The following is a 72,089-nucleotide window of genomic DNA, read 5'->3' as shown; positions in this document are numbered from 1 at the left end:
GGTGAGCCGAATCTGAATAACGTGGTGAATTGGGTTAGTTCCCAATAGGCTGCAGTAGTAATAAGTGGACTTTTCGGGATATAGAATAATTTTCACGAATGCAATCAAAATTTCTAGGCAAATTCAGTGAGGTCCCAATGGGACATGCTTGTATGAGTTTGCTTTTCAATATAGAGCAATATTTTAAAGAACAGAATCTAAGAATCATGGTGAATTCAATAGGTTCCCAATAGGATTCGCATGTAATAAGCTTGTTATTCAAGATAGAGCAACGTTTTAACGAACTCAAACACTGTTTCTTTGTGAATTCAGTTAGTTCCCAGTAGCCTGCTCTTGTTCTATGTACTTTTAAAGATTTATCAAAATTTGGTGAGCCCAATCTGAGTAACATGGTGAATTCGGTTAGTTCCCAGTAGGCCGGAGTAGTAATAAGTGGACTGTTCGGGATATAGAAACATTTTCAAGAATGGAATCAAAATTTCTTGGCGAATTCAGTGAGTTCCCAATGGGACATCCTTGTATGAGATTGCTTTTCAAAATATAGCAACATATTAAGGAACTGAATGTAAGTATCATGGTGAATTCAGTAGGTTCTCAATAGGATTCACAAGTAATAAGCTTGTTATTCAAGATAGAGCAACGTTTTAACGAACTGCAACACTGTTTCTTTGTGAATTCAGTTAGTTCCCACTAGCCTGCTCTTGTACTATGTGTACTTTTAAAGATTTATCAAAATTTGGTCAGCCGAATCTGAGTAACATGGTGAATTCTGTTAGTTCCCAATGGGCCGCAGTAGTAATAAGTGGACTGTTCGGGATATAGAAAAATTTCCAGGAATGGAATCAAAATTTCTAGGCGAATTCAGTGAGTTCCCAATGTGACATGCTTGTATGAGTTTGCTTTTCAATATAGAGCAACATTTTAAGGAACGGAATCTATTTATCATGGTGACATCAGTAGGTTCGCAATAGGATTCGCATGTAATAAGCTTGTTATTCAAGATAGAGCAACGTTTTAACGAACTGAAACACTGTTTCTTTGTGAATGCAGTTATTTCCCAGTAGCCTGCTCTTGTACTATGTGTACTTTTAAAGATTTATCAAAATTTGGTGAGCCGAATCTGAGTAACATGGTGAATTCGGTTAGTTTCCAATAGGCCGCAGTAGTAATAAGTGGACTGTTCAGGATATAGAAAAATTTTCAGGAATGGAATCAAAATTTCTAGGCGAATTCAGTGAGTTCCCAATGGGACATGCTTGTATGAGTTTGCTTTTCAATATAGAGCAACATTATGTGGAACGGAATCTAAGTATCATGGTGAATTCACTAGGTTCTCAATAGGATTCACATGTAATAAGCTTGTTATTCAAGATAGAGCAACGTTTTAACGAACTGAAACACTGTTTCTTTGTGAATTCAGTTAGTTCCCAGGAGCCTGCTCTTGTACTATGTGTACTTTTTAAGATTTATCAAAATTTGGTCAGCCGAATCTTAGTAACATGGTGAATTCGGTTAGTTCCCAATAGGCCGCAGTAGTAATAAGTGGACTGTTCGGGATATAGAAAAATTTTCACGAATGCAATCAAAATTTCTAGGCGAATTCAGTGAGTTCCTAATCGGACATGCTTGTATGAGTTTGCTTTTCAAAATAGAGCAACATTTTAAGGAACGGAATCTAAGTATCATGGTGAATTACAAGGTTCCTAATAGGATTCGCATGAAATAAGCTTGTTATTCAAGATAGAGCAACGTTTTAACGAACTGAAACACTGTTTCTTTTTGAATTCAGTTAGTTCCCAGTAGCCTGCTCTTGTACTATGTGTACTTTTAAAGATTTATCAAAATTTGGTGAGCCGAATCTGAGTAACATGGTGAACAGGTTAGTTCCCAATAGGCCGCAGTAGTAATAAGTGGACTGTTCGGGATATAGAAAAATTTTCACGAATGCAATCAAAATTTCTAGGGAAATTCAGTGAGTTCCCAATGGGACATGCTTGTATGAGTTTGCTTTTCAATATAGAGCAACATTATGTGGAACGGAATCTAAGTATCATGGTGAATTCAATAGGTTCCCAATAGGATTCGCATGTAATAAGCTTGTTATTCAAGATAGAGCAACGTTTTAACGAACGGAAACACTGTTTCTTTGTGAATTCAGTTAGTTCCCAGTAGCCTGCTCTTGTACTATGTGTACTTTTAAAGATTTATCAAAATTTGGTGAGCCGAATCTGAGTAACATGGTGAATTCGGTTAGTTCCCAGTAGGCCGCAGTAGTAATAAGTGGACTGTTCGGGATATAGAAAAATTTTCACGAATGCAATCAAAATTTCTAGGCGAATTCAGTGAGTTCCCAATGGGACATGCATGTATGAGTTTGCTTCTCAATATAGAGCAACATTTTGTGGAACGGAATCTAAGTATCATGTTGAATTCAGTAGGTTACCAATAGGATTCGCATGTAATAAGCTTGTTATTCAAGATAGAGCAACGTTTTAACGAACGGAAACACTGTTTCTTTGTGAATTCACTTAGTTCCCAGTAGCCTGCTCTTGTACTATGTGTACTTTTAAAGATTTATCAAAATTTGGTGAGCCGAATCTGAGTAACATGGGGAATTCGGTTAATCCCAGTAGGCCGCAGTAGTAATAAGTGGACTGTTGGGGTTATAGAAATATTTTCACGAATGGAATCAAATTTCTAGGCGAATTCAGTGAGTTCCCAATGGGACATGCTTGTATGAGTTTGCTTTTCAAAATAGAGCAACATTGTGTGGAACGGAATCTAAGTATCATGGTGAATTCAGTAGGTTCCCAATAGGATTCGCATGTAATAAGCTTGTTATTCAAGATAGAGGAACGTTTTAACGAACTGAAACACGTGTCTCTTTGTGAATTCAGTTAGTTCCCAGTAACCTGCTCTTGTATTATGTGTACTTTTAAAGATTTATCAAAATTTGGTGAGCCGAATCTGAGTAACATGGTGAACAGGTTAGTTCCCAGTAGGCCGCAGTAGTAATAAGTGGACTTTTCGGTATATAGAAAAATTTTCACGAATGCAATCAAAATTTCTAGGCGAATTCAGTGAGTTCCCAATAGGACTTGCTTGTATGAGTTTGCTTTTCAATATAGAGCAACATTTTGTGGAACGGAATCTAAGTTTCATGGTGAATTCAGTAGGTTCCCAATAGGATTCGCATGTAATAAGCTTGTTATTCAAGATAGAGCAACGTTTTAACAAACTGAAACACTGTTTCTTTGTGAATTCAGTTAGTACCCAGTAGCCTGTTCTTGTACTATGTGTACTTTTAAAGATTTATCAAAATTTGGTGAGCCGAATCTGAGTAACATGGTGAATTCAGTTAGTTCCCAGTAGGCCGCAATAGTAATAAGTGGACTGTTCGGGATATAGAAAAATTTTCACGAATGGAATCAAAATTTCTAGGCGAATTCAATGAGTTCCCAATGGGATATGCATGTATGAGTTTGCTTTTCAAAATAGAGCAACATTTTAAGGAACGGAATCTAAGTATCATGGTGAATTCAGTAGGTTCCCAATAGGATTCGCATGTAATAAGATTGTTATTCAAGATAGAACAACGTTTTAACGAACTGAAACACTGTTTCTTTGTGAATTCAGTTAGTTCCCAGTAGCCTGCTCTTGTACTATGTGTACTTTTAAAGATTTATCAAAATTTGGTGAGCCGAAACTGAGTAACATGGTGAATTCGGTTAGTTCCCAATGGGCCGCAGTAGTAATAACTGGACTTTTCGGGATATAGAAAAATTTTCACGAATGCAATCAAAATTTCTAGGCTAATTCAGTGAGTTGCCAATGGGACATGCTTGTATGAGTTTGCTTCTCAATATAGAGCAACATTTTGTGGAACGGAATCTAAGTATCATGGTGAATTCAGTAGGTTCCCAATAGGATTCGCATGTAATAAGCTTGTTATTCAAGATAGAGCAACTTTTTAACGAACTGAAATACTGTTTCTTTGTGAATTCCGTTAGTTCCCAGTAGCCTGCTCTTGTACTATGTGTACTTTTAAAGATTTATCAAAATTTGGTGAGCCGAATCTGAGTAACATGGTGAATTCGGTTAGTTCCCAATAGGCCGCAGTAGTAATAAGTGGACTGTTCGGGATATAGAAAAATTTTCACGAATGCAATCAAAGTTTCTAGGCGAATTCAGTTAGTTCCCAATGGAACATGCTTGTATGAGTTTGCTTCTCAATATAGAGAAACATTGTGTGGAACGGAATCTAAGTATCATGGTGAATTCAGTAGGTTCCCAATAGGATTCGCATGTAATAAGCTTGTTATTCAAGATAGAGCAACGTTTTAACGAACTGAAACACTGTTTCTTTGTGAATTCAGTTAGTTCCCAGTAGCCTGCTCTTGTAGTATGTGTACTTTTAAAGATTTATCAAAATGTGGTTAGCCGAATCTGAGTAACATGGTGAATTCGGTTAGTTCCCAGTAGGCCGCAGTAGTAATAAGTGGACTCTTCGGGATATAGAAAAATTTTCATGAATGGAATCTAAATTTCTAGGCGAATTCAGTGAGTTCCCAATGGGACATGCATGTATGAGTTTGCTTCTCAATATAGAGCAACATTTTGTGGAACGGAATCTAAGTATCATGGTGAATTCAGTAGGTTACCAATAGGATTCGCATGTAATAAGCTTGTTATTCAAGATAGAGCAACGTTTTAACGAACGGAAACACTGTTTCTTTGTGAATTCAGTTAGTTCCCAGTAGCCTGCTCTTGTACTATGTGTACTTTTAAAGATTTATCAAAATTTGGTGAGCCGAATCTGAGTAACATGGGGAATTCGGTTAATCCCAGTAGGCCGCAGTAGTAATAAGTGGACTGTTGGGGTTATAGAAATATTTTCACGAATGGAATCAAATTTCTAGGCGAATTCAGTGAGTTCCCAATGGGACATGCTTGTATGAGTTTGCTTTTCAAAATAGAGCAACATTGTGTGGAACGGAATCTAAGTATCATGGTGAATTCAGTAGGTTCCCAATAGGATTCGCATTTAATAAGCTTGTTATTCAAGATAGAGGAACGTTTTAACGAACTGAAACACGTGTCTCTTTGTGAATTCAGTTAGTTCCCAGTAGCCTGCTCTTGTACTATGTGTACTTTTAAAGATTTATCAAAATTTGTTGAGCCGAATCTGAGTAACATGGTGAACAGGTTAGTTCCCAGTAGGCCGCAGTAGTAATAAGTGGACTTTTCGGTATATAGAAAAATTTTCACGAATGCAATCAAAATTTCTAGGCGAATTCAGTGAGTTCCCAATAGGACTTGCTTGTATGAGTTTGCTTTTCAATATAGAGCAACATTTTGTGGAACGGAATCTAAGTATCATGGTGAATTCAGTAGGTTCCCAATAGGATTCGCATGTAATAAGCTTGTTATTCAAGATAGAGCAACGTTTTAACGAACTGAAATACTGTTTCTTTGTGAATTCCGTTAGTTCCCAGTAGCCTGCTCTTGTACTATGTGTACTTTTAAAGATTTATCAAAATTTGGTGAGCCGAATCTGAGTAACATGGTGAATTCGGTTAGTTCCCAATAGGCCGCAGTAGTAATAAGTGGACTGTTCGGGATATAGAAAAATTTTCACGAATGCAATCAAAGTTTCTAGGCGAATTCAGTTAGTTCCCAATGGAACATGCTTGTATGAGTTTGCTTCTCAATATAGAGCAACATTTTGTGGAACGGAATCTAAGTATCATGGTGAATTCAGTAGGTTCCCAATAGGATTCGCATGTAATAAGCTTGTTATTCAAGATAGAGCAACGTTTTAACGAACTGAAACACTGTTTCTTTGTGAATTCAGTTAGTTCCCAGTAGCCTGCTCTTGTACTATGTGTACTTTTAAAGATTTATCAAAATGTGGTTAGCCGAATCTGAGTAACATGGTGAATTCGGTTAGTTCCCAGTAGGCCGCAGTAGTAATAAGTGGACTCTTCGGGATATAGAAAAATTTTCATGAATGGAATCTAAATTTCTAGGCGAATTCAGTGAGTTCCCAATGGGACATGCTTGTATGAGTTTGCTTGTCAAAATAGAGCAACATTTTAAGGAACGGATTCTAAGTATCGTGGTGAATTCAGTAGGTTCCCAATAGGATTCGCATGTAATAAGCTTGTTATTCAAGATAGAGCAACGTTTTAAAGAACTGAAACACTGTTTCTTTGTGAATTCAGTTAGTTCCCAGTAGCCTGCTCTTGTACTATGTGTACTTTTAAAGATTTATCAAAATTTGGTGAGCCGAATCTGAGTAACGTTGTGAATTGGGTTAGTTCCCAATAGGCTGCAGTAGTAATAAGTAGACTGTTCGGGATATAGAAAAATTTTCACGAATGCAATCAAAATTTCTAGGCTTATTCAGTGAGGTCCCAATGGGACATGCTTGTATGTGTTTGCTTTTCAATATAGAGCAATATTTTAAGGAACGGAATCTAAGTATCATGGTGAATTCAATAGGTTCCCAGTAGGATTCGCATGTAATAAGCTTGTTATTCAAGATAGAGCAACGTTTTAACGAACTCAAACACTGTTTCTTTGTGAATTCAGTTAGTTCCCAGTAGCCTGCTCTTGTACTATGTGTACTTTTAAAGATTTATCAAAATTTGGTCAGCCGAATCTGAGTAACTTCGTGAATTCGGTTAGTTCCCAATGGGCCGCAGTAGTAATAAGTGGACTGTTCGGGATATAGAAAAATTTTCAGGAATGGAATCAAAATTTCTAGGCGAATTCATTGAGTTCCCAATGGGACATGCTTGTATGAGTTTGCTTTTCAAAATAGAGCAACATTTTAAGGAACGGAATCTAAATATCATGGTGACTTCAGTAGGTTCCCAATAGGATTCGCATGTAATAAGCTTTTTATTCAAGATAGAGCAACGTTTTAACGAACGGAAACACTGTTTCTTTGTGAATTCAGTTAATTCCCAGTAGCCTGCTCTTGTACTATGTGTACTTTTAAAGATTTATCAAAATTTGGTGAGCCGAATCTGAGTAACATTGTGAATTCGGTTAGTTCCCAATAGGCCGCAGTAGTAATAAGTGGACGGTTCGGGATATAGAAAAATTTTCACGAATGCAATCAAAGTTTCTAGGCGAATTCAGTTAGTTCCCAATGGAACATGCTTGTATGAGTTTGCTTCTCAATATAGAGCAACATTTTTTGGAACGGAATCTAAGTATCATGGTGAATTCAGTAGGTTCCCAATAGGATTCGCATGTAATAAGCTTGTTATTCAAGATAGAGCAACGTTTTAACGAACTGAAACACTATTTCTTTGTGAATTCAGTTAGTTGCCAGTAGCCTGCTCTTGTACTATGTGTACTTTTAAAGAGTTTTCAAAATGTGGTGAGCCGAATCTGAGTAACATGGTGAATTCGGTTAGTTCCCATTAGGCCGCAGTAGTAATAAGTGGACTGTTCGGGATATAGAAAATTTTTCACGAATGGAATCAAAATTTCTAGGCGAATTCAGTGAGTTCCCAATGGGACATGCTTGTATGAGTTTGCTTTTCAAAATATAGCAACATATTAAGGAACTGAATCTAAGTATCATGGTGAATTCAGTAGGTTCTCAATAGGATTCACAAGTAATAAGCTTGTTATTCAAGATAGAGCAACGTTTTAACGAACTGCAACACTGTTTCTTTGTGAATTCAGTTAGTTCCCACTAGCCTGCTCTTGTACTATGTGTACTTTTAAAGATTTATCAAAATTTGGTCAGCCGAATCTGAGTAACTTCGTGAATTCGGTTAGTTCCCAATGGGCCGCAGTAGTAATAAGTGGACTGTTCGGGATATAGAAAAATTTTCAGGAATGGAATCAAAATTTCTAGGCGAATTCATTGAGTTCCCAATGGGACATGCTTGTATGAGTTTGCTTTTCAAAATAGAGCAACATTTTAAGGAACGGAATCTAAATATCATGGTGACTTCAGTAGGTTCCCAATAGGATTCGCATGTAATAAGCTTTTTATTCAAGATAGAGCAACGTTTTAACGAACGGAAACACTGTTTCTTTGTGAATTCAGTTAATTCCCAGTAGCCTGCTCTTGTACTATGTGTACTTTTAAAGATTTATCAAAATTTGGTGAGCCGAATCTGAGTAACATTGTGAATTCGGTTAGTTCCCAATAGGCCGCAGTAGTAATAAGTGGACGGTTCGGGATATAGAAAAATTTTCACGAATGCAATCAAAGTTTCTAGGCGAATTCAGTTAGTTCCCAATGGAACATGCTTGTATGAGTTTGCTTCTCAATATAGAGCAACATTTTTTGGAACGGAATCTAAGTATCATGGTGAATTCAGTAGGTTCCCAATAGGATTCGCATGTAATAAGCTTGTTATTCAAGATAGAGCAACGTTTTAACGAACTGAAACACTATTTCTTTGTGAATTCAGTTAGTTGCCAGTAGCCTGCTCTTGTACTATGTGTACTTTTAAAGAGTTATCAAAATGTGGTGAGCCGAATCTGAGTAACATGGTGAATTCGGTTAGTTCCCATTAGGCCGCAGTAGTAATAAGTGGACTGTTCGGGATATAGAAAATTTTTCACGAATGGAATCAAAATTTCTAGGCGAATTCAGTGAGTTCCCAATGGGACATGCTTGTATGAGTTTGCTATTCAAAATAGAGCAACATTGTGTGGAACGGAATCTAAGTATCATGGTGAATTCAGTAGGTTCCCAATAGGATTCGCATGTAATAAGCTTGTTATTCAAGATAGAGCAACGTTTTAACGAACTAAAACACTGTTTCTTTGTGAATTCAGTTAGTTCCCAGTAGCCTGCTCTTGTACTATGTGTACTTTTAAAGATTTATCAAAATTTGGTGAGCCGAATCTGAGTAACGTGGTGAATTGGGTTAGTTCCCAATAGGCTGCAGTAGTAATAAGTGGACTTTTCGGGATATAGAATAATTTTCACGAATGCAATCAAAATTTCTAGGCAAATTCAGTGAGGTCCCAATGGGACATGCTTGTATGAGTTTGCTTTTCAATATAGAGCAATATTTTAAGGAACAGAATCTAAGAATCATGGTGAATTCAATAGGTTCCCAATAGGATTCGCATGTAATAAGCTTGTTATTCAAGATAGAGCAACGTTTTAACGAACTCAAACACTGTTTCTTTGTGAATTCAGTTAGTTCCCAGTAGCCTGCTCTTGTACTATGTGTACTTTTAAAGATTTATCAAAATTTGGTGAGCCCAATCTGAGTAACATGGTGAATTCGGTTAGTTCCCAGTAGGCCGGAGTAGTAATAAGTGGACTGTTCGGGATATAGAAACATTTTCAAGAATGGAATCAAAATTTCTTGGCGAATTCAGTGAGTTCCCAATGGGACATCCTTGTATGAGATTGCTTTTCAAAATATAGCAACATATTAAGGAACTGAATGTAAGTATCATGGTGAATTCAGTAGGTTCTCAATAGGATTCACAAGTAATAAGCTTGTTATTCAAGATAGAGCAACGTTTTAACGAACTGCAACACTGTTTCTTTGTGAATTCAGTTAGTTCCCACTAGCCTGCTCTTGTACTATGTGTACTTTTAAAGATTTATCAAAATTTGGTCAGCCGAATCTGAGTAACATGGTGAATTCGGTTAGTTCCCAATGGGCCGCAGTAGTAATAAGTGGACTGTTCGGGATATAGAAAAATTTTCAGGAATGGAATCAAAATTTCTAGGCGAATTCAGTGAGTTCCCAATGGGACATGCTTGTATGAGTTTGCTTTTCAATATAGAGCAACATTTTAAGGAACGGAATCTATTTATCATGGTGAATTCAGTAGGTTCCCAATAGGATTCGCATGTAATAAGCTTGTTATTCAAGATAGAGCAACGTTTTAACGAACGGAATCACTGTTTCTTTGTGAATTCAGTTAGTTCCCAGTAGCCTGCTCTTGTACTATGTGTACTTTTAAAGATTTATCAAAATTTGGTGAGCCCAATCTGAGTAACATGGTGAATTCGGTTAGTTCCCAGTAGGCCGCAGTAGTAATAAGTGGACTGTTCGGGATATAGAAAAATTTTCACGAATGGAATCAAAATTTCTAGGCGAATTCAGTGAGTTCCCAATGGGACATGCTTGTATGAGTTTGCTTTTCAAAATAGAGCAACATTTTAAGGAACGGAATCTAAATATCATGGTGACATCAGTAGGTTCCCAATAGGATTCGCATGTAATAAGCTTGTTATTCAAGATAGAGCAACGTTTTAACGAACTGAAACACTGTTTCTTTGTGAATGCAGTTAGTTCCCAGTAGCCTGCTTTTGTACTATGTGTACTTTTAAAGATTTATCAAAATTTGGTGAGCCGAATCTGAGTAACATGGTGAATTCGGTTAGTTTCCAATAGGCCGCAGTAGTAATAAGTGGACTGTTCAGGATATAGAAAAATTTTCAGGAATGGAATCAAAATTTATAGGCGAATTCAGTGAGTTCCCAATGGGACATGCTTGTATGAGTTTGCTTTTCAATATAGAGCAACATTATGTGGAACGGAATCTAAGTATCATGGTGAATTCAGTAGGTTCCCAATAGGATTCGCATGTAATAAGCTTGTTATTCAAGATAGAGCAACGTTTTAACGAACAAAAACACTGTTTCCTTGTGAATTCAGTTAGTTCCCAGTAGCCTGTTCTTGTACTATGTGTACTTTTAAAGATTTATCAAAATTTGGTGAGCCGAATCTGAGTAACATGGTGAATTCGGTTAGTTCCCAGTAGGCCGCAGTAGTAATAAGTGGACTGTTCGGGATATAGAAAAATTTTCACGAATGGAATCAAAATTTCTAGGCGAATTCAATGAGTTCCCAATGGGACATGCATGTATGAGTTTGCTTTTCAAAATAGAGCAACATTTTAAGAACGGAATCTAAGTATCATGGTGAATTCAGTAGGTTCCCAATAGGATTCACATGTAATAAGCTTGTTATTCAAGATAGAGCAACGTTTTAACGAACTGAAACACTGTTTCTTTGTGAATTCAGTTAGTTCCCAGGAGCCTGCTCTTGTACTATGTGTACTTTTTAAGATTTATCAAAATTTGGTGACCCGAATCTGAGTAACATGGTGAATTCGGTTAGTTCCCAATTGGCCGCAGTAGTAATAAGTGGACTGTTCGGGATATAGAAAAATTTTCACGAATGCAATCAAAATTTCTAGGCGAATTCGGTGAGTTCCTAATCGGACATGCTTGTATGAGTTTGCTTTTCAAAATAGAGCAACATTTTAAGGAACGGAATCTAAGTATCATGGTGAATTACAAGGTTCCCAATAGGATTCGCATGAAATAAGCTTGTTATTCAAGATAGAGCAACGTTTTAACGAACTGAAACACTGTTTCTTTGTGAATTCAGTTAGTTCCCAGTAGCCTGCTCTTGTACTATGTGTACTTTTAAAGATTTATCAAAATTTGGTGAGCCGAATCTGAGTAACATGGTGAATTCGGTTAGTTCCCAATAGGCCGCAGTAGTAATGAGTGGACTGTTCGGGATATAGAAAAATTTTCACGAATGCAATCAAAATTTCTAGGGAAATTCAGTGAGTTCCCAATGGGACATGCTTGTATGAGTTTGCTTTTCAATATAGAGCAACATTATGTGGAACAGAATCTAAGTATCATGGTGAATTCAATAGGTTCCCAATAGGATTCGCATGTAATAAGCTTGTTATTCAAGATAGAGCAACGTTTTAACGAACTCAAACACTGTTTCTTTGTGAATTCAGTTAGTTCCCAGTAGCCTGCTCTTGTACTATGTGTACTTTTAAAGATTTATCAAAATTTGGTGAGCCGAATCTGAGTAACATGGTGAATTCGGTTAGTTCCCAGTAGGCCGCAGTAGTAATAAGTCGACTGTTCGGGATATAGAAACATTTTCACGAATGGAATCAAAATTTCTTGGCGAATTCAGTGAGTTCCCAATGGGACATGCTTGTATGAATTTGCTTTTCAAAATAGATCAACATATTAAGGAACGGAATCTAAGTATCATGGTGAATTCAGTAGGTTCTCAATAGGATTCACATGTAATAAGCTTGTTATTCAAGATAGAGCAACGTTTTAACGAACTGAAACACTGTTTCTTTGTGAATTCAGTTAGTTCCCAGTAGCCTGTTCTTGTACTATGTGTACTTTTAAAGATTTATCAAAATTTGGTATGCCGAATCTGAGTAACATGGTGAATTCGGTTAGTTCCCAGTAGGCCGCAGTAGTAATAAGTGGACTGTTCGGGATATAGAAAAATTTTCAGGAATAAAATCAAAATTTCTAGGCGAATTCAATGAGTTCCCAATGGGACATGCATGTATGAGTTTGCTATTCAAAATAGAGCAACATTGTGTGGAACGGAATCTAAGTATCATGGTGAATTCAGTAGGTTCCCAATAGGATTCGCATGTAATAAGCTTGTTATTCAAGATAGAGCAACGTTTTAACGAACTGAAACACTGTTTCTTTGTGAATTCAGTTAGTTCCCAGTAGCCTGCTCTTGTACTCTGTGTACTTTTAAAAATTTATCAAAATTTGGTGAGCCGAATCTGAGTAACATGGTGAATTCGGTTAGTTCCCAATAGGCCGCAGTAGTAATAAGTGGACTGTTCGGGATATAGAAAAATTTTCACGAATGCAATCAAAGTTTCTAGGCGAATTCAGTTAGTTCCCAATGGAACATGCTTGTATGAGTTTGCTTCTCAATATAGAGCAACATTTTCTGGAACGGAATCTAAGTATCATGGTGAATTCAGTAGGTTCCCAATAGGATTCGCATGTAATAAGCTTGTTATTCAAGATAGAGCAACATTTTAACGAACTGAAACACTGTTTCTTTGTGAATTCAGTTAGTTCCCAGTAGCCTGCTCTTGTACTATGTGTACTTTTAAAGAATTATCAAAATGTGGTGAGCCGAATCTGAGTAACATGGTGAATTCGGTTAGTTCACAGTTGGCCGCAGTAGTAATAAGTGGACTGTTCGGGATATAGAAAAATTTTCACGAATGGAATCAAAATTTCTAGGCGAATTCAGTGAGTTCCCAATGGGACATGCTTGTATGAGTTTGCTTTTCAATATAGAGCAACATTATGTGGAACGGAATCTAAGTATCATGGTGAATTCAGTAGGTTCCCAATAGGATTCGCATGTAATAAGTTTGTTATTCAAGATAGAGCAACGTTTTAACGAACTAAAACACTGTTTCCTTGTGAATTCAGTTAGTTCCCAGTAGCCTGTTCTTGTACTATGTGTACTTTTAAAGATTTATCAAAATTTGGTGAGCCGAATCTGAGTAACATGGTGAATTCGGTTAGTTCCCAGTAGGCCGCAGTAGTAATAAGTGGACTGTTCGGGATATAGAAAAATTTTCACGAATGGAATCAAAATTTCTAGGCGAATTCAATGAGTTCCCAATGGGACATGCATGTATGAGTTTGCTTTTCAAAATAGAGCAACATTTTAAGAACGGAATCTAAGTATCATGGTGAATTCAGTAGGTTCCCAATAGGATTCGCATGTAATAAGCTTGTTATTCAAGATAGAGCAACGTTTTAACGAACTGAAACACTGTTTCTTTGTGAATTCAGTTAGTTCCCAGTAGCCTGATCTTGTACTATGTGTACTTTTTAAGATTTATCAAAATTTGGTGACCCGAATCTGAGTAACATGGTGAATTCGGTTAGTTCCCAATAGGCCGCAGTAGTAATAAGTGGACTGTTCGGGATATAGAAAAATTTTCACGAATGCAATCAAAATTACTAGGCGAATTCAGTGAGTTCCTAATCGGACATGCTTGTATGAGTTTGCTTTTCAAAATAGAGCAACATTTTAAGGAACGGAATCTAAGTATCATGGTGAATTCAGTAGGTTCTCAATAGGATTCACATGTAATAAGCTTGTTATTCAAGATAGAGCAACGTTTTAACGAACTGAAACACTGTTTCTTTGTGAATTCAGTTAGTTCCCAGTAGCCTGTTCTTGTACTATGTGTACTTTTAAAGATTTATCAAAATTTGGTATGCCGAATCTGAGTAACATGGTGAATTCGGTTAGTTCCCAGTAGGCCGCAGTAGTAATAAGTGGACTGTTCGGGATATAGAAAAATTTTCAGGAATGGAATCAAAATTTCTAGGCGAATTCAATGAGTTCCCAATGGGACATGCATGTATGAGTTTGCTATTCAAAATAGAGCAACATTGTGTGGAACGGAATCTAAGTATCATGGTGAATTCAGTAGGTTCCCAATAGGATTCGCATGTAATAAGCTTGTTATTCAAGATAGAGCAACGTTTTAACGAATTGAAACACTGTTTCTTTGTGAATTCAGTTAGTTCCCAGTAGCCTGCTCTTGTACTCTGTGTACTTTTAAAAATTTATCAAAATTTGGTGAGCCGAATCTGAGTAACATGGTGAATTCGGTTAGTTCCCAGTAGGCCGCAGTAGTAATAAGTGGACTGTTCGGGATATAGAAAAATTTTCACGAATGCTATCAAAGTTTCTAGGCGAATTCAGTTAGTTCCCAATGGAACATGCTTGTATGAGTTTGCTTCTCAATATAGAGCAACATTTTGTGGAACGGAATCTAAGTATCATGGTGAATTCAGTAGGTTCCCAATAGGATTCGCATGTAATAAGCTTGTTATTCAAGATAGAGCAACATTTTAACGAACTGAAACTCTGTTTCTTTGTGAATTCAGTTAGTTCCCAGTAGCCTGCTCTTGTACTATGTGTACTTTTAAAGATTTATCAAAATGTGGTGAGCCGAATCTGAGTAACATGGTGAATTCGGTTAGTTCACAGTAGGCCGCAGTAGTAATAAGTGGACTGTTCGGGATATAGAAAAATTTTCACGAATGGAATCAAAATTTCTAGGCGAATTCAGTGAGTTCCCAATGGGACATGCTTGTATGAGTTTGCTTTTCAATATAGAGCAACATTATGTGGAACGGAATCTAAGTATCATGGTGAATTCAGTAGGTTCCCAATAGGATTCACATGTAATAAGCTTGTTATTCAAGATAGAGCAACGTTTTAACGAACTAAAACACTGTTTCCTTGTGAATTCAGTTAGTTCCCAGTAGCCTGTTCTTGTACTATGTGTACTTTTAAAGATTTATCAAGATTTGGTGACCCGAATCTGAGTAACATGGTGAATTCGGTTAGTTCCCAGTAGGCCGCAGTAGTAATAAGTGGACTGTTCGGGATATAGAAAAATTTTCAGGAATGGAATCAAAATTTCTAGGCGAATTCAATGAGTTCCCAATGGGACATGCATGTATGAGTTTGCTATTCAAAATAGAGCAACATTGTGTGGAACGGAATCTAAGTATCATGGTGAATTCAGTAGGTTCCCAATAGGATTCGCATGTAATAAGCTTGTTATTCAAGATAGAGCAACGTTTTAGCGAATTGAAACACTGTTTCTTTGTGAATTCAGTTAGTTCCCAGTAGCCTGCTCTTGTACTCTGTGTACTTTTAAAAATTTATCAAAATTTGGTGAGCCGAATCTGAGTAACATGGTGAATTCGGTTAGTTCCCAGTAGGCCGCAGTAGTAATAAGTGGACTGTTCGGGATATAGAAAAATTTTCACGAATGCAATCAAAATTTCTAGGGAAATTCAGTGAGTTCCCAATGGGACATGCTTGTATGAGTTTGCTTTTCAATATAGAGCAACATTTTAAGGAACGGAATCTAAGTATCATGGTGAATTCAATAGGTTCCCAATAGGATTCGCATGTAATAAGCTTGTTATTCAAGATAGAGCAACGTTTTAACGAACTCAAACACTGTTTCTTTGTGAATTCAGTTAGTTCCCAGTAGCCTGCTCTTGTACTATGTGTACTTTTAAAGATTTATCAAAATTTGGTGAGCCCAATCTGAGTAACATGGTGAATTCGGTTAGTTCCCAGTAGGCCGCAGAAGTAATAAGTCGACTGTTCGGGATATAGAAACATTTTCACGAATGGAATCCAAATTTCTTGGCGAATTCAGTGAGTTCCCAATGGGACATGCTTGTATGAATTTGCTTTTCAAAATAGATCAACATATTAAGGAACGGAATCTAAGTATCATGGTATATTCAGTAGGTTCTCAATAGGATTCACATGTAATAAGCTTGTTATTCAAGATAGAGCAACGTTTTAACGAACTGAAACACTGTTTCTTTGTGAATTCAGTTAGTTCCCAGTAGCCTGTTCTTGTACTATGTGTACTTTTAAAGATTTATCAAAATTTGGTATGCCGAATCTGAGTAACATGGTGAATTCGGTTAGTTCGCAGTAGGCCGCAGTAGTAATAAGTGGACTGTTGGGGTTATAGAAAAATTTTCACGAATGGAATCAAATTTCAAGGCGAATTCAGTGACTTCCCAATGGGACATGCTTGTATGTGTTTGCTTTTCAAAATAGAGCAACATTGTGTGGAACGGAGTCTAGGTATCATGATGAATTCAGTAGGTTCCCAATAGGATTCGCATGTAATAAGCTTGTTATTCAAGATAGAGCAACGTTTTAAAGAACTGAAACACTGTTTCTTTGTGAATTCAGTTAGTTCCCAGTAGCCTGCTCTTGTACTATGTGTACTTTTAAAGATTTATCAAAATTTGGTGAGCCGAATTGAGTAACATGGTGAATCGGTTAGTTCCCAGTAGGCCGCAGTAGTAATAAGTGGACTGTTCGGGATATAGAAAAATTGTCACGAATGCAATCAAAATTTCTAGGCGAATTCAGTGAGTTCCCAATGGTACTTGCTTGTATGAGTTTGCTTTTCAAAATAGAGCAACATTTTAAGGAACGGAATCTAAGTATCATGGTGAATTACTAGGTTCCCAATAGGATTCGCATGTAATAAGCTTGTTATTCAAGATATAGCAACGTTTTAACGAACTGAAACACTGTTTCTTTGTGAATTCAGTTAGTTCCCAGTAGCCTGCTCTTGTACTATGTGTACTTTTAAAGATTTATCAAAATTTGGTGAGCCGAATCTGAGTAACATGGTGAATTCGGTTAGTTCCCAATAGGCCGCAGTAGTAATAAGTGGACTGTTCGGGATATAGAAAAATTTTCACGAATTCAATCAAAATTTCTAGGCAAATTCAGTGAGTTCCCAATGGTACATGCTTGTATGAGTTTGCTTTTCAATATAGAGCAACATTTTAAGGAACGGAATCTAAGTATCATGGTGAATTCAATAGGTTCCCAATAGGATTCGCATGTAATAAGCTTGTTATTCAAGATAGAGCAACGTTTTAACGAACTCAAACACTGTTTCTTTGTGAATTCAGTTAGTTCCCAGTAGCCTGCTCTTGTACTATGTGTACTTTTAAAGATTTATCAAAATTTGGTGAGCCCAATCTGAGTAACATGGTGAATTCGGTTAGTTCCCAATGGGCCGCAGTAGAAATAAGTGGACTGTTCGGGATATAGAAAAATTTTCAGGAATGGAATCAAAATTTCTAGGCGAATTCAGTGATTTCCCAATGGGACATGCTTGTATGAGTTTGCTTTTCAATATAGAGCAACATTTTAAGGAACGGAATCTATTTATCATGGTGAATTCAGTAGGTTCCCAATAGGATTCGCATGTAATAAGCTTGTTATTCAAGATAGAGCAACGTTTTAACGAACGGAAACACTGTTTCTTTGTGAATTCAGTTAGTTCACAGTAGCCTGCTCTTGTACTATGTGTACTTTTAAAGATTTATCAAAATTTGGTTAGCCGAAACTGAGTATCATGGGGAATTCGGTTAATTCCCAGTAGGCCGCAGTAGTAATAAGTGGACTGTTGGGGTTATAGAAAAATTATCACGAATGGAATCAAATTTCAAGGCGAATTCAGTGACTTCCCAATGGGACATGCTTGTATGTGTTTGCTTTTCAAAATAGAGCAACATTGTGTGGAACGGAGTCTAAGTATCATGATGAATTCAGTAGGTTCCCAAAGGATTCGCATGTAATAAGCTTGTTATTCGAGATAGAGCAACGTTTTAAAGAACTGAAACACTGTTTCTTTGTGAATTCAGTTAGTTCCCAGTAGCCTGCTCTTGTACTATGTGTACTTTTAAAGATTTATCAAAATTTGGTGAGCCGAATTGAGTAACATGGTGAATCGGTTAGTTCCCAGTAGGCCGCAGTAGTAATAAGTGGACTGTTCGGGATATAGAAAAATTTTCACGAATGCAATCAAAATTTCTAGGCGAATTCAGTGAGTTCCCAATGGTACTTGCTTGTATGAGTTTGCTTTTCCAAATAGAGCAACATTTTAAGGAACGGAATCTAAGTATCATGGTGAATTACTAGGTTCCCAATAGGATTCGCATGTAATAAGCTTGTTATTCAAGATATAGCAACGTTTTAACGAACTGAAACACTGTTTCTTTGTGAATTCAGTTAGTTCCCAGTAGCCTGCTCTTGTACTATGTGTACTTTTAAAGATTTATCAAAATTTGGTGAGCCGAATCTGAGTAACATGGTGAATTCGGTTAGTTCCCAATAGGCCGCAGTAGTAATAAGTGGACTGTTCGGGATATAGAAAAATTTTCACGAATGCAATCAAAATTTCTAGGCAAATTCAGTGAGTTCCCAGTGGTACATGCTTGTATGAGTTTGCTTTTCAATATAGAGCAACATTTTAAGGAACGGAATCTAAGTATCATGGTGAATTCAGTAGGTTCCCAATAGGATTCGCATGTAATAAGCTTGTTATTCAAGATAGAGCAACGTTTTAACGAACTCAAACACTGTTTCTTTGTGAATTCAGTTAGTTCCCAGTAGCCTGCTCTTGTACTATGTGTACTTTTAAAGATTTATCAAAATTTGGTGAGCCCAATCTGAGTAACATGGTGAATTCGGTTAGTTCCCAGTAGGCCGCAGTAGTAATAAGTCGACTGTTCGGGATATAGAAACATTTTCACGAATGGAATCAAAATTTCTTGGCGAATTCAGTGAGTTCCCAATGGGAAATGCTTGTATGAGTTTGCTTTTCAAAATAGATCAACATATTAAGGAACGGAATCTAAGTATCATGGTATATTCAGTAGGTTCTCAATAGGATTCACATGTAATAAGCTTGTTATTCAAGATAGAGCAACGTTTTAACGAACTGAAACACTGTTTCTTTGTGAATTCAGTTAGTTCCCAGTAGCCTGTTCTTGTACTATGTGTACTTTTAAAGATTTATCAAAATTTGGTATGCCGAATCTGAGTAACATGGTGAATTCGGTTAGTTCCCAGTAGGCCGCAGTAGTAATAAGTGGACTGTTCGGGATATAGAAAAATTTTCAGGAATGGAATCAAAATTTCTAGGCGAATTCAATGAGTTCCCAATGGGACATGCATGTATGAGTTTGCTATTCAAAATAGAGCAACATTGTGTGGAACGGAATCTAAGTATCATGGTGAATTCAGTAGGTTCCCAATAGGATTCGCATGTAATAAGCTTGTTATTCAAGATAGAGCAACGTTTTAACGAACTGAAACACTGTTTCTTTGTGAATTCAGTTAGTTCCCAGTAGCCTGCTCTTGTACTCTGTGTACTTTTAAAGATTTATCAAAATTTGGTGAGCCGAATCTGAGTAACATGGTGAATTCGGTTAGTTCCCAATAGGCCGCAGTAGTAATAAGTGGACTGTTCGGGATATAGAAAAATTTTCACGAATGCAATCAAAGTTTCTAGGCGAATTCAGTTAGTTCCCAATGGAACATGCTTGTATGAGTTTGCTTCTCAATATAGAGCAACATTTTGTGGAACGGAATCTAAGTATCATGGTGAATTCAGTAGGTTCCCAATAGGATTCGCATGTAATAAGCTTGTTATTCAAGATAGAGCAACATTTTAACGAACTGAAACACTGTTTCTTTGTGAATTCAGTTAGTTCCCAGTAGCCTGCTCTTGTACTATGTGTACTTTTAAAGATTTATCAAAATTTGGTATGCCGAATCTGAGTAACATGGTGAATTCGGTTAGTTCCCAGTAGGCCGCAGTAGTAATAAGTGGACTGTTCGGGATATAGAAAAATTTTCAGGAATGGAATCAAAATTTCTAGGCGAATTCAATGAGTTCCCAATGGGACATGCATGTATGAGTTTGCTATTCAAAATAGAGCAACATTGTGTGGAACGGAATCTAAGTATCATGGTGAATTCAGTAGGTTCCCAATAGGATTCGCATGTAATAAGCTTGTTATTCAAGATAGAGCAACGTTTTAACGAACTGAAACACTGTTTCTTTGTGAATTCAGTTAGTTCCCAGTAGCCTGCTCTTGTACTCTGTGTACTTTTAAAGATTTATCAAAATTTGGTGAGCCGAATCTTAGTAACATGGTGAATTCGGTTAGTTCCCAATAGGCCGCAGTAGTAATAAGTGGACTGTTCGGGATATAGAAAAATTTTCACGAATGCAATCAAAGTTTCTAGGCGAATTCAGTTAGTTCCCAATGGAACATGCTTGTATGAGTTTGCTTCTCAATATAGAGCAACATTTTGTGGAACGGAATCTAAGTATCATGGTGAATTCAGTAGGTTCCCAATAGGATTCGCATGTAATAAGCTTGTTATTCAAGATAGAGCAACATTTTAACGAACTGAAACACTGTTTCTTTGTGAATTCAGTTAGTTCCCAGTAGCCTGCTCTTGTACTATGTGTACTTTTAAAGATTTATCAAAATGTGGTGAGCCGAATATGAGTAACATGGTGAATTCGGTTAGTTCACAGTAGGCCGCAGTAGTAATAAGTGGACTGTTCGGGATATAGAAAAATTTTCACGAATGGAATCAAAATTTCTAGGCGAATTCAGTGAGATCCCAATGGGACATGCTTGTATGAGTTTGCTTGTCAAAATAGAGCAACATTTTAAGGAACGGATTCAAAGTATCGTGGTCAATTCAGTAGGTTCCCAATAGGATTCGCATGTAATAAGCTTGTTATTCAAGATAGAGCAACGTTTTAACGAACTGAAACACTGTTTCTTTGTGAATTCAGTTAGTTCCCAGTAGCCTGCTCTTGTACTATGTGTACTTTTAAAGATTTATCAAAATTTGGTGAGACGAATCTGAGTAACGTGGTGAATTGGGTTAGTTCCCAATAGGCTGCAGTAGTAATAAGTGGACTGTTCGGGATATAGAATAATTTTCACGAATGCAATCAAAATTTCTAGGCGAATTCAGTGAGGTCCCAATGGGACATGCTTGTATGAGTTTGCTTTTCAATATAGAGCAATATTTTAAGGAACGGAATCTAAGTATCATGGTGAATTCAATAGGTTCCCAATAGGATTCGCATGTAATAAGCTTGTTATTCAAGATAGAGCAACGTTTTAACGAACTCAAACACTGTTTCTTTGTGAATTCAGTTAGTTCCCAGTAGCCTGCTCTTGTACCATGTGTACTTTTAAAGATTTATCAAAATTTGGTCACCGAATCTGAGTAACATGGTGAATTCGGTTAGTTCCCAATGGGCCGCAGTAGAAATAAGTGGACTGTTCGGGATATAGAAAAATTTTCAGGAATGGAATCAAAATTTCTAGGCGAATTCAGTGATTTCCCAATGGGACATGCTTGTATGAGTTTGCTTTTCAATATAGAGCAACATTTTAAGGAACGGAATCTATTTATCATGGTGAATTCAGTAGGTTCCCAATAGGATTCGCATGTAATAAGCTTGTTATTCAAGATAGAGCAAGGTTTTAATGAACGGAATCACTGTTTCTTTGTGAATTCAGTTAGTTCCCAGTAGCCTGCTCTTGTACTATGTGTACTTTTAAAGATTTATCAAAATTTGGTGAGCCGAATCTGAGTAACATGGTGAATTCGGTTAGTTCCCAGTAGGCCACAGTAGTAATAAGTGGACTGTTCGGGATATAGAAAAATTTTCACGAATGGAATCAAAATTTCTAGGCGAATTCAGTGAGTTCCCAATGGGACATGCTTGTATGAGTTTGCTTGTCAAAATAGAGCAACATTTTAAGGAACGGAATCTAAATATCATGGTGACTTCAGTTGGTTCCCAATAGGATTCGCATGTAATAAGCTTGTTATTCAAGATAGAGCAACGTTTTAACGAACGGAAACACTGTTTCTTTGTGAATTCAGTTAGTTCCCAGTAGCCTGCTCTTGTACTATGTGTACTTTTAAAGATTTATCAAAATTTGGTTAGCAGAAACTGAGTATCATGGGGAATTCGGTTAATTCCCAGTAGGCCGCAGTAGTAATAAGTGGATGTTGGGGTTATAGAAAAATTTTCACGAATGGAATCAAATTTCTAGGCGAATTCAGTGACTTCCCAATGGGACATGCTTGTATGTGTTTGCTTTTCAAAATAGAGCAACATTGTGTGGAACGGAGTCTAAGTATCATGATGAATTCAGTAGGTTCCCAATAGGATTCGCATGTAATAAGCTTGTTATTCAAGATAGAGCAACGTTTTAACGAACTGAAACACTGTTTCTTTGTGAATTCAGTTAGTTCCCAGTAGCCTGCTCTTGTACTATGTGTACTTTTAAAGGTTTATCAAAATTTGGTGAGCCGAATTGAGTAACATGGTGAATCGGTTAGTTCCCAGTAGGCCGCAGTAGTAATAAGTGGACTGTTCGGTATATAGAAAAATTTTCACGAATGCAATCAAAATTTCTAGGCGAATTCAGTGAGTTCCCAATGGGACTTGCTTGTATGAGTTTGCTTTTCAAAATAGAGCAACATTTTAAGGAACGGAATCTAAGTATCATGGTGAATTACTAGGTTCCCAATAGGATTCGCATGTAATAAGCTTGTTATTCAAGATATAGCAACGTTTTAACGAACTGAAACACTGTTTCTTTGTGAATTCAGTTAGTTCCCAGTAGCCTGCTCTTGTACTATGTGTACTTTTAAAGATTTATAGAAATTTGGTGAGCCGAATCTGAGTAACATGGTGAATTCGGTTAGTTCCCAATGGGCCGCAGTAGTAATAAGTGGACTGTTCAGGATATAGAAAATTTTTCACGAATGGAATCAAAATTTCTAGGCGAATTCAATGAGTTCCCAATGGGACATGCATGTATGAGTTTGCTTTTCAAAATAGAGCAACATTTTAAGGAACGGAATCTAAGTATCATGGTGAATTCAGTAGGCTCCCAATAGGATTCGCATGTAATAAGCTTGTTATTCAAGATAGAGCAACGTTTTAACGAACTGAAACACTGTTTCTTTGTGAATTCAGTTAGTTCCCAGTAGCCTGCTCTTGTACTATGTGTACTTTTAAAGATTTATCAAAATTTGGTGACCCGAATCTGAGTAACATGGTGAATTCGGTTAGTTCCCAATAGGCCGCAGTAGTAATAAGTGGACTGTTCGGGGTATAGAAAAATTTTCACGAATGCAATCAAAATTTCTAGGCGAATTCAGTGAGTTCCTAATCGGACATGCTTGTATGAGTTTGCTTGTCAAAACAGAGCAACATTTTAAGGAACGGAATCTAAGTATCATGGTGAATTCAGTATGTTCCCAATAGGATTCGAATGTAATAAGCTTGTTATTCAAGATAGAGCAACGTTTTAACGAACTGAAACACTGTTTCTTTGTGAATTCAGTTAGTTCCCAGTAGCCTGCTCTTGTACTATGTGTACTTTTAAACATTTATCAAAATTTGGTGAGCCGAATCTGAGTAACATGGTGAATTCGGTTAGTTCCCAATAGGCCGCAGTAGTAATAAGTGGACTGTTCGGGATATAGAAAAATTTTCACGAATGCAATCAAAATTTCTAGGCGAATTCAGTGAGTTCCCAATGGGACATGCTTGTATGAGTTTGCTTCTCAATATAGAGCAACATTTTGTGGAACGGAATCTAAGTATCATTGTGAATTCAGTAGGTTCCCAATAGGATTCGCATGTAATAAGCTTGTTATTCAAGATAGAGCAACGTTTTAACGAACTGAAACACTGTTTCTTTGTGAATTCAGTTAGTTCCCAGTAGCCTGCTCTTGTACTATGTGTACTTTTAAACATTTATCAAAATTTGGTGAGCCGAATCTGAGTAACATGGTGAATTCGGTTAGTTCCCAATAGGCTGCAGTAGTAATAAGTGGACTGTTCAGGATATAGAAAAATTTTCAGAAATGGAATCAAAATTTCTAGGCGAATTCAGTGAGTTCCCAATGGGACATGCTTGTATGAGTTTGCTTTTCAATATAGAGCAATATTTTAAGGAACGGAATCTAAGTATCATGGTGAATTCAATAGGTTCCCAATAGGATTCGCATGTAATAAGCTTGTTATTCAAGATAGAGCAACGTTTTAACGAACTCAAACACTGTTTCTTTGTGAATTCAGTTAGTTCCCAGTAGCCTGCTCTTGTACCATGTGTACTTTTAAAGATTTATCAAAATTTGGTCAGCCGAATCTGAGTAACATGGTGAATTCGGTTAGTTCCCAATGGGCCGCAGTAGAAATAAGTGGACTGTTCGGGATATAGAAAAATTTTCAGGAATGGAATCAAAATTTCTAGGCGAATTCAGTGATTTCCCAATGGGACATGCTTGTATGAGTTTGCTTTTCAATATAGAGCAACATTTTAAGGAACGGAATCTATTTATCATGGTGAATTCAGTAGGTTCCCAATAGGATTCGCATGTAATAAGCTTGTTATTCAAGATAGCGCAAGGTTTTAACGAACGGAATCACTGTTTCTTTGTGAATTCAGTTAGTTCCCAGTAGCCTGCTCTTCTACTATGTGTACTTTTAAAGATTTATCAAAATTTGGTGAGCCGAATCTGAGTAACATGGTGAATTCGGTTAGTTCCCAGTAGGCCACAGTAGTAATAAGTGGACTGTTCGGGATATAGAAAAATTTTCACGAATGGAATCAAAATTTCTAGGCGAATTCAGTGAGTTCCCAATGGGACATGCTTGTATGAGTTTGCTTGTCAAAATAGAGCAACATTTTAAGGAACGGAATCTAAATATCATGGTGACTTCAGTAGGTTCCCAATAGGATTCGCATGTAATAAGCTTGTTATTCAAGATAGAGCAACGTTTTAACGAACGGAAACACTGTTTCTTTGTGAATTCAGTTAGTTCCCAGTAGCCTGCTCTTGTACTATGTGTACTTTTAAAGATTTATCAAAATTTGGTTAGCAGAAACTGAGTATCATGGGGAATTCGGTTAATTCCCAGTAGGCCGCAGTAGTAATAAGTGGATGTTGGGGTTATAGAAAAATTTTCACGAATGGAATCAAATTTCTAGGCGAATTCAGTGACTTCACAATGGGACATGCTTGTATGTGTTTGCTTTTCAAAATAGAGCAACATTGTGTGGAACGGAGTCTAAGTATCATGATGAATTCAGTAGGTTCCCAATAGGATTCGCATGTAATAAGCTTGTTATTCAAGATAGAGCAACGTTTTAACGAACTGAAACACTGTTTCTTTGTGAATTCAGTTAGTTCCCAGTAGCCTGCTCTTGTACTATGTGTACTTTTAAAGATTTATCAAAATTTGGTGAGCCGAATTGAGTAACATGGTGAATCGGTAAGTTCCCAGTAGGCCGCAGTAGTAATAAGTGGACTGTTCGGTATATAGAAAAATTTTCACGAATGCAATCAAAATTTCTAGGCGAATTCAGTGAGTTCCCAATGGGACTTGCTTGTATGAGTTTGCTTTTCAAAATAGAGCAACATTTTAAGGAACGGAATCTAAGTATCATGGTGAATTACTAGGTTCCCAATAGGATTCGCATGTAATAAGCTTGTTATTCAAGATATAGCAACGTTTTAACGAACTGAAACACTGTTTCTTTGTGAATTCAGTTAGTTCCCAGTAGCCTGCTCTTGTACTATGTGTACTTTTAAAGATTTATCAAAATTTGGTGAGCCGAATCTGAGTAACGTGGTGAATTGGGTTAGTTCCCAATAGGCTGCAGTAGTAATAAGTGGACTGTTCGGGATATAGAATAATTTTCACGAATGCAATCAAAATTTCTAGGCGAATTCAGTGAGGTCCCAATGGGACATGCTTGTATTAGTTTGCTTTTCAATATAGAGCAATATTTTAAGGAACGGAATCTAAGTATCATGGTGAATTCAATAGGTTCCCAATAGGATTCGCATGTAATAAGCTTGTTATTCAAGATAGAGCAACGTTTTAACGAACTCAAACACTGTTTCTTTGTGAATTCAGTTAGTTCCTAGTAGCCTGCTCTTGTACCATGTGTACTTTTAAAGATTTATCAAAATTTGGTCAGCCGAATCTGAGTAACATGGTGAATTCGGTTAGTTCCCAATGGGCCGCATTAGAAATAAGTGGACTGTTCGGGATATAGAAAAATTTTCAGGAATGGAATCAAAATTTCTAGGCGAATTCAGTGATTTCCCAATGGGACATGCTTGTATGAGTTTGCTTTTCAATATAGAGCAATATTTTAGGAACGGTATCTATTTATCATGGTGAATTCAGTAGGTTCCCAATAGGATTCGCATGAAATAAGCTTGTTATTCAAGATAGAGCAAGGTTTTAACGACGGAATCACTGTTTCTTTGTGAATTCAGTTAGTTCCCAGTAGCCTGCTCTTGTACTATGTGTACTTTTAAAGATTTATCAAAATTTGGTGAGCCGAATCTGAGTAACATGGTGAATTCGGTTAGTTCCCAGTAGGCCACAGTAGTAATAAGTGGACTGTTCGGGATATAGAAAAATTTTCACGAATGGAATCAAAATTTCTAGGCGAATTCAGTGAGTTCCCAATGGGACATGCTTGTATGAGTTTGCTTGTCAAAATAGAGCAACATTTTAAGGAACGGAATCTAAATATCATGGTGACTTCAGTAGGTTCCCAATAGGATTCGCATGTAATAAGCTTGTTATTCAAGATAGAGCAACGTTTTAACGAACGGAAACACTGTTTCTTTGTGAATTCAGTTAGTTCCCAGTAGCCTGCTCTTGTACTATGTGTACTTTTAAAGATTTATCAAAATTTGGTTAGCAGAAACTGAGTATCATGGGGAATTCGGTTAATTCCCAGTAGGCCGCAGTAGTAATAAGTGGATGTTGGGGTTATAGAAAAATTTTCACGAATGGAATCAAATTTCTAGGCGAATTCAGTGACTTCCCAATGGGACATGCTTGTATGTGTTTGCATTTCAAAATAGAGCAACATTGTGTGGAACGGAGTCTAAGTATCATGATGAATTCAGTAGGTTCCCAATAGGATTCGCATGTAATAAGCTTGTTATTCAAGATAGAGCAACGTTTTAACGAACTGAAACACTGTTTCTTTGTGAATTCAGTTAGTTCCCAGTAGCCTGCTCTTGTACTATGTGTACTTTTAAAGATTTATCAAAATTTGGTGAGCCGAATTGAGTAACATGGTGAATCGGTTAGTTCCCAGTAGGCCGCAGTAGTAATAAGTGGACTGTTCGGTATATAGAAAAATTTTCACGAATGCAATCAAAATTTCTAGGCGAATTCAGTGAGTTCCCAATGGGACTTGCTTGTATGAGTTTGCTTTTCAAAATAGAGCAACATTTTAAGGAACGGAATCTAAGTATCATGGTGAATTACTAGGTTCCCAATAGGATTCGCATGTAATAAGCTTGTTATTCAAGATATAGCAACGTTTTAACGAACTGAAACACTGTTTCTTTGTGAATTCAGTTAGTTCCCAGTAGCCTGCTCTTGTACTATGTGTACTTTTAAAGATTTATAGAAATTTTGTGAGCCGAATCTGAGTAACATGGTGAATTCGGTTAGTTCCCAATGGGCCGCAGTAGTAATAAGTGGACTGTTCAGGATATAGAAAATTTTTCACGAATGGAATCAAAATTTCTAGGCGAATTCAATGAGTTCCCAATGGGACATGCATGTATGAGTTTGCTTTTCAAAATAGAGCAACATTTTAAGGAACGGAATCTAAGTATCATGGTGAATTCAGTAGGTTCCCAATAGGATTCGCATGTAATAAGCTTGTTATTCAAGATAGAGCAACGTTTTAACGAACTGAAACACTGTTTCTTTGTGAATTCAGTTAGTTCCCAGTAGCCTGCTCTTGTACTATGTGTACTTTTAAAGATTTATCAAAATTAGGTGACCCGAATCTGAGTAACGTGGTGAATTCGGTTAGTTCCCAATAGGCCGCAGTAGTAATAAGTGGACTGTTCGGGGTATAGAAAAATTTTCACGAATGCAATCAAAATTTCTAGGCGAATTCAGTGAGTTCCTAATCGGACATGCTTGTATGAGTTTGCTTGTCAAAACAGAGCAACATTTTAAGGAACGGAATCTAAGTATCATGGTGAATTCAGTATGTTCCCAATAGGATTCGAATGTAATAAGCTTGTTATTCAAGATAGAGCAAAGTTTTAACGAACTGAAACACTGTTTCTTTGTGAATTCAGTTAGTTCCCAGTAGCCTGCTCTTGTACTATGTGTACTTTTAAAGATTTATCAAAATTTGGTGAGCCGAATCTGAGTAACATGGTGAATTCGGTTAGTTCCCAATAGGCCGCAGTAGTAATAAGTGGACTGTTCGGGATATAGAAAAATTTTCACGAATGCAATCAAAATTTCTAGGCGAATTCAGTGAATTCCCAATGGGACATGCTTGTATGAGTTTGCTTCTCAATATAGAGCAACATTCTGTGGAACGGAATCTAATTATCATGGTGAATTCAGTAGGTTCCCAATAGGATTCGCATGTAATAAGCTTGTTATTCAAGATAGAGCAACGTTTTAACGAACTAAAACACTGTTTCTTTGTGAATTCAGTTAGTTCCCAGTAGCCTGCTCTTGTAATATGTGTACTTTTAAAGATTTATCAAATTTGGTGAGCAGAATCTGAGTAACATTGTGAATTCGGTTAGTTCCCAGTAGGCCGCAGTAGTAATAAGTGGACTGTTCGGGATATAGAAAAATTTTCACGAATGGAATCAAAATTTCTAGGCGAATTCAATGAGTTCCCAATGGGACATGCATGTATGAGTTTGCTTTTCAAAATAGAGCAACATTTTAAGGAACGGAATCTAAGTATCATGGTGAATTCAGTAGGTTCCCAATAGGATTCGCATGTAATAAGCTTGTTATTCAAGATAGAGCAACGTTTTAACGAACTGAAACACTGTTTCTTTGTGAATTCAGTTAGTTCCCAGTAGCCTGCTCTTGTACTATGTGTACTTTTAAAGATTTATCAAAATTTGGTGACCCGAATCTGAGTAACATGGTGAATTCGGTTAGTTCCCAATAGGCCGCAGTAGTAATAAGTGGACTGTTCGGGGTATAGAAAAATTTTCACGAATGCAATCAAAATTTCTAGGCGAATTCAGTGAGTTCCTAATCGGACATGCTTGTATGAGTTTGCTTGTCAAAACAGAGCAACATTTTAAGGAACGGAATCTAAGTATCATGGTGAATTCAGTATGTTCCCAATAGGATTCGAATGTAATAAGCTTGTTATTCAAGATAGAGCAACGTTTTAACGAACTGAAACACTGTTTCTTTGTGAATTCAGTTAGTTCCCAGTAGCCTGCTCTTGTACTATGTGTACTTTTAAAGATTTATCAAAATTTGGTGAGCCGAATCTGAGTAACATGGTGAATTCGGTTAGTTCCCAATAGGCCGCAGTAGTAATAAGTGGACTGTTCGGGATATAGAAAAATTTTCACGAATGCAATCAAAATTTCTAGGCGAATTCAGTGAGTTCCCAATGGGACATGCTTGTATGAGTTTGCTTCTCAATATAGAGCAACATTCTGTGGAACGGAATCTAAGTATCATGGTGAATTCAGTAGGTTCCCAATAGGATTCGCATGTAATAAGCTTGTTATTCAAGATAGAGCAACGTTTTAACGAACTAAAACACTGTTTCTTTGTGAATTCAGTTAGTTCCCAGTAGCCTGCTCTTGTAATATGTGTACTTTTAAAGATTTATCAAATTTGGTGAGCCGAATCTGAGTAACATTGTGAATTCGGTTAGTTCCCAGTAGGCCGCAGTAGTAATAAGTGGACTGTTCGGGATATAGAAAAATTTTCACGAATGGAATCAAAATTTCTAGGCGAATTCAATGAGTTCCCAATGGGACATGCATGTATGAGTTTGCTTTTCAAAATAGAGCAACATTTTAAGGAACGGAATCTAAGTATCATGGTGAACTCAGTAGGTTCCCAATAGGATTCGCATGTAATAAGCTTGTTATTCAAGATAGAGCAACGTTTTAACGAACTGAAACACTGTTTCTTTGTGAATTCAGTTAGTTCCCAGTAGCCTGCTCTTGTACTATGTGTACTTATAAAGATTTATCAAAATTTGGTGAGCCGAATCTGAGTAACATGGTGAATTCGGTTAGTTCCCAATAGGCCGCAGTAGTAATAAGTGGACTGTTCGGGGTATAGAAAAATTTTCACGAATGCAATCAAAATTTCTAGGCGAATTCAGTGAGTTCCTAATCGGACATGCTTGTATGAGTTTGCTTGTCAAAATAGAGCAACATTTTAAGGAACGGAATGTAAGTATCATGGTGAATTCAGTATGTTCCCAATAGGATTCGAATGTAATAAGCTTGTTATTCAAGATAGAGCAACGTTTTAACGAACTGAAACACTGTTTCTTTGTGAATTCAGTTAGTTCCCAGTAGCCTGCTCTTGTACTATGTGTACTTTTAAAGATTTATCAAAATTTGGTGACCAGAATCTGAGTAACATGGTGAATTCGGTTAGTTCCCAATAGGCCGCAGTAGTAATAAGTGGACTGTTCGGGGTATAGAAAAATTTTCACGAATGCAATCAAAATTTCTAGGCGAATTCAGTGAGTTCCTAATCGGACATGCTCGTATGAGTTTGCTTGTCAAAATAGAGCAACATTTTAAGGAACGGAATCTAAGTATCATGGTGAATTCAGTATGTTCCCAATAGGATTCGAATGTAATAAGCTTGTTATTCAAGATAGAGCAACGTTTTAACGAACTAAAACACTGTTTCTTTGTGAAATCAGTTAGTTCCCAGTAGCCTGCTCTTGTACTATGTGTACTTTTAAAGATTTATCAAAATTTGGTGACCCGAATCTGAGTTACTTGGTGAATTCGGTTAGTTCCCAATAGGCCGCAGTAGTAATAAGTGGACTGTTCGGGGTATAGAAAAATTTTCACGAATGCAATCAAAATTTCTAGGCGAATTCAGTGAGTTCCTAATCGGACATGCTTGTATGAGTTTGCTTTTCAATATAGAGCAACATTTTGTGGAACGGAATCTAAGTATCATGGTGAATTCAGTAGGTTCCCAATAGGATTCGCATGTAATAAGCTTGTTATTCAAGATAGAGCAACGTTTTAACGAACTGAAACACTGTTTCTCTGTGAATTCAGTTAGTTCCCAGATGCCTGCTCTTGTACTATGTGTACTTTTCAAGATTTATCAAAATTTGGTGAGCCGAATCTGAGTAACATGGTGAATTCGGTTGGTTCCCAGTAGGCCGCAGTAGTAATAAGTGGACTGTTCGGGATATAGAAAAATTTTCACGAATGGAATCAAAATTTCTAGGCGAATTCAGTGAGTTCCCAATGGGACATGCTTGTATGAGTTTGCTTTTCAATATAGAGCAACATTTTGTGGAACGGAATCTAAGTATCATGGTGAATTCAGTAGGTTCCCAATAGGATTCGCATGTAATAAGCTTGTTATTCAAGATAGAGCAACGTTTTAACGAACTGAAACACTGTTTCTCTGTGAATTCAGTTAGTTCCCAGTAGCATGCTCTTGTACTATGTGTACTTTTCAAGATTTATCAAAATTTGGTGAGCCGAATCTGAGTAACATGGTGAATTCGGTTAGTTCCCAGTAGGCCGCAGTAGTAATAAGTGGACTGTTCGGGATATAGAAAAATTTTCACGAATGGAATCAAAATTTCTAGGCGAATTCAGTGAGTTCCCAATGAGACATGCTTGTATGAGTTTGCTTTTCAATATAGAGCAACATTTTGTGGAACGGAATCTAAGTATCATGGTGAATTCAGTAGGTTCCCAATAGGATTCGCATGTAATAAGCTTGTTATTCAAGATAGAGCAACGTTTTAACGAACTGAAACACTGTTTCTCTGTGAATTCAGTTAGTTCCCAGTAGCCTGTTCTTGTACTATGTGTACTTTTCAAGATTTATCAAAATTTGGTGAGCCGAATCTGAGTAACATGGTGAATTCGGTTAGTTCCCAGTAGGCCGCAGTAGTAATAAGTGGACTGTTCGGGATATAGAAAAATTTTCACGAATGGAATCAAAATTTCTAGGCGAATTCAGTGAGTTCCCAATGGGACATGCTTGTATGAGTTTGCTTTTCAATATAGAGCAACATTTTGTGGAACGGAATCTAAGTATCATGGTGAATTCAGTAGGTTCCCAATAGGATTCGCATGTAATAAGCTTGTTATTCAAGATAGAGCAACGTTTTAACGAACTGAAACACTGTTTCTCTGTGAATTCAGTTAGTTCCCAGTAGCCTGCTCTTGTACTATGTGTACTTTTCAAGATTTATCAAAATTTGGTGAGCCGAATCTGAGTAACATGGTGAATTCGGTTAGTTCCCAGTAGGCCGCAGTAGTAATAAGTGGACTGTTCGGGATATAGAAAAATTTTCACGAATGGAATCAAAATTTCTAGGCGAATTCAGTGAGTTCCCAATGGGACATGCTTGTATGAGTTTGCTTTTCAATATAGAGCAACATTTTGTGGAACGGAATCTAAGTATCATGGTGAATTCAGTAGGTTCCCAATAGGATTCGCATGTAATAAGCTTGTTATTCAAGATAGAGCAACGTTTTAACGAACTGAAACACTGTTTCTCTGTGAATTCAGTTAGTTCCCAGTAGCCTGCTCTTGTACTATGTGTACTTTTCAAGATTTATCAAAATTTGGTGAGCCGAATCTGAGTAACATGGTGAATTCGGTTAGTTCCCAGTAGGCCGCAGTAGTAATAAGTGGACTGTTCGGGATATAGAAAAATTTTACAAATGGAATCAAAATTTCTAGGTGAATTCAGTGAGTTCCCAATGGGACATGCTTGTATGAGTTTGCTTTTCAATATAGAGCAACATTTTGTGGAACGGAATCTAAGTATCATGGTGAATTCAGTAGGTTCCCAATAGGATTCGCATGTAATAAGCTTGTTATTCAAGATAGAGCAACGTTTTAACGAACTGAAACACTGTTTCTCTGTGAATTCAGTTAGTTCCCAGTAGCCTGCTCTTGTACTATGTGTACTTTTCAAGATTTATCAAAATTTGGTGAGCCGAATCTGAGTAACATGGTGAATTCGGTTACTTCCCAGTAGGCCGCAGTAGTAATAAGTGGACTGTTCGGGATATAGAAAAATTTTCACGAATGCAATCAAATTTCTAGGCGAATTCAGTGACTTCCCAATGGGACATGCTTGTATGTGTTTGCATTTCAAAATAGAGCAACATTGTGTGGAACGGAGTCTAAGTATCATGATGAATTCAGTAGGTTCCCAATAGGATTCGCATGTAATAAGCTTGTTATTCAAGATAGAGCAACGTTTTAACGAACTGAAACACTGTTTCTTTGCGAATTCAGTTAGTTCCCAGTAGCCTGCTCTTGTACTATGTGTACTTTTAAAGATTTATCAAAATTTGGTGAGTCGATTTGAGTAACATGGTGAATCGGTTAGTTCCCAGTAGGCCGCAGTAGTAATAAGTGGACTGTTCGGTATATAGAAAAATTTTCACGAATGCAATCAAAATTTCTAGGCGAATTCAGTGAGTTCCCAATGGGACTTGCTTGTATGAGTTTGCTTTTCAAAATAGAGCAACATTTTAAGGAACGGAATCTAAGTATCATGGTGAATTACTAGGTTCCCAATAGGATTCGCATGTAATAAGCTTGTTATTCAAGATATAGCAACGTTTTAACGAACTGAAACACTGTTTCTTTGTGAATTCAGTTAGTTCCCAGTAGCCTGCTCTTGTACTATGTGTACTTTTAAAGATTTATAGAAATTTGGTGAGCCGAATCTGAGTAACATGGTGAATTCGGTTAGTTCCCAATGGGCCGCAGTAGTAATAAGTGGACTGTTCAGGATATAGAAAATTTTTCACGAATGGAATCAAAATTTCTAGGCGAATTCAATGAGTTCCCAATGGGACATGCATGTATGAGTTTGCTTTTCAAAATAGAGCAACATTTTAAGGAACGGAATCTAAGTATCATGGTGAATTCAGTAGGTTCCCAATAGGATTCGCATGTAATAAGCTTGTTATTCAAGATAGAGCAACGTTTTAACGAACTGAAACACTGTTTCTTTGTGAATTCAGTTAGTTCCCAGTAGCCTGCTCTTGTACTATGTGTACTTTTAAAGATTTATCAAAATTTGGTGACCCGAATCTGAGTAACATGGTGAATTAGGTTAGTTCCCAATAGGCCGCAGTAGTAATAAGTGGACTGTTCGGGGTATAGAAAAATTTTCACGAATGCAATCAAAATTTCTAGGCGAATTCAGTGAGTTCCTAATCGGACATGCTTGTATGAGTTTGCTTGTCAAAACAGAGCAACATTTTAAGGAACGGAATCTAAGTATCATGGTGAATTCAGTATGTTCCCAATAGGATTCGAATGTAATAAGCTTGTTATTCAAGATAGAGCAACGTTTTAACGAACTGAAACACTGTTTCTTTGTGAATTCAGTTAGTTCCCAGTAGCCTGCTCTTGTACTATGTGTACTTTTAAAGATTTATCAAAATTTGGTGAGCCGAATCTGAGTAACATGGTGAATTCGGTTAGTTCCCAATAGGCCGCAGTAGTAATAAGTGGACTGTTCGGGATATAGAAAAATTTTCACGAATGCAATCAAAATTTCTAGGCGAATTCAGTGAGTTCCCAATGGGACATGCTTGTATGAGTTTGCTTCTCAATATAGAGCAACATTCTGTGGAACGGAATCTAAGTATCATGGTGAATTCAGTAGGTTCCCAATAGGATTCGCATGTAATAAGCTTGTTATTCAAGATAGAGCAACGTTTTAACGAACTAAAACACTGTTTCTTTGTGAATTCAGTTAGTTCCCAGTAGCCTGCTCTTGTAATATGTTTACTTTTAAAGATTTATCAAATTTGGTGAGCCGAATCTGAGTAACATTGTGAATTCGGTTAGTTCCCAGTAGGCCGCAGTAGTAATAAGTGGACTGTTCGGGATATAGAAAAATTTTCACGAATGGAATCAAAATTTCTAGGCGAATTCAATGAGTTCCCAATGGGACATGCATGTATGAGTTTGCTTTTCAAAATAGAGCAACATTTTAAGGAACGGAATCTAAGTATCATGGTGAATTACTAGGTTCCCAATAGGATTCGCATGTAATAAGCTTGTTATTCAAGATAGAGCAACGTTTTAACGAACTGAAACACTGTTTCTTTGTGAATTCAGTTAGTTCCCAGTAGCCTGCTCTTGTACTATGTGTACTTATAAAGATTTATCAAAATTTGGTGAGCCGAATCTGAGTAACATGGTGAATTCGGTTAGTTCCCAATAGGCCGCAGTAGTAATAAGTGGACTGTTCGGGGTATAGAAAAATTTTCACGAATGCAATCAAAATTTCTAGGCGAATTCAGTGAGTTCCTAATCGGACATGCTTGTATGAGTTTGCTTGTCAAAATAGAGCAACATTTTAAGGAACGGAATGTAAGTATCATGGTGAATTCAGTATGTTCCCAATAGGATTCGAATGTAATAAGCTTGTTATTCAAGATAGAGCAACGTTTTAACGAACTGAAACACTGTTTCTTTGTGAATTCAGTTAGTTCCCAGTAGCCTGCTCTTGTACTATGTGTACTTTTAAAGATTTATCAAAATTTGGTGACCAGAATCTGAGTAACATGGTGAATTCGGTTAGTTCCCAATAGGCCGCAGTAGTAATAAGTGGACTGTTCGGGGTATAGAAAAATTTTCACGAATGCAATCAAAATTTCTAGGCGAATTCAGTGAGTTCCTAATCGGACATGCTTGTATGAGTTTGCTTGTCAAAATAGAGCAACATTTTAAGGAACGGAATCTAAGTATCATGGTGAATTCAGTATGTTCCCAATAGGATTCGAATGTAATAAGCTTGTTATTCAAGATAGAGCAACGTTTTAACGAACTAAAACACTGTTTCTTTGTGAAATCAGTTAGTTCCCAGTAGCCTGCTCTTGTACTATGTGTACTTTTAAAGATTTATCAAAATTTGGTGACCCGAATCTGAGTTACTTGGTGAATTCGGTTAGTTCCCAATAGGCCGCAGTAGTAATAAGTGGACTGTTCGGGGTATAGAAAAATTTTCACGAATGCAATCAAAATTTCTAGGCGAATTCAGTGAGTTCCTAATCGGACATGCTTGTATGAGTTTGCTTTTCAATATAGAGCAACATTTTGTGGAACGGAATCTAAGTATCATGGTGAATTCAGTAGGTTCCCAATAGGATTCGCATGTAATAAGCTTGTTATTCAAGATAGAGCAACGTTTTAACGAACTGAAACACTGTTTCTCTGTGAATTCAGTTAGTTCCCAGTAGCCTGCTCTTGTACTATGTGTACTTTTCAAGATTTATCAAAATTTGGTGAGCCGAATCTGAGTAACATGGTGAATTCGGTTAGTTCCCAGTAGGCCGCAGTAGTAATAAGTGGACTGTTCGGGATATAGAAAAATTTTCACGAATGGAATCAAAATTTCTAGGCGAATTCAGTGAGTTCCCAATGGGACATGCTTGTATGAGTTTGCTTTTCAATATAGAGCAACATTTTGTGGAACGGAATCTAAGTATCATGGTGAATTCAGTAGGTTCCCAATAGGATTCGCATGTAATAAGCTTGTTATTCAAGATAGAGCAACGTTTTAACGAACTGAAACACTGTTTCTCTGTGAATTCAGTTAGTTCCCAGTAGCCTGCTCTTGTACTATGTGTACTTTTCAAGATTTATCAAAATTTGGTGAGCCGAATCTGAGTAACATGGTGAATTCGGTTAGTTCCCAGTCGGCCGCAGTAGTAATAAGTGGACTGTTCGGGATATAGAAAAATTTTCACAAATGGAATCAAAATTTCTAGGCGAATTCAGTGAGTTCCCAATGGGACATGCTTGTATGAGTTTGCTTTTCAATATAGAGCAACATTTTGTGGAACGGAATCTAAGTATCATGGTGAATTCAGTAGGTTCCCAATAGGATTCGCATGTAATAAGCTTGTTATTCAAGATAGAGCAACGTTTTAACGAACTGAAACACTGTTTCTCTGTGAATTCAGTTAGTTCCCAGTAGCCTGCTCTTGTACTATGTGTACTTTTCAAGATTTATCAAAATTTGGTGAGCCGAATCTGAGTAACATGGTGAATTCGGTTACTTCCCAGTAGGCCGCAGTAGTAATAAGTGGACTGTTCGGGATATAGAAAAATTTTCACGAATGGAATCAAAATTTCTAGGCGAATTCAGTGAGTTCCCAATGGGACATGCTTGTATGAGTTTGCTTTTCAATATAGAGCAACATTTTGTGGAACGGAATCTAAGTATCATGGTGAATTCAGTAGGTTCCCAATAGGATTCGCATGTAATAAGCTTGTTATTCAAGATAGAGCAACGTTTTAACGAACTGAAACACTGTTTCTCTGTGAATTCAGTTTGTTCCCAGTAGCCTGCTCTTGTACTATGTGTACTTTTCAAGATTTATCAAAATTTGGTGAGCCGAATCTGAGTAACATGGTGAATTCGGTTAGTTCCCAGTAGGCCGCGGTAGTAATAAGTGGACTGTTCGGGATATAGAAAAATTTTCACGAATGGAATCAAAATTTCTAGGCGAATTCAGTGAGTTCCCAATGGGACATGCTTGTATGAGTTTGCTTTTCAATATAGAGCAACATTTTGTGGAACGGAATCTAAGTATCATGGTGAATTCAGTAGGTTCCCAATAGGATTCGCATGTAATAAGCTTGTTATTCAAGATAGAGCAACGTTTTAACGAACTGAAACACTGTTTCTCTGTGAATTCAGTTAGTTCCCAGTAGCCTGCTCTTGTACTATGTGTACTTTTCAAGATTTATCAAAATTTGGTGAGCCGAATCTGAGTAACATGGTGAATTCGGTTAGTTCCCAGTAGGCCGCAGTAGTAATAAGTGGACTGTTCGGGATATAGAAAAATTTTCACGAATGGAATCAAAATTTCTAGGCGAATTCAGTGAGTTCCCAATGGGACAGGCTTGTATGAGTTTGCTTTTCAATATAGAGCAACATTTTGTGGAACGGAATCTAAGTATCATGGTGAATTCAGTAGGTTCCCAATAGGATTCGCATGTAATAAGCTTGTTATTCAAGATAGAGCAACGTTTTAACGAACTGAAACACTGTTTCTCTGTGAATTCAGTTAGTTCCCAGTCGCCTGCTCTTGTACTATGTGTACTTTTCAAGATTTATCAAAATTTGGTGAGCCGAATCTGAGTAACATGGTGAATTCGGTTAGTTCCCAGTAGGCCGCAGTAGTAATAAGTGGACTGTTCGGGATATAGAAAAATTTTCACGAATGGAATCAAAATTTCTAGGCGAATTCAGTGAGTTCCCAATGGGACATGCTTGTATGAGTTTGCTTTTCAATATAGAGCAACATTTTGTGGAACGGAATCTAAGTATCATGGTGAATTCAGTAGGTTCCCAATAGGATTCGCATGTAATAAGCTTGTTATTCAAGATAGAGCAACGTTTTAACGAACGGAAACACTGTTTCTCTGTGAATTCAGTTAGTTCCCAGTAGCCTGCTCTTGTACTATGTGTACTTTTCAAGATTTATCAAAATTTGGTGAGCCGAATCTGAGTAACATGGTGAATTCGGTTAGTTCCCAGTGTGCCGCAGTAGTAATAAGTGGACTGTTCGGGATATAGAAAAATTTTCACGAATGGAATCAAAATTTCTAGGCGAATTCAGTGAGTTCCCAATGGGACATGCTTGTATGAGTTTGCTTTTCAATATAGAGCAACATTTTGTGGAACGGAATCTAAGTATCATGGTGAATTCAGTAGGTTCCCAATAGGATTCGCATGTAATAAGCTTGTTATTCAAGATAGAGCAACGTTTTAACGAACTGAAACACTGTTTCTCTGTGAATTCAGTTAGTTCCCAGTAGCCTGCTCTTGTACTATGTGTACTTTTCAAGATTTATCAAAATTTGGTGAGCCGAATCTGAGTAACATGGTGAATTCGGTTAGTTCCCAGTAGGCCGCAGTAGTAATAAGTGGACTGTTCGGGATATAGAAAAATTTTCACGAATGGAATCAAAATTTCTAGGCGAATTCAGTGAGTTCCCAATGGGACATGCTTGTATGAGTTTGCTTTTCAATATAGAGCAACATTTTGTGGAACGGAATCTAAGTATCATGGTGAATTCAGTAGGTTCCCAATAGGATTCGCATGTAATAAGCTTGTTATTCAAGATAGAGCAACGTTTTAACGAACTGAAACACTGTTTCTCTGTGAATTCAGTTAGTTCCCAGTAGCCTGCTCTTGTACTATGTGTACTTTTCAAGATTTATCAAAATTTGGTGAGCCGAATCTGAGTAACATGGTGAATTCGGTTACTTCCCAGTAGGCCGCAGTAGTAATAAGTGGACTGTTCGGGATATAGAAAAATTTTCACGAATGGAATCAAAATTTCTAGGCGAATTCAGTGAGTTCCCAATGGGACATGCTTGTATGAGTTTGCTTTTCAATATAGAGCAACATTTTGTGGAACGGAATCTAAGTATCATGGTGAATTCAGTAGGTTCCCAATAGGATTCGCATGTAATAAGCTTGTTATTCAAGATAGAGCAACGTTTTAACGAACTGAAACACTGTTTCTCTGTGAATTCAGTTAGTTCCCAGTAGCCTGCTCTTGTACTATGTGTACTTTTCAAGATTTATCAAAATTTGGTGAGCCGAATCTGAGTAACATGGTGAATTCGGTTAGTTCCCAGTAGGCCGCAGTAGTAATAAGTGGACTGTTCGGGATATAGAAAAATTTTCACGAATGGAATCAAAATTTCTAGGCGAATTCAGTGAGTTCCCAATGAGACATGCTTGTATGAGTTTGCTTTTCAATATAGAGCAACATTTTGTGGAACGGAATCTAAGTATCATGGTGAATTCAGTAGGTTCCCAATAGGATTCGCATGTAATAAGCTTGTTATTCAAGATAGAGCAACGTTTTAACGAACTGAAACACTGTTTCTCTGTGAATTCAGTTAGTTCCCAGTAGCCTGCTCTTGTACTATGTGTACTTTTCAAGATTTATCAAAATTTGGTGAGCCGAATCTGAGTAACATGGTGAATTCGGTTAGTTCCCAGTAGGCCGCAGTAGTAATAAGTGGACTGTTCGGGATATAGAAAAATTTTCACGAATGGAATCAAAATTTCTAGGCGAATTCAGTGAGTTCCCAATGGGACATGCTTGTATGAGTTTGCTTTTCAATATAGAGCAACATTTTGTGGAACGGAATCTAAGTATCATGGTGAATTCAGTAGGTTCCCAATAGGATTCGCATGTAATAAGCTTGTTATTCAAGATAGAGCAACGTTTTAACGAACTGAAACACTGTTTCTCTGTGAATTCAGTTAGTTCCCAGTAGCCTGCTCTTGTACTATGTGTACTTTTCAAGATTTATCAAAATTTGGTGAGCCGAATCTGAGTAACATGGTGAATTCGGTTAGTTCCCAGTAGGCCGCAGTAGTAATAAGTGGACTGTTCGGGATATAGAAAAATTTTCACGAATGGAATCAAAATTTCTAGGCGAATTCAGTGAGTTCCCAATGGGACATGCTTGTATGAGTTTGCTTTTCAATATAGAGCAACATTTTGTGGAACGGAATCTAAGTATCATGGTGAATTCAGTAGGTTCCCAATAGGATTCGCATGTAATAAGCTTGTTATTCAAGATAGAGCAACGTTTTAACGAACTGAAACACTGTTTCTCTGTGAATTCAGTTAGTTCCCAGTAGCCTGCTCTTGTACTATGTGTACTTTTCAAGATTTATCAAAATTTGGTGAGCCGAATCTGAGTAACATGGTGAATTCGGTTAGTTCCCAGTAGGCCGCAGTAGTAATAAGTGGACTGTTCGGGATATAGAAAAATTTTCACAAATGGAATCAAAATTTCTAGGCGAATTCAGTGAGTTCCCAATGGGACATGCTTGTATGAGTTTGCTTTTCAATATAGAGCAACATTTTGTGGAACGGAATCTAAGTATCATGGTGAATTCAGTAGGTTCCCAATAGGATTCGCATGTAATAAGCTTGTTATTCAAGATAGAGCAACGTTTTAACGAACTGAAACACTGTTTCTCTGTGAATTCAGTTAGTTCCCAGTAGCCTGCTCTTGTACTATGTGTACTTTTCAAGATTTATCAAAATTTGGTGAGCCGAATCTGAGTAACATGGTGAATTCGGTTACTTCCCAGTAGGCCGCAGTAGTAATAAGTGGACTGTTCGGGATATAGAAAAATTTTCACGAATGGAATCAAAATTTCTAGGCGAATTCAGTGAGTTCCCAATGGGACATGCTTGTATGAGTTTGCTTTTCAATATAGAGCAACATTTTGTGGAACGGAATCTAAGTATCATGGTGAATTCAGTAGGTTCCCAATAGGATTCGCATGTAATAAGCTTGTTATTCAAGATAGTGCAACGTTTTAACGAACTGAAACACTGTTTCTCTGTGAATTCAGTTAGTTCCCAGTAGCCTGCTCTTGTACTATGTGTACTTTTCAAGATTTATCAAAATTTGGTGAGCCGAATCTGAGTAACATGGTGAATTCGGTTACTTCCCAGTAGGCCGCAGTAGTAATAAGTGGACTGTTCGGGATATAGAAAAATTTTCACGAATGGAATCAAAATTTCTAGGCGAATTCAGTGAGTTCCCAATGGGACAGGCTTGTATGAGTTTGCTTTTCAATATAGAGCAACATTTTGTGGAACGGAATCTAAGTATCATGGTGAATTCAGTAGGTTCCCAATAGGATTCGCATGTAATAAGCTTGTTATTCAAGATAGAGCAACGTTTTAACGAACTGAAACACTGTTTCTCTGTGAATTCAGTTAGTTCCCAGTCGCCTGCTCTTGTACTATGTGTACTTTTCAAGATTTATCAAAATTTGGTGAGCCGAATCTGAGTAACATGGTGAATTCGGTTAGTTCCCAGTAGGCCGCAGTAGTAATAAGTGGACTGTTCGGGATATAGAAAAATTTTCACGAATGGAATCAAAATTTCTAGGCGAATTCAGTGAGTTCCCAATGGGACATGCTTGTATGAGTTTGCTTTTCAATATAGAGCAACATTTTGTGGAACGGAATCTAAGTATCATGGTGAATTCAGTAGGTTCCCAATAGGATTCGCATGTAATAAGCTTGTTATTCAAGATAGAGCAACGTTTTAACGAACGGAAACACTGTTTCTCTGTGAATTCAGTTAGTTCCCAGTAGCCTGCTCTTGTACTATGTGTACTTTTCAAGATTTATCAAAATTTGGTGAGCCGAATCTGAGTAACATGGTGAATTCGGTTAGTTCCCAGTAGGCCGCAGTAGTAATAAGTGGACTGTTCGGGATATAGAAAAATTTTCACGAATGGAATCAAAATTTCTAGGCGAATTCAGTGAGTTCCCAATGGGACATGCTTGTATGAGTTTGCTTTTCAATATAGAGCAACATTTTGTGGAACGGAATCTAAGTATCATGGTGAATTCAGTAGGTTCCCAATAGGATTCGCATGTAATAAGCTTGTTATTCAAGATAGAGCAACGTTTTAACGAACTGAAACACTGTTTCTCTGTGAATTCAGTTAGTTCCCAGTAGCCTGCTCTTGTACTATGTGTACTTTTCAAGATTTATCAAAATTTGGTGAGCCGAATCTGAGTAACATGGTGAATTCGGTTAGTTCCCAGTAGGCCGCAGTAGTAATAAGTGGACTGTTCGGGATATAGAAAAATTTTCACGAATGGAATCAAAATTTCTAGGCGAATTCAATGAGTTCCCAATGGGACATGCTTGTATGAGTTTGCTTTTCAATATAGAGCAACATTTTGTGGAACGGAATCTAAGTATCATGGTGAATTCAGTAGGTTCCCAATAGGATTCGCATGTAATAAGCTTGTTATTCAAGATAGAGCAACGTTTTAACGAACTGAAACACTGTTTCTCTGTGAATTCAGTTAGTTCCCAGTAGCCTGCTCTTGTACTATGTGTACTTTTCAAGATTTATCAAAATTTGGTGAGCCGAATCTGAGTAACATGGTGAATTCGGTTAGTTCCCAGTAGGCCGCAGTAGTAATAAGTGGACTGTTCGGGATATAGAAAAATTTTCACGAATGGAATCAAAATTTCTAGGCGAATTCAGTGAGTTCCCAATGGGACATGCTTGTATGAGTTTGCTTTTCAATATAGAGCAACATTTTGTGGAACGGAATCTAAGTATCATGGTGAATTCAGTAGGTTCCCAATAGGATTCGCATGTAATAAGCTTGTTATTCAAGATAGAGCAACGTTTTAACGAACTGAAACACTGTTTCTCTGTGAATTCAGTTAGTTCCCAGTAGCCTGCTCTTGTACTATGTGTACTTTTCAAGATTTATCAAAATTTGGTGAGCCGAATCTGAGTAACATGGTGAATTCGGTTAGTTCCCAGTAGGCCGCAGTAGTAATAAGTGGACTGTTCGGGATATAGAAAAATTTTCACGAATGGAATCAAAATTTCTAGGCGAATTCAGTGAGTTCCCAATGAGACATGCTTGTATGAGTTTGCTTTTCAATATAGAGCAACATTTTGTGGAACGGAATCTAAGTATCATGGTGAATTCAGTAGGTTCCCAATAGGATTCGCATGTAATAAGCTTGTTATTCAAGATAGAGCAACGTTTTAACGAACTGAAACACTGTTTCTCTGTGAATTCAGTTAGTTCCCAGTAGCCTGCTCTTGTACTATGTGTACTTTTCAAGATTTATCAAAATTTGGTGAGCCGAATCTGAGTAACATGGTGAATTCGGTTAGTTCCCAGTAGGCCGCAGTAGTAATAAGTGGACTGTTCGGGATATAGAAAAATTTTCACGAATGGAATCAAAATTTCTAGGCGAATTCAGTGAGTTCCCAATGGGACATGCTTGTATGAGTTTGCTTTTCAATATAGAGCAACATTTTGTGGAACGGAATCTAAGTATCATGGTGAATTCAGTAGGTTCCCAATAGGATTCGCATGTAATAAGCTGGTTATTCAAGATAGAGCAACGTTTTAACGAACTGAAACACTGTTTCTCTGTGAATTCAGTTAGTTCCCAGTAGCCTGCTCTTGTACTATGTGTACTTTTCAAGATTTATCAAAATTTGGTGAGCCGAATCTGAGTAACATGGTGAATTCGGTTAGTTCCCAGTAGGCCGCAGTAGTAATAAGTGGACTGTTCGGGATATAGAAAAATTTTCACGAATGGAATCAAAATTTCTAGGCGAATTCAGTGAGTTCCCAATGGGACATGCTTGTATGAGTTTGCTTTTCAATATAGAGCAACATTTTGTGGAACTGAATCTAAGTATCATGGTGAATTCAGTAGGTTCCCAATAGGATTCGCATGTAATAAGCTTGTTATTCAAGATAGAGCTACGTTTTAACGAACTGAAACACTGTTTCTCTGTGAATTCAGTTAGTTCCCAGTAGCCTGCTCTTGTACTATGTGTACTTTTCAAGATTTATCAAAATTTGGTGAGCCGAATCTGAGTAACATGGTGAATTCGGTTAGTTCCCAGTAGGCCGCAGTAGTAATAAGTGGACTGTTCGGGATATAGAAAAATTTTCACGAATGGAATCAAAATTTCTAGGCGAATTCAGTGAGTTCCCAATGGGACATGCTTGTATGAGTTTGCTTTTCAATATAGAGCAACATTTTGTGGAACGGAATCTAAGTATCATGGTGAATTCAGTAGGTTCCCAATAGGATTCGCATGTAATAAGCTTGTTATTCAAGATAGAGCAACGTTTTAACGAACTGAAACACTGTTTCTCTGTGAATTCAGTTAGTTCCCAGTAGCCTGCTCTTGTACTATGTGTACTTTTCAAGATTTATCAAAATTTGGTGAGCCGAATCTGAGTAACATGGTGAATTCGGTTACTTCCCAGTAGGCCGCAGTAGTAATAAGTGGACTGTTCGGGATATAGAAAAATTTTCACGAATGGAATCAAAATTTCTAGGCGAATTCAGTGAGTTCCCAATGGGACATGCTTGTATGAGTTTGCTTTTCAATATAGAGCAACATTTTGTGGAACGGAATCTAAGTATCATGGTGAATTCAGTAGGTTCCCAATAGGATTCGCATGTAATAAGCTTGTTATTCAAGATAGAGCAACGTTTTAACGAACTGAAACACTGTTTCTCTGTGAATTCAGTTTGTTCCCAGTAGCCTGCTCTTGTACTATGTGTACTTTTCAAGATTTATCAAAATTTGGTGAGCCGAATCTGAGTAACATGGTGAATTCGGTTAGTTCCCAGTAGGCCGCGGTAGTAATAAGTGGACTGTTCGGGATATAGAAAAATTTTCACGAATGGAATCAAAATTTCTAGGCGAATTCAGTGAGTTCCCAATGGGACATGCTTGTATGAGTTTGCTTTTCAATATAGAGCAACATTTTGTGGAACGGAATCTAAGTATCATGGTGAATTCAGTAGGTTCCCAATAGGATTCGCATGTAATAAGCTTGTTATTCAAGATAGAGCAACGTTTTAACGAACTGAAACACTGTTTCTCTGTGAATTCAGTTAGTTCCCAGTAGCCTGCTCTTGTACTATGTGTACTTTTCAAGATTTATCAAAATTTGGTGAGCCGAATCTGAGTAACATGGTGAATTCGGTTAGTTCCCAGTAGGCCGCAGTAGTAATAAGTGGACTGTTCGGGATATAGAAAAATTTTCACGAATGGAATCAAAATTTCTAGGCGAATTCAGTGAGTTCCCAATGGGACAGGCTTGTATGAGTTTGCTTTTCAATATAGAGCAACATTTTGTGGAACGGAATCTAAGTATCATGGTGAATTCAGTAGGTTCCCAATAGGATTCGCATGTAATAAGCTTGTTATTCAAGATAGAGCAACGTTTTAACGAACTGAAACACTGTTTCTCTGTGAATTCAGTTAGTTCCCAGTCGCCTGCTCTTGTACTATGTGTACTTTTCAAGATTTATCAAAATTTGGTGAGCCGAATCTGAGTAACATGGTGAATTCGGTTAGTTCCCAGTAGGCCGCAGTAGTAATAAGTGGACTGTTCGGGATATAGAAAAATTTTCACGAATGGAATCAAAATTTCTAGGCGAATTCAGTGAGTTCCCAATGGGACATGCTTGTATGAGTTTGCTTTTCAATATAGAGCAACATTTTGTGGAACGGAATCTAAGTATCATGGTGAATTCAGTAGGTTCCCAATAGGATTCGCATGTAATAAGCTTGTTATTCAAGATAGAGCAACGTTTTAACGAACGGAAACACTGTTTCTCTGTGAATTCAGTTAGTTCCCAGTAGCCTGCTCTTGTACTATGTGTACTTTTCAAGATTTATCAAAATTTGGTGAGCCGAATCTGAGTAACATGGTGAATTCGGTTAGTTCCCAGTGTGCCGCAGTAGTAATAAGTGGACTGTTCGGGATATAGAAAAATTTTCACGAATGGAATCAAAATTTCTAGGCGAATTCAGTGAGTTCCCAATGGGACATGCTTGTATGAGTTTGCTTTTCAATATAGAGCAACATTTTGTGGAACGGAATCTAAGTATCATGGTGAATTCAGTAGGTTCCCAATAGGATTCGCATGTAATAAGCTTGTTATTCAAGATAGAGCAACGTTTTAACGAACTGAAACACTGTTTCTCTGTGAATTCAGTTAGTTCCCAGTAGCCTGCTCTTGTACTATGTGTACTTTTCAAGATTTATCAAAATTTGGTGAGCCGAATCTGAGTAACATGGTGAATTCGGTTAGTTCCCAGTAGGCCGCAGTAGTAATAAGTGGACTGTTCGGGATATAGAAAAATTTTCACGAATGGAATCAAAATTTCTAGGCGAATTCAGTGAGTTCCCAATGGGACATGCTTGTATGAGTTTGCTTTTCAATATAGAGCAACATTTTGTGGAACGGAATCTAAGTATCATGGTGAATTCAGTAGGTTCCCAATAGGATTCGCATGTAATAAGCTTGTTATTCAAGATAGAGCAACGTTTTAACGAACTGAAACACTGTTTCTCTGTGAATTCAGTTAGTTCCCAGTAGCCTGCTCTTGTACTATGTGTACTTTTCAAGATTTATCAAAATTTGGTGAGCCGAATCTGAGTAACATGGTGAATTCGGTTAGTTCCCAGTAGGCCGCAGTAGTAATAAGTGGACTGTTCGGGATATAGAAAAATTTTCACGAATGGAATCAAAATTCCTAGGCGAATTCAGTGAGTTCCCAATGGGACATGCTTGTATGAGTTTGCTTTTCAATATAGAGCAACATTTTGTGGAACGGAATCTAAGTATCATGGTGAATTCAGTAGGTTCCCAATAGGATTCGCATGTAATAAGCTTGTTATTCAAGATAGAGCAACGTTTTAACGAACTGAAACACTGTTTCTCTGTGAATTCAGTTAGTTCCCAGTAGCCTGCTCTTGTACTATGTGTACTTTTCAAGATTTATCAAAATTTGGTGAGCCGAATCTGAGTAACATGGTGAATTCGGTTAGTTCCCAGTAGGCCGCAGTAGTAATAAGTGGACTGTTCGGGATATAGAAAAATTTTCACGAATGGAATCAAAATTTCTAGGCGAATTCAGTGAGTTCCCAATGGGACATGCTTGTATGAGTTTGCTTTTCAATATAGAGCAACATTTTGTGGAACGGAATCTAAGTATCATGGTGAATTCAGTAGGTTCCCAATAGGATTCGCATGTAATAAGCTTGTTATTCAAGATAGAGCAACGTTTTAACGAACTGAAACACTGTTTCTCTGTGAATTCAGTTAGTTCCCAGTAGCCTGCTCTTGTACTATGTGTACTTTTCAAGATTTATCAAAATTTGGTGAGCCGAATCTGAGTAACATGGTGAATTCGGTTAGTTCCCAGTAGGCCGCAGTAGTAATAAGTGGACTGTTCGGGATATAGAAAAATTTTCACGAATGGAATCAAAATTTCTAGGCGAATTCAGTGAGTTCCCAATGGGACATGCTTGTATGAGTTTGCTTTTCAATATAGAGCAACATTTTGTGGAACGGAATCTAAGTATCATGGTGAATTCAGTAGGTTCCCAATAGGATTCGCATGTAATAAGCTTGTTATTCAAGATAGAGCAACGTTTTAACGAACTGAAACACTGTTTCTCTGTGAATTCAGTTAGTTCCCAGTAGCCTGCTCTTGTACTATGTGTACTTTTCAAGATTTATCAAAATTTGGTGAGCCGAATCTGAGTAACATGGTGAATTCGGTTAGTTCCCAGTAGGCCGCAGTAGTAATAAGTGGACTGTTCGGGATATAGAAAAATTTTCACGAATGGAATCAAAATTTCTAGGCGAATTCAGTGAGTTCCCAATGGGACATGCTTGTATGAGTTTGCTTTTCAATATAGAGCAACATTTTGTGGAACGGAATCTAAGTATCATGGTGAATTCAGTAGGTTCCCAATAGGATTCGCATGTAATAAGCTGGTTATTCAAGATAGAGCAACGTTTTAACGAACTGAAACACTGTTTCTCTGTGAATTCAGTTAGTTCCCAGTAGCCTGCTCTTGTACTATGTGTACTTTTCAAGATTTATCAAAATTTGGTGAGCCGAATCTGAGTAACATGGTGAATTCGGTTAGTTCCCAGTAGGCCGCAGTAGTAATAAGTGGACTGTTCGGGATATAGAAAAATTTTCACGAATGGAATCAAAATTTCTAGGCGAATTCAGTGAGTTCCCAATGGGACATGCTTGTATGAGTTTGCTTTTCAATATAGAGCAACATTTTGTGGAACGGAATCTAAGTATCATGGTGAATTCAGTAGGTTCCCAATAGGATTCGCATGTAATAAGCTTGTTATTCAAGATAGAGCTACGTTTTAACGAACTGAAACACTGTTTCTCTGTGAATTCAGTTAGTTCCCAGTAGCCTGCTCTTGTACTATGTGTACTTTTCAAGATTTATCAAAATTTGGTGAGCCGAATCTGAGTAACATGGTGAATTCGGTTAGTTCCCAGTAGGCCGCAGTAGTAATAAGTGGACTGTTCGGGATATAGAAAAATTTTCACGAATGGAATCAAAATTTCTAGGCGAATTCAGTGAGTTCCCAATGGGACATGCTTGTATGAGTTTGCTTTTCAATATAGAGCAACATTTTGTGGAACGGAATCTAAGTATCATGGTGAATTCAGTAGGTTCCCAATAGGATTCGCATGTAATAAGCTTGTTATTCAAGATAGAGCAACGTTTTAACGAACTGAAACACTGTTTCTCTGTGAATTCAGTTAGTTCCCAGTAGCCTGCTCTTGTACTATGTGTACTTTTCAAGATTTATCAAAATTTGGTGAGCCGAATCTGAGTAACATGGTGAATTCGGTTACTTCCCAGTAGGCCGCAGTAGTAATAAGTGGACTGTTCGGGATATAGAAAAATTTTCACGAATGGAATCAAAATTTCTAGGCGAATTCAGTGAGTTCCCAATGGGACATGCTTGTATGAGTTTGCTTTTCAATATAGAGCAACATTTTGTGGAACGGAATCTAAGTATCATGGTGAATTCAGTAGGTTCCCAATAGGATTCGCATGTAATAAGCTTGTTATTCAAGATAGAGCAACGTTTTAACGAACTGAAACACTGTTTCTCTGTGAATTCAGTTTGTTCCCAGTAGCCTGCTCTTGTACTATGTGTACTTTTCAAGATTTATCAAAATTTGGTGAGCCGAATCTGAGTAACATGGTGAATTCGGTTAGTTCCCAGTAGGCCGCAGTAGTAATAAGTGGACTGTTCGGGATATAGAAAAATTTTCACGAATGGAATCAAAATTTCTAGGCGAATTCAGTGAGTTCCCAATGGGACATGCTTGTATGAGTTTGCTTTTCAATATAGAGCAACATTTTGTGGAACGGAATCAAAGTATCATGGTGAATTCAGTAGGTTCCCAATAGGATTCGCATGTAATAAGCTTGTTATTCAAGATAGAGCAACGTTTTAACGAACTGAAACACTGTTTCTCTGTGAATTCAGTTAGTTCCCAGTCGCCTGCTCTTGTACTATGTGTACTTTTCAAGATTTATCAAAATTTGGTGAGCCGAATCTGAGTAACATGGTGAATTCGGTTAGTTCCCAGTAGGCCGCAGTAGTAATAAGTGGACTGTTCGGGATATAGAAAAATTTTCACGAATGGAATCAAAATTTCTAGGCGAATTCAGTGAGTTCCCAATGGGACATGCTTGTATGAGTTTGCTTTTCAATATAGAGCAACATTTTGTGGAACGGAATCTAAGTATCATGGTGAATTCAGTAGGTTCCCAATAGGATTCGCATGTAATAAGCTTGTTATTCAAGATAGAGCAACGTTTTAACGAACTGAAACACTGTTTCTCTGTGAATTCAGTTAGTTCCCAGTAGCCTGCTCTTGTACTATGTGTACTTTTCAAGATTTATCAAAATTTGGTGAGCCGAATCTGAGTAACATGGTGAATTCGGTTAGTTCCCAGTAGGCCGCAGTAGTAATAAGTGGACTGTTCGGGATATAGAAAAATTTTCACGAATGGAATCAAAATTTCTAGGCGAATTCAGTGAGTTCCCAATGGGACATGCTTGTATGAGTTTGCTTTTCAATATAGAGCAACATTTTGTGGAACGGAATCTAAGTATCATGGTGAATTCAGTAGGTTCCCAATAGGATTCGCATGTAATAAGCTTGTTATTCAAGATAGAGCAACGTTTTAACGAACTGACACACTGTTTCTCTGTGAATTCAGTTAGTTCCCAGTAGCCTGCTCTTGTACTATGTGTACTTTTCAAGATTTATCAAAATTTGGTGAGCCGAATCTGAGTAACATGGTGAATTCGGTTAGTTCCCAGTAGGCCGCAGTAGTAATAAGTGGACTGTTCGGGATATAGAAAAATTTTCACGAATGGAATCAAAATTTCTAGGCGAATTCAGTGAGTTCCCAATGGGACATGCTTGTATGAGTTTGCTTTTCAATATAGAGCAACATTTTGTGGAACGGAATCTAAGTATCATGGTGAATTCAGTAGGTTCCCAATAGGATTCGCATGTAATAAGCTTGTTATTCAAGATAGAGCAACGTTTTAACGAACTGAAACACTGTTTCTCTGTGAATTCAGTTAGTTCCCAGTCGCCTGCTCTTGTACTATGTGTACTTTTCAAGATTTATCAAAATTTGGTGAGCCGAATCTGAGTAACATGGTGAATTCGGTTAGTTCCCAGTAGGCCGCAGTAGTAATAAGTGGACTGTTCGGGATATAGAAAAATTTTCACGAATGGAATCAAAATTTCTAGGCGAATTCAGTGAGTTCCCAATGGGACATGCTTGTATGAGTTTGCTTTTCAATATAGAGCAACATTTTGTGGAACGGAATCTAAGTATCATGGTGAATTCAGTAGGTTCCCAATAGGATTCGCATGTAATAAGCTTGTTATTCAAGATAGAGCAACGTTTTAACGAACTGAAACACTGTTTCTCTGTGAATTCAGTTAGTTCCCAGTCGCCTGCTCTTGTACTATGTGTACTTTTCAAGATTTATCAAAATTTGGTGAGCCGAATCTGAGTAACATGGTGAATTCGGTTGGTTCCCAGTAGGCCGCAGTAGTAATAAGTGGACTGTTCGGGATATAGAAAAATTTTCACGAATGGAATCAAAATTTCTAGGCGAATTCAGTGAGTTCCCAATGGGACATGCTTGTATGAGTTTGCTTTTCAATATAGAGCAACATTTTGTGGAACGGAATCTAAGTATCATGGTGAATTCAGTAGGTTCCCAATAGGATTCGCATGTAATAAGCTTGTTATTCAAGATAGAGCAACGTTTTAACGAACTGAAACACTGTTTCACTATGAATTCAGTTAGTTCCCAGTAGCCTGCTCTTGTACTATGTGTACTTTTAAAGATTTATCAAATTTTGGTGAGCCGAATCTGAGTAACATGGTGAATTCGGTTAGTTCCCAGTAGGCCGCAGTAGTAATAAGTGGACTGTTCGGGATACAGAAAAATTTTCACGAATGGAATCAAAATTTCTAGGCGAATTCAGTGAGTTCCCAATGGGACATGCTTGTATGAGTTTGCTTTTCAATATAGAGCAACATTTTGTGGAACGGAATCTTAGTATCATGGTGAATTCAGTAGGTTCCCAATAGGATTCGCATGTAATAAGCTTGTTATTCAAGATAGAGCAACGTTTTAACGAACTGAAACACTGTTTCTCTGTGAATTCAGTTAGTTCCCGGTAGCCTGCTCTTGTACTATGTGTACTTTTCAAGTTTATCAAAATTTGGTGAGCCGAATCTGAGTAACATGGTGAATTCGGTTGGTTCCCAGTAGGCCGCAGTAGTAATAAGTGGACTGTTCGGGATATAGAAAAATTTTCACGAATGGAATCAAAATTTCTAGGCGAATTCAGTGAGTTCCCAATGGGACATGCTTGTATGATTTTGCTTTTCAATATAGAGCAACATTTTGTATAACGGAATCTAAGTATCATGGTGAATTCAGTAGGTTCCCAATAGGATTCGCATGTAATAAGCTTGTTATTCAAGATAGAGCAACGTTTTAACGAACTGAAACACTGTTTCTCTGTGAATTCAGTTAGTTCCCAGTAGCCTGCTCTTGTACTATGTGTACTTTTCAAGATTTATCAAAATTTGGTGAGCCGAATCTGAGTAACATGGTGAATTCGGTTAGTTCCCAGTAGGTCGCAGTAGTAATAAGTGGACTGTTCGGGGTATAGAAAAATTTCACGAATGGAATCTAAATTTCTAGGCGAATTCAGTGAATTCCCAATGGGACATGCTTGTATGAGTTTGCTTTTCAATATAGAGCAACATTTTGTGGAACGGAATCTAAGTATCATGGTGAATTCAGTAGGTTCCCAATAGGATTCGCATGTAATAAGCTTGTTATTCAAGATAGAGCAACGTTTTAACGAACTGAAACACTGTTTCTCTGTGAATTCAGTTAGTTCCCAGTCGCCTGCTCTTGTACTATGTGTACTTTTCAAGATTTATCAAAATTTGGTGAGCCGAATCTGAGTAACATGGTGAATTCGGTTGGTTCCCAGTAGGCCGCAGTAGTAATAAGTGGACTGTTCGGGATATAGAAAAATTTTCACGAATGGAATCAAAATTTCTAGGCGAATTCAGTTTGTTCCCAATGGGACATGCTTGTATGAGTTTGCTTTTCAATATAGAGCAACATTTTGTGGAACGGAATCTAAGTATCATGGTGAATTCAGTAGGTTCCCAATAGGATTCGCATGTAATAAGCTTGTTATTCAAGATAGAGCAACGTTTTAACGAACTGAAACACTGTTTCTCTGTGAATTCAGTTAGTTCCCAGTAGCCTGCTCTTGTACTATGTGTACTTTTCAAGATTTATCAAAATTTGGTGAGCCGAATCTGAGTAACATGGTGAATTCGGTTAGTTCCCAGTAGGCCGCAGTAGTAATAAGTGGACTGTTCGGGATATAGAAAAATTTTCACGAATGGAATCAAAATTTCTAGGCGAATTCAGTGAGTTCCCAATGGGACATGCTTGTATGAGTTTGCTTTTCAATATAGAGCAACATTTTGTGGAACGGAATCTAAGTATCATGGTGAATTCAGTAGGTTCCCAATAGAATTCGCATGTAATAAGCTTGTTATTCAAGATACAGCAACGTTTTAACGAACTGAAACACTGTTTCTCTGTGAATTCAGTTAGTTCCCAGTAGCCTGCTCTTGTACTATGTGTACTTTTCAAGATTTATCAAAATTTGGTGAGCCGAATCTGAGTAACATGGTGAATTCGGTTAGTTCCCAGTAGGTCGCAGTAGTAATAAGTGGACTGTTCGGGATATAGAAAAATTTTCATGAATGGAATCAAAATTTCTAGGCGAATTCAGTGAGTTCCCAATGGGACATGCTTGTATGAGTTTGCTTTTCAATATAGAGCAACATTTTGTGGAACGGAATCTAAGTATCATGGTGAATTCAGTAGGTTCCCAATAGGATTCGCATGTAATAAGCTTGTTATTCAAGATAGAGCAACGTTTTAACGAACTGAAACACTGTTTCTCTGTGAATTCAGTTAGTTCCCAGTCGCCTGCTCTTGTACTATGTGTACTTTTCAAGATTTATCAAAATTTGGTGAGCCGAATCTGAGTAACATGGTGAATTCGGTTAGTTCCCAGTAGGCCGCAGTAGTAATAAGTGGACTGTTCGGGATATAGAAAAATTTTCACGAATGGAATCAAAATTTCTAGGCGAATTCAGTGAGTTCCCAATGGGACATGCTTGTATGAGTTTGCTTTTCAATATAGAGCAACATTTTGTGGAACGGAATCTAAGTATCATGGTGAATTCAGTAGGTTCCCAATAGGATTCGCATGTAATAAGCTTGTTATTCAAGATAGAGCAACGTTTTAACGAACTGAAACACTGTTTCTCTGTGAATTCAGTTAGTTCCCAGTAGCCTGCTCTTGTACTATGTGTACTTTTCAAGATTTATCAAAATTTGGTGAGCCGAATCTGAGTAACATGGTGAATTCGGTTAGTTCCCAGTAGGCCGCAGTAGTAATAAGTGGACTGTTCGGGATATAGAAAAATTTTCACGAATGGAATCAAAATTTCTAGGCGAATTCAGTGAGTTCCCAATGGGACATGCTTGTATGAGTTTGCTTTTCAATATAGAGCAACATTTTGTGGAACGGAATCTAAGTATCATGGTGAATTCAGTAGGTTCCCAATAGGATTCGCATGTAATAAGCTTGTTATTCAAGATAGAGCAACGTTTTAACGAACTGAAACACTGTTTCTCTGTGAATTCAGTTAGTTCCCAGTAGCCTGCTCTTGTACTATGTGTACTTTTCAAGATTTATCAAAATTTGGTGAGCCGAATCTGAGTAACATGGTGAATTCGGTTAGTTCCCAGTAGGCTGCAGTACTAATAAGTGGACTGTTCGGGATATAGAAAAATTTTCACAAATGGAATCAAAATTTCTAGGCGAATTCAGTGAGTTCCCAATGGGACATGCTTGTATGAGTTTGCTTTTCAATATAGAGCAACATTTTGTGGAACGGAATCTAAGTATCATGGTGAATTCAGTAGGTTCCCAATAGGATTCGCATGTAATAAGCTTGTTATTCAAGATAGAGCAACGTTTTAACGAACTGAAACACTGTTTCTCTGTGAATTCAGTTAGTTCCCAGTCGCCTGCTCTTGTACTATGTGTACTTTTCAAGATTTATCAAAATTTGGTGAGCAGAATCTGAGTAACATGGTGAATTCGGTTAGTTCCCAGTAGGCCGCAGTAGTAATAAGTGGACTGTTCGGGATATAGAAAAATTTTCACGAATGGAATCAAAATTTCTAGGCGAATTCAGTGAGTTCCCAATGGGACATGCTTGTATGAGTTTGCTTTTCAATATAGAGCAACATTTTGTGGAACGGAATCTAAGTATCATGGTGAATTCAGTAGGTTCCCAATAGGATTCGCATGTAATAAGCTTGTTATTCAAGATAGAGCAACGTTTTAACGAACTGAAACACTGTTTCTCTGTGAATTCAGTTAGTTCCCAGTCGCCTGCTCTTGTACTATGTGTACTTTTCAAGATTTATCAAAATTTGGTGAGCCGAATCTGAGTAACATGGTGAATTCGGTTGGTTCCCAGTAGGCCGCAGTAGTAATAAGTGGACTGTTCGGGATATAGAAAAATTTTCACGAATGGAATCAAAATTTCTAGGCGAATTCAGTGAGTTCCCAATGGGACATGCTTGTATGAGTTTGCTTTTCAATATAGAGCAACATTTTGTGGAACGGAATCTAAGTATCATGGTGAATTCAGTAGGTTCCCAATAGGATTCGCATGTAATAAGCTTGTTATTCAAGATAGAGCAACGTTTTAACGAACTGAAACACTGTTTCACTATGAATTCAGTTAGTTCCCAGTAGCCTGCTCTTGTACTATGTGTACTTTTCAAGATTTATCAAAATTTGGTGAGCCGAATCTGAGTAACATGGTGAATTCGGTTAGTTCCCAGTAGGCCGCAGTAGTAATAAGTGGACTGTTCGGGATATAGAAAAATTTTCACGAATGGAATCAAAATTTCTAGGCGAATTCAGTGAGTTCCCAATGGGACATGCTTGTATGAGTTTGCTTTTCAATATAGAGCAACATTTTGTGGAACGGAATCTAAGTATCATGGTGAATTCAGTAGGTTCCCAATAGAATTCGCATGTAATAAGCTTGTTATTCAAGATACAGCAACGTTTTAACGAACTGAAACACTGTTTCTCTGTGAATTCAGTTAGTTCCCAGTAGCCTGCTCTTGTACTATGTGTACTTTTCAAGATTTATCAAAATTTGGTGAGCCGAATCTGAGTAACATGGTGAATTCGGTTAGTTCCCAGTAGGTCGCAGTAGTAATAAGTGGACTGTTCGGGATATAGAAAAATTTTCATGAATGGAATCAAAATTTCTAGGCGAATTCAGTGAGTTCCCAATGGGACATGCTTGTATGAGTTTGCTTTTCAATATAGAGCAACATTTTGTGGAACGGAATCTAAGTATCATGGTGAATTCAGTAGGTTCCCAATAGGATTCGCATGTAATAAGCATGTTATTCAGGATAGAGCAACGTTTTAACGAACTGAAACACTGTTTCTCTGTGAATTCAGTTAGTTCCCAGTTGCCTGCTCTTGTACTATGTGTACTTTTCAAGATTTATCAAAATTTGGTGAGCCGAATCTGAGTAACATGGTGAATTCGGTTAGTTCCCAGTAGGTCGCAGTAGTAATAAGTGGACTGTTCGGGATATAGAAAAATTTTCACGAATTGAATCAAAATTTCTAGGCGAATTCAGTGAGTTCCCAATGGGACATGCTTGTATGAGTTTGCTTTTCAATATAGAGCAACATTTTGTGGAACGGAATCTAAGTATCATGGTGAATTCAGTAGGTTCCCAATAGGATTCGCATGTAATAAGCTTGTTATTCAAGATAGAGCAACGTTTTAATGAACTGAAACACTGTTTCTCTGTGAATTCAGTTAGTTCCCAGTCGCCTGCTCTTGTACTATGTGTACTTTTCAAGATTTATCAAAATTTGGTGAGCCGAATCTGAGTAACATGGTGAATTCGGTTAGTTCCCAGTAGGCCGCAGTAGTAATAAGTGGACTGTTCGGGATATAGAAAAATTTTCACGAATGGAATCAAAATTTCTAGGCGAATTCAGTGAGTTCCCAATGGGACATGCTTGTATGAGTTTGCTTTTCAATATAGAGCAACATTTTGTGGAACGGAATCTAAGTATCATGGTGAATTCAGTAGGTTCCAAATAGGATTCGCATGTAATAAGCTTGTTATTCAAGATAGAGCAACGTTTTAACGAACTGAAACACTGTTTCTCTGTGAATTCAGTTAGTTCCCAGTAGCCTGCTCTTGTACTATGTGTACTTTTCAAGATTTATCAAAATTTGGTGAGCCGAATCTGAGTAACATGGTGAATTCGGTTAGTTCCCAGTAGGTCGCAGTAGTAATAAGTGGACTGTTCGGGATATAGAAAAATTTTCACGAATGGAATCTAAATTTCTAGGCGAATTCAGTGAGTTCCCAATGGGACATGCTTGTATGAGTTTGCTTTTCAATATAGAGCAACATTTTGTGGAACGGAATCTAAGTATCATGGTGAATTCAGTAGGTTCCCAATAGGATTCGCATGTAATAAGCTTGTTATTCAAGATAGAGCAACGTTTTAACGAACTGAAACACTGTTTCTCTGTGAATTCAGTTAGTTCCCAGTAGCATGCTCTTGTACTATGTGTACTTTTCAAGATTTATCAAAATTTGGTGAGCCGAATCTGAGTAACATGGTGAATTCGGTTAGTTCCCAGTAGGCCGCAGTAGTAATAAGTGGACTGTTCGGGATATAGAAAAATTTTCACGAATGGAATCAAAATTTCTAGGCGAATTCAGTGAGTTCCCAATGAGACATGCTTGTATGAGTTTGCTTTTCAATATAGAGCAACATTTTGTGGAACGGAATGTAAGTATCATGGTGAATTCAGTAGGTTCCCAATAGGATTCGCATGTAATAAGCTTGTTATTCAAGATAGAGCAACGTTTTAACGAACTGAAACACTGTTTCTCTGTGAATTCAGTTAGTTCCCAGTAGCCTGCTCTTGTACTATGTGTACTTTTCAAGATTTATCAAAATTTGGTGAGCCGAATCTGAGTAACATGGTGAATTCGGTTAGTTTCCAGTAGGCCGCAGTAGTAATAAGTGGACTGTTCGGGATATAGAAAAATTTTCACGAATGGAATCAAAATTTCTAGGCGAATTCAGTGAGTTCCCAATGGGACATGCTTGTATGAGTTTGCTTTTCAATATAGAGCAACATTTTGTGGAACGGAATCTAAGTATCATGGTGAATTCAGTAGGTTCCCAATAGGATTCGCATGTAATAAGCTTGTTATTCAAGATAGAGCAACGTTTTAACGAACTGAAACACTGTTTCACTATGAATTCAGTTAGTTCCCAGTAGCCTGCTCTTGTACTATGTGTACTTTTCAAGATTTATCAAAATTTGGTGAGCCGAATCTGAGTAACATGGTGAATTCGGTTAGTTCCCAGTAGGCCGCAGTAGTAATAAGTGGACTGTTCGGGATATAGAAAAATTTTCACGAATGGAATCAAAATTTCTAGGCGAATTCAGTGAGTTCCCAATGGGACATGCTTGTATGAGTTTGCTTTTCAATATAGAGCAACATTTTGTGGAACGGAATCTAAGTATCATGGTGAATTCAGTAGGTTCCCAATAGAATTCGCATGTAATAAGCTTGTTATTCAAGATACAGCAACGTTTTAACGAACTGAAACACTGTTTCTCTGTGAATTCAGTTAGTTCCCAGTAGCCTGCTCTTGTACTATGTGTACTTTTCAAGATTTATCAAAATTTGGTGAGCCGAATCTGAGTAACATGGTGAATTCGGTTAGTTCCCAGTAGGTCGCAGTAGTAATAAGTGGACTGTTCGGGATATAGAAAAATTTTCATGAATGGAATCAAAATTTCTAGGCGAATTCAGTGAGTTCCCAATGGGACATGCTTGTATGAGTTTGCTTTTCAATATAGAGCAACATTTTGTGGAACGGAATCTAAGTATCATGGTGAATTCAGTAGGTTCCCAATAGGATTCGCATGTAATAAGCATGTTATTCAGGATAGAGCAACGTTTTAACGAACTGAAACACTGTTTCTCTGTGAATTCAGTTAGTTCCCAGTTGCCTGCTCTTGTACTATGTGTACTTTTCAAGATTTATCAAAATTTGGTGAGCCGAATCTGAGTAACATGGTGAATTCGGTTAGTTCCCAGTAGGTCGCAGTAGTAATAAGTGGACTGTTCGGGATATAGAAAAATTTTCACGAATTGAATCAAAATTTCTAGGCGAATTCAGTGAGTTCCCAATGGGACATGCTTGTATGAGTTTGCTTTTCAATATAGAGCAACATTTTGTGGAACGGAATCTAAGTATCATGGTGAATTCAGTAGGTTCCCAATAGGATTCGCATGTAATAAGCTTGTTATTCAAGATAGAGCAACGTTTTAATGAACTGAAACACTGTTTCTCTGTGAATTCAGTTAGTTCCCAGTCGCCTGCTCTTGTACTATGTGTACTTTTCAAGATTTATCAAAATTTGGTGAGCCGAATCTGAGTAACATGGTGAATTCGGTTAGTTCCCAGTAGGCCGCAGTAGTAATAAGTGGACTGTTCGGGATATAGAAAAATTTTCACGAATGGAATCAAAATTTCTAGGCGAATTCAGTGAGTTCCCAATGGGACATGCTTGTATGAGTTTGCTTTTCAATATAGAGCAACATTTTGTGGAACGGAATCTAAGTATCATGGTGAATTCAGTAGGTTCCAAATAGGATTCGCATGTAATAAGCTTGTTATTCAAGATAGAGCAACGTTTTAACGAACTGAAACACTGTTTCTCTGTGAATTCAGTTAGTTCCCAGTAGCCTGCTCTTGTACTATGTGTACTTTTCAAGATTTATCAAAATTTGGTGAGCCGAATCTGAGTAACATGGTGAATTCGGTTAGTTCCCAGTAGGTCGCAGTAGTAATAAGTGGACTGTTCGGGATATAGAAAAATTTTCACGAATGGAATCTAAATTTCTAGGCGAATTCAGTGAGTTCCCAATGGGACATGCTTGTATGAGTTTGCTTTTCAATATAGAGCAACATTTTGTGGAACGGAATCTAAGTATCATGGTGAATTCAGTAGGTTCCCAATAGGATTCGCATGTAATAAGCTTGTTATTCAAGATAGAGCAACGTTTTAACGAACTGAAACACTGTTTCTCTGTGAATTCAGTTAGTTCCCAGTAGCATGCTCTTGTACTATGTGTACTTTTCAAGATTTATCAAAATTTGGTGAGCCGAATCTGAGTAACATGGTGAATTCGGTTAGTTCCCAGTAGGCCGCAGTAGTAATAAGTGGACTGTTCGGGATATAGAAAAATTTTCACGAATGGAATCAAAATTTCTAGGCGAATTCAGTGAGTTCCCAATGAGACATGCTTGTATGAGTTTGCTTTTCAATATAGAGCAACATTTTGTGGAACGGAATGTAAGTATCATGGTGAATTCAGTAGGTTCCCAATAGGATTCGCATGTAATAAGCTTGTTATTCAAGATAGAGCAACGTTTTAACGAACTGAAACACTGTTTCTCTGTGAATTCAGTTAGTTCCCAGTAGCCTGCTCTTGTACTATGTGTACTTTTCAAGATTTATCAAAATTTGGTGAGCCGAATCTGAGTAACATGGTGAATTCGGTTAGTTTCCAGTAGGCCGCAGTAGTAATAAGTGGACTGTTCGGGATATAGAAAAATTTTCACGAATGGAATCAAAATTTCTAGGCGAATTCAGTGAGTTCCAATGGGACATGCTTGTATGAGTTTGCTTTTCAATATAGAGCAACATTTTGTGGAACGGAATCTAAGTATCATGGTGAATTCAGTAGGTTCCCAATAGGATTCGCATGTAATAAGCTTGTTATTCAAGATAGAGCAACGTTTTAACGAACTGAAACACTGTTTCTCTGTGAATTCAGTTAGTTCCCAGTAGCCTGCTCTTGTACTATGTGTACTTTTCAAGATTTATCAAAATTTGGTGAGCCGAATCTGAGTAACATGGTGAATTCGGTTAGTTCCCAGTAGGCCGCAGTAGTAATAAGTGGACTGTTCGGGATATAGAAAAATTTTCACGAATGGAATCAAAATTTCTAGGCGAATTCAGTGAGTTCCCAATGGGACATGCTTGTATGAGTTTGCTTTTCAATATAGAGCAACATTTTGTGGAACGGAATCTAAGTATCATGGTGAATTCAGTAGGTTCCCAGTAGGATTCGCATGTAATAAGCTTGTTATTCAAGATAGAGCAACGTTTTAACGAACTGAAACACTGTTTCTCTGTGAATTCAGTTAGTTCCCAGTCGCCTGCTCTTGTACTATGTGTACTTTTCAAGATTTATCAAAATTTGGTGAGCCGAATCTGAGTAACATGGTGAATTCGGTTAGTTCCCAGTAGGCCGCAGTAGTAATAAGTGGACTGTTCGGGATATAGAAAAATTTTCACGAATGGAATCAAAATTTCTAGGCGAATTCAGTGAGTTCCCAATGGGACATGCTTGTATGAGTTTGCTTTTCAATATAGAGCAACATTTTGTGGAACGGAATCTAAGTATCATGGTGAATTCAGTAGGTTCCCAATAGGATTCGCATGTAATAAGCTTGTTATTCAAGATAGAGCAACGTTTTAACGAACTGAAACACTGTTTCTCTGTGAATTCAGTTAGTTCCCAGTCGCCTGCTCTTGTACTATGTGTACTTTTTAGATTTATCAAAATTTGGTGAGCCGAATCTGAGTAACATGGTGAATTCGGTTAGTTCCCAGTAGGCCACAGTAGTAATAAGTGGACTGTTCGGGATATAGAAAAATTTTCACGAATGGAATCAAAATTTCTAGGCGAATTCAGTGAGTTCCCAATGGGACATGCTTGTATGAGTTTGCTTTTCAATATAGAGCAACATTTTGTGGAACGGAATCTAAGTATCATGGTGAATTCAGTAGGTTCCCAATAGGATTCGCATGTAATAAGCTTGTTATTCAAGATAGAGCAACGTTTTAACGAACTGAAACACTGTTTCTCTGTGAATTCAGTTAGTTCCCAGTCACCTGCTCTTGTACTATGTGTACTTTTCAAGATTTATCAAAATTTGGTGAGCCGAATCTGAGTAACATGGTGAATTCGGTTAGTTCCCAGTAGGCCGCAGTAGTAATAAGTGGACTGTTCGGGATATAGAAAAATTTTCACGAATGGAATCAAAATTTCTAGGCGAATTCAGTGAGTTCCCAATGGGACATGCTTGTATGAGTTTGCTTTTCAATATAGAGCAACATTTTGTGGAACGGAATCTAAGTATCATGGTGAATTCAGTAGGTTCCCAATAGGATTCGCATGTAATAAGCTTGTTATTCAAGATAGAGCAACGTTTTAACGAACTGAAACACTGTTTCTCTGTAAATTCAGTTAGTTCCCAGTCGCCTGCTCTTGTACTATGTGTACTTTTCAAGATTTATCAAAATTTGGTGAGCCGAATCTGAGTAACATGGTGAATTCGGTTGGTTCCCAGTAGGCCGCAGTAGTAATAAGTGGACTGTTCGGGATATAGAAAAATTTTCACGAATGGAATCAAAATTTCTAGGCGAATTCAGTGAGTTCCCAATGGGACATGCTTGTATGAGTTTGCTTTTCAATATAGAGCAACATTTTGTGGAACGGAATCTAAGTATCATGGTGAATTCAGTAGGTTCCCAATAGGATTCGCATGTAATAAGCTTGTTATTCAAGATAGAGCAACGTTTTAACGAACTGAAACACTGTTTCTCTGTGAATTCAGTTAGTTCCCAGTAGCCTGCTCTTGTACTATGTGTACTTTTCAAGATTTATCAAAATTTGGTGAGCCGAATCTGAGTAACATGGTGAATTCGGTTGGTTCCCAGTAGGCCGCAGTAGTAATAAGTGGACTGTTCGGGATATAGAAAAATTTTCACGAATGGAATCAAAATTTCTAGGCGAATTCAGTGAGTTCCCAATGGGACATGCTTGTATGAGTTTGCTTTTCAATATAGAGCAACATTTTGTGGAACGGAATCTAAGTATCATGGTGAATTCAGTAGGTTCCCAATAGGATTCGCATGTAATAAGCTTGTTATTCAAGATAGAGCAACGTTTTAACGAACTGAAACACTGTTTCTCTGTGAATTCAGTTAGTTCCCGGTAGCCTCCTCTTGTACTATGGGTACTTTTTAATATTTATCAAAATTTGGTGAGCCGAATCTGAGTAACATGGTGAATTCGGTTAGTTCCCAGTAGGCCGCAGTAGTAATAAGTGGACTGTTCGGGATATAGAAAAATTTTCACGAATGGCATCAAATTTCTAGGCGAATTCAGTGAGTTCCCAATGAGACATGCTTGTATGAGTTTGCTTTTCAATATAGAGCAACATTTTGTGGAACGGAATCTAAGTATCATGGTGAATTCAGTAGGTTCCCAATAGGATTCGCATGTAATAAGCTTGTTATTCAAGATAGAGCAACGTTTTAACGGACTGAAACACTGTTTCTCTGTGAATTCAGTTAGTTCCCAGTCGCCTGCTCTTGTACTATGTGTACTTTTCAAGATTTATCAAAATTTGGTGAGCCGAATCTGAGTAACATGGTGAATTCGGTTAGTTCCCAGTAGGCCGCAGTAGTAATAAGTGGACTGTTCGGGATATAGAAAAATTTTCACGAATGGAATCAAAATTTCTAGGCGAATTCAGTGAGTTCCCAATGGGACATGCTTGTATGAGTTTGCTTTTCAATATAGAGCAACATTTTGTGGATCGGAATTTAAGTATCATGGTGAATTCAGTAGGTTCCCAATAGGATTCGCATGTAATAAGCTTGTTATTCAAGATAGAGCAACGTTTTAACGGACTGAAACACTGTTTCTCTGTGAATTCAGTTAGTTCCCAGTCGCCTGCTCTTGTACTATGTGTACTTTTCAAGATTTATCAAAATTTGGTGAGCCGAATCTGAGTAACATGGTGAATTCGGTTAGTTCCCAGTAGGCCGCAGTAGTAATAAGTGGACTGTTCGGGATATAGAAAAATTTTCACGAATGGAATCAAAATTTCTAGGCGAATTCAGTGAGATCCCAACGGGACATGCTTGTATGAGTTTGCTTTTCAATATAGAGCAACATTTTGTGGAACGGAATCTAAGTATCATGGTGAATTCAGTAGGTTCCCAATAGGATTCGCATGTAATAAGCTTGTTATTCAAGATAGAGCAACGTTTTAATGAACTGAAACACTGTTTCTCTGTGAATTCAGTTAGTTCCCAGTCGCCTGCTCTTGTACTATGTGTACTTTTCAAGATTTATCAAAATTTGGTGAGCCGAATCTGAGTAACATGGTGAATTCGGTTAGTTCCCAGTAGGCCGCAGTAGTAATAAGTGGACTGTTCGGGATATAGAAAAATTTTCACGAATGGAATCAAAATTTCTAGGCGAATTCAATGAGTTCCCTATGGGACATGATTGTATGAGTTTGCTTTTCAATATAGAGCAACATTTTGTGGAACGGAATCTAAGTATCATGGTGAATTCAGTAGGTTCCCAATAGGATTCGCATGTAATAAGCTTGTTATTCAAGATAGAGCAACGTTTTAACGAACTGAAACACTGTTTCTCTGTGAATTCAGTTAGTTCCCAGTCGCCTGCTCTTGTACTATGTGTACTTTTCAAGATTTATCAAAATTTGGTGAGCCGAATCTGAGTAACATGGTGAATTCGGTTAGTTCCCAGTAGGCCGCAGTAGTAATAAGTGGACTGTTCGGGATATAGAAAAATTTTCACGAATGGAATCAAAATTTCTAGGCGAATTCAATGAGTTCCCTATGGGACATGATTGTATGAGTTTGCTTTTCAATATAGAGCAACATTTTGTGGAACGGAATCTAAGTATCATGGTGAATTCAGTAGGTTCCCAATAGGATTCGCATGTAATAAGCTTGTTATTCAAGATAGAGCAACGTTTTAACGAACTGAAACACTGTTTCTCTGTGAATTCAGTTAGTTCCCAGTCGCCTGCTCTTGTACTATGTGTACTTTTCAAGATTTATCAAAATTTGGTGAGCCGAATCTGAGTAACATGGTGAATTCGGTTAGTTCCCAGTAGGCCGCAGTAGTAATAAGTGGACTGTTCGGGATATAGAAAAATTTTCACGAATGGAATCAAAATTTCTAGGCGAATTCAGTGAGTTCCCAATGGGACATGCTTGTATGAGTTTGCTTTTCAATATAGAGCAACATTTTGTGGAACGGAATCTAAGTATCATGGTGAATTCAGTAGGTTCCCAATAGGATTCGCATGTAATAAGCTTGTTATTCAAGATAGAGCAACGTTTTAACGAACTGAAACACTGTTTCTCTGTGAATTCAGTTAGTTCCCAGTAGCCTGCTCTTGTACTATATGTACTTTTCAAGATTTATCAAAATTTGGTGAGCCGAATCTGAGTAACATGGTGAATTCGGTTGGTTCCCAGTAGGCCGCAGTAGTAATAAGTGGACTGTTCGGGATATAGAAAAATTTTCAAGAATGGAATCAAAATTTCTAGGCAAATTCAGTGAGTTCCCAATGGGACATGCTTGTATGAGTTTGCTTTTCAATATAGAGCAACATTTTGTGGAACGGAATCTAAGTATCATGGTGAATTCAGTAGGTTCCCAATAGGATTCGCATGTAATAAGCTTGTTATTCAAGATAGAGCAACGTTTTAACGAACTGAAACACTGTTTCTCTGTGAATTCAGTTAGTTCCCAGTAGCCTGCTCTTGTACTATGTGTACTTTTCAAGATTTATCAAAATTTGGTGAGCCGAATCTGAGTAACATGGTGAATTCGGTTGGTTCCCAGTAGGCCGCAGTAGTAATAAGTGGACTGTTCGGGATATAGAAAAATTTTCACGAATGGAATCAAAATTTCTAGGCGAATTCAGTGAGTTCCAATGGGACATGCTTGTATGAGTTTGCTTTTCAATATAGAGCAACATTTTGTGGAACGGAATCTAAGTATCATGGTGAATTCAGTAGGTTCCCAATAGGATTCGCATGTAATAAGCTTGTTATTCAAGATAGAGCAACGTTTTAACGAACTGAAACACTGTTTCTCTGTGAATTCAGTTAGTTCCCAGTAGCCTGCTCTTGTACTATGTGTACTTTTCAAGATTTATCAAAATTTGGTGAGCCGAATCTGAGTAACATGGTGAATTCGTATGGTTCCCAGTAGGCCGCAGTAGTAATAAGTGGACTGTTCGGGATATAGAAAAATTTTCACGAATGGAATCAAAATTTCTAGGCGAATTCAGTGAGTTCCCAATGGGACATGCTTGTATGAGTTTGCTTTTCAATATAGAGCAACATTTTGTGGAACGGAATCTAAGTATCATGGTGAATTCAGTAGGTTCCCAATAGGATTCGCATGTAATAAGCTTGTTATTCAAGATAGAGCAACGTTTTAACGAACTGAAACACTGTTTCTCTGTGAATTCAGTTAGTTCCCAGTCGCCTGCTCTTGTACTATGTGTACTTTTTAGATTTATCAAAATTTGGTGAGCCGAATCTGAGTAACATGGTGAATTCGGTTAGTTCCCAGTAGGCCACAGTAGTAATAAGTGGACTGTTCGGGATATAGAAAAATTTTCACGAATGGAATCAAAATTTCTAGGCGAATTCAGTGAGTTCCCAATGGGACATGCTTGTATGAGTTTGCTTTTCAATATAGAGCAACATTTTGTGGAACGGAATCTAAGTATCATGGTGAATTCAGTAGGTTCCCAATAGGATTCGCATGTAATAAGCTTGTTATTCAAGATAGAGCAACGTTTTAACGAACTGAAACACTGTTTCTCTGTGAATTCAGTTAGTTCCCAGTCACCTGCTCTTGTACTATGTGTACTTTTCAAGATTTATCAAAATTTGGTGAGCCGAATCTGAGTAACATGGTGAATTCGGTTAGTTCCCAGTAGGCCGCAGTAGTAATAAGTGGACTGTTCGGGATATAGAAAAATTTTCACGAATGGAATCAAAATTTCTAGGCGAATTCAGTGAGTTCCCAATGGGACATGCTTGTATGAGTTTGCTTTTCAATATAGAGCAACATTTTGTGGAACGGAATCTAAGTATCATGGTGAATTCAGTAGGTTCCCAATAGGATTCGCATGTAATAAGCTTGTTATTCAAGATAGAGCAACGTTTTAACGAACTGAAACACTGTTTCTCTGTAAATTCAGTTAGTTCCCAGTCGCCTGCTCTTGTACTATGTGTACTTTTCAAGATTTATCAAAATTTGGTGAGCCGAATCTGAGTAACATGGTGAATTCGGTTGGTTCCCAGTAGGCCGCAGTAGTAATAAGTGGACTGTTCGGGATATAGAAAAATTTTCACGAATGGAATCAAAATTTCTAGGCGAATTCAGTGAGTTCCCAATGGGACATGCTTGTATGAGTTTGCTTTTCAATATAGAGCAACATTTTGTGGAACGGAATCTAAGTATCATGGTGAATTCAGTAGGTTCCCAATAGGATTCGCATGTAATAAGCTTGTTATTCAAGATAGAGCAACGTTTTAACGAACTGAAACACTGTTTCTCTGTGAATTCAGTTAGTTCCCAGTAGCCTGCTCTTGTACTATGTGTACTTTTTAAGATTTATCAAAATTTGGTGAGCCGAATCTGAGTAACATGGTGAATTCGGTTGGTTCCCAGTAGGCCGCAGTAGTAATAAGTGGACTGTTCGGGATATAGAAAAATTTTCACGAATGGAATCAAAATTTCTAGGCGAATTCAGTGAGTTCCCAATGGGACATGCTTGTATGAGTTTGCTTTTCAATATAGAGCAACATTTTGTGGAACGGAATCTAAGTATCATGGTGAATTCAGTAGGTTCCCAATAGGATTCGCATGTAATAAGCTTGTTATTCAAGATAGAGCAACGTTTTAACGAACTGAAACACTGTTTCTCTGTGAATTCAGTTAGTTCCCGGTAGCCTCCTCTTGTACTATGGGTACTTTTTAATATTTATCAAAATTTGGTGAGCCGAATCTGAGTAACATGGTGAATTCGGTTAGTTCCCAGTAGGCCGCAGTAGTAATAAGTGGACTGTTCGGGATATAGAAAAATTTTCACGAATGGCATCAAATTTCTAGGCGAATTCAGTGAGTTCCCAATGAGACATGCTTGTATGAGTTTGCTTTTCAATATAGAGCAACATTTTGTGGAACGGAATCTAAGTATCATGGTGAATTCAGTAGGTTCCCAATAGGATTCGCATGTAATAAGCTTGTTATTCAAGATAGAGCAACGTTTTAACGGACTGAAACACTGTTTCTCTGTGTATTCAGTTAGTTCCCAGTCGCCTGCTCTTGTACTATGTGTACTTTTCAAGATTTATCAAAATTTGGTGAGCCGAATCTGAGTAACATGGTGAATTCGGTTAGTTCCCAGTAGGCCGCAGTAGTAATAAGTGGACTGTTCGGGATATAGAAAAATTTTCACGAATGGAATCAAAATTTCTAGGCGAATTCAGTGAGTTCCCAATGGGACATGCTTGTATGAGTTTGCTTTTCAATATAGAGCAACATTTTGTGGATCGGAATTTAAGTATCATGGTGAATTCAGTAGGTTCCCAATAGGATTCGCATGTAATAAGCTTGTTATTCAAGATAGAGCAACGTTTTAACGGACTGAAACACTGTTTCTCTGTGAATTCAGTTAGTTCCCAGTCGCCTGCTCTTGTACTATGTGTACTTTTCAAGATTTATCAAAATTTGGTGAGCCGAATCTGAGTAACATGGTGAATTCGGTTAGTTCCCAGTAGGCCGCAGTAGTAATAAGTGGACTGTTCGGGATATAGAAAAATTTTCACGAATGGAATCAAAATTTCTAGGCGAATTCAGTGAGATCCCAATGGGACATGCTTGTATGAGTTTGCTTTTCAATATAGAGCAACATTTTGTGGAACGGAATCTAAGTATCATGGTGAATTCAGTAGGTTCCCAATAGGATTCGCATGTAATAAGCTTGTTATTCAAGATAGAGCAACGTTTTAATGAACTGAAACACTGTTTCTCTGTGAATTCAGTTAGTTCCCAGTCGCCTGCTCTTGTACTATGTGTACTTTTCAAGATTTATCAAAATTTGGTGAGCCGAATCTGAGTAACATGGTGAATTCGGTTAGTTCCCAGTAGGCCGCAGTAGTAATAAGTGGACTGTTCGGGATATAGAAAAATTTTCACGAATGGAATCAAAATTTCTAGGCGAATTCAATGAGTTCCCTATGGGACATGATTGTATGAGTTTGCTTTTCAATATAGAGCAACATTTTGTGGAACGGAATCTAAGTATCATGGTGAATTCAGTAGGTTCCCAATAGGATTCGCATGTAATAAGCTTGTTATTCAAGATAGAGCAACGTTTTAACGAACTGAAACACTGTTTCTCTGTGAATTCAGTTAGTTCCCAGTCGCCTGCTCTTGTACTATGTGTACTTTTCAAGATTTATCAAAATTTGGTGAGCCGAATCTGAGTAACATGGTGAATTCGGTTAGTTCCCAGTAGGCCGCAGTAGTAATAAGTGGACTGTTCGGGATATAGAAAAATTTTCACGAATGGAATCAAAATTTCTAGGCGAATTCAATGAGTTCCCTATGGGACATGATTGTATGAGTTTGCTTTTCAATATAGAGCAACATTTTGTGGAACGGAATCTAAGTATCATGGTGAATTCAGTAGGTTCCCAATAGGATTCGCACGTAATAAGCTTGTTATTCAAGATAGAGCAACGTTTTAACGAACTGAAACACTGTTTCTCTGTGAATTCAGTTAGTTCCCAGTCGCCTGCTCTTGTACTATGTGTACTTTTCAAGATTTATCAAAATTTGGTGAGCCGAATCTGAGTAACATGGTGAATTCGGTTAGTTCCCAGTAGGCCGCAGTAGTAATAAGTGGACTGTTCGGGATATAGAAAAATTTTCACGAATGGAATCAAAATTTCTAGGCGAATTCAGTGAGTTCCCAATGGGACATGCTTGTATGAGTTTGCTTTTCAATATAGAGCAACATTTTGTGGAACGGAATCTAAGTATCATGGTGAATTCAGTAGGTTCCCAATAGGATTCGCATGTAATAAGCTTGTTATTCAAGATAGAGCAACGTTTTAACGAACTGAAACACTGTTTCTCTGTGAATTCAGTTAGTTCCCAGTAGCCTGCTCTTGTACTATATGTACTTTTCAAGATTTATCAAAATTTGGTGAGCCGAATCTGAGTAACATGGTGAATTCGGTTGGTTCCCAGTAGGCCGCAGTAGTAATAAGTGGACTGTTCGGGATATAGAAAAATTTTCAAGAATGGAATCAAAATTTCTAGGCAAATTCAGTGAGTTCCCAATGGGACATGCTTGTATGAGTTTGCTTTTCAATATAGAGCAACATTTTGTGGAACGGAATCTAAGTATCATGGTGAATTCAGTAGGTTCCCAATAGGATTCGCATGTAATAAGCTTGTTATTCAAGATAGAGCAACGTTTTAACGAACTGAAACACTGTTTCTCTGTGAATTCAGTTAGTTCCCAGTAGCCTGCTCTTGTACTATGTGTACTTTTCAAGATTTATCAAAATTTGGTGAGCCGAATCTGAGTAACATGGTGAATTCGGTTGGTTCCCAGTAGGCCGCAGTAGTAATAAGTGGACTGTTCGGGATATAGAAAAATTTTCACGAATGGAATCAAAATTTCTAGGCGAATTCAGTGAGTTCCAATGGGACATGCTTGTATGAGTTTGCTTTTCAATATAGAGCAACATTTTGTGGAACGGAATCTAAGTATCATGGTGAATTCAGTAGGTTCCCAATAGGATTCGCATGTAATAAGCTTGTTATTCAAGATAGAGCAACGTTTTAACGAACTGAAACACTGTTTCTCTGTGAATTCAGTTAGTTCCCAGTAGCCTGCTCTTGTACTATGTGTACTTTTCAAGATTTATCAAAATTTGGTGAGCCGAATCTGAGTAACATGGTGAATTCGTTTGGTTCCCAGTAGGCCGCAGTAGTAATAAGTGGACTGTTCGGGATATAGAAAAATTTTCACGAATGGAATCAAAATTTCTAGGCGAATTCAGTGAGTTCCCAATGGGACATGCTTATATGAGTTTGCTTTTCAATATAGAGCAACATTTTGTGGAACGGAATCTAAGTATCATGGTGAATTCAGTAGGTTCCCAATAGGATTCGCATGTAATAAGCTTGTTATTCAAGATAGAGCAACGTTTTAACGACCTGAAACACTGTTTCTCTGTGAATTCAGTTAGTTCCCAGTCGCCTGCTCTTGTACTATGTGTACTTTTCAAGATTTATCAAAATTTGGTGAGCCGAATCTGAGTAACATGGTGAATTCGGTTAGTTCCCAGTAGGCCGCAGTAGTAATAAGTGGACTGTTCGGGATATAGAAAAATTTTCACGAATGGAATCAAAATTTCTAGGCGAATTCAGTGAGTTCCCAATGGGACATGCTTGTATGAGTTTGCTTTTCAATATAGAGCAACATTTTGTGGAACGGAATCTAAGTATCATGGTGAATTCAGTAGGTTCCCAATAGGATTCGCATGTAATAAGCTTGTTATTCAAGATAGAGCAACGTTTTAACGAACTGAAACACTGTTTCTCTGTGAATTCAGTTAGTTCCCAGTCGCCTGCTCTTGTACTATGTGTACTTTTCAAGATTTATCAA

This window comes from Rattus norvegicus, chromosome 8 (assembly GCF_036323735.1).
Source record: "Rattus norvegicus strain BN/NHsdMcwi chromosome 8, GRCr8, whole genome shotgun sequence".
In the NCBI taxonomy this organism is placed as follows: Eukaryota; Metazoa; Chordata; class Mammalia; order Rodentia; family Muridae; genus Rattus; species Rattus norvegicus.
The sequence above is the reverse complement of the archived record's forward strand: the minus strand, read 5'-3'. Positions refer to the sequence as shown.